The following is a 71,707-nucleotide window of genomic DNA, read 5'->3' on the forward strand; positions in this document are numbered from 1 at the left end:
TCAATGCCTTAACATAATATATGGCATTTTCATCAGGACATCATATATGTTTAGCCAATGAAACGTTGAAACTTACCTCCTGTGCGGTGTTCATTATTGCGGCGTGGAGTGTCGCTGTCTGTCGCATACTGTATATCCTTCTACTGCGGGAAACCAGCTAAGTAATGGTGATATATGGAATGCCGGGCTTCTGGATTTGTTTATATATATGCACATGCGCAGCAGCTCAGCTGGCGGCCATCTCTCAGTTAGCTTCAGGTTAACGCTGCCGCGATCGGAGCTAAACACCACTCACGGCAGCCGGCCAGCATGAGTGATAACGGCGGTCACTGAGGGGACATCCGGACCAGTCAAACGGCATCTGGTCCGGCATCCCGGCATGCCAATCTGCCTATACCCCTTTTCTTTACTCGGTACGCTCTTTGAAGCCTCACCTTTCTCTTTAGTCTTTATTCTCATTTACTCTCCCTTTCTTTTCTAGATCATCTCTCACTCACTTTTCTTCCTTTCTCATCTGTCACATAACATACTGACCTTGACTCTTTTCTAACCTCTTACACAGAGCATCTCACTATACACAGAGCATCTCACTACACACAGAGCATATCACTACACAGAGCATCTCACTACACACAGAACATCTCACTACACACAGAGCATATCACTACACACAGAGCATCTCACTATACACAGAGCATCTCACTACACACAGAGCATATCACTACACACAGAGCATCTCACTACACACAGAACATCTCACTACACACAGAGCATATCACTACACACAGAGCATCTCACTTTACACAGAGCATCTCACTACACACAGAGCATATCACTACACACAGAGCATCTCACTATACACAGAGCATCTCACTACACACAGAGCATCTCACTTTACACAGAGCATCTCACTATACACAGAGCATCTCACTACACACAGAGCATATCACTACACACAGAACATCTCACTACACACAGAGCATATCACTACACACAGAGCATCTCACTATACACAGAGCATCTCACTACACACAGAGCATATCACTACACACAGAGCATCTCACTATACACAGAGCATCTCACTACACACAGAGCATATCACTACACAGAGCATCTCACTACACACAGAACATCTCACTACACACAGAGCATATCACTACACACAGAGCATCTCACTATACACAGAGCATCTCACTACACACAGAGCATATCACTACACACAGAGCATCTCACTATACACAGAGCATCTCACTACACACAGAGCATATCACTACACAGAGCATCTCACTACACACAGAACATCTCACTACACACAGAGCATATCACTACACACAGAGCATCTCACTTTACACAGAGCATATCACTGCACACAGAGCATCTCACTACAAACAGAGCATATCACTACACACAGAGCATCACACAGAGCATCTCACTATACACAGAGCATCTCACTAGCTTTCTTTTCTCTATCACCTACTTTTCTTTGCTGCCTCAGGCTAGTCTTTTCTTTCCCTCCACTGTCATTCCTAAGTCACATTCCTCTCTTCACTCTCACTTATCCTTATACCTTTCTGCACTGCAGCTTACTGTACTCACTGCTAGTTTCTTCTTCTGCCTCACATCTTCCTATAGTTCTCTAAGTCTCTGTAGTGTGTAGTTAAATGGAAGCAGACATTGCTGTGCAGAGTGCTGATCCCGCCCCGCCCGACGTCATGAAGAGGGCGGGGCTTACAGTGAGGAAGTGCTGCACACTGACAGCCCACCGAGTACGAGCAGCTCTACACAGCCTGCAGCTAAACAGACTGTGAAAGGGGACTGTTTCTCAGCGCTACCCGATCGGAGCTAAGCTCCGATCGCGGTAGCCGGCCTGGTGGAGGAGAAAGTCAGCCCTCTGAGGGGACAAAGGGGCCAGCCTACCAGGAACTGGCATGGTGTCCCGGCGTCCCAATCCGCCCCTGGTTCCATACAAGAACTTTTCAGAGGGACCTGTTGGACAAGTGGTCCGGATCGCATCTTCCGATGCATAGGCTGATAACCCTGTCTCCAAGGACCAGGGTATCTCTACTGTGGTGGCTGCAGAGTGCCCATCTTCAAGAGGGCCGCAGGTTCGGCATACAGGACTAGGTCCTAGTGACCATGGATTCCAGCCTTTGAGGCTGGGAGGCAGTCACACAGGGAAGAAATTTCCAGGGACTTTGGTCAAGTCAGGTTATTTCCCTACACATAAATATTCTGGACCTGAGGGCCATTTACAATGCCCTGAGGCCGGCAAGGCCTCTGCTTCAAAACCAGCCGGTACTGATCCAATCAGACAACATCACGGCAGTCGCCCATGTAAACCAACAGGGCGGCACAAGAAGCAGGATGGCGATGGCAGAAGCCACAAGGATTCTCCGATAGGCAGAAAATCATGTGTTAGCACTGTCAGCAGTGTTCATTCCCGGAGTGGACAACTGGGAAGCAGATCTTCTCAACAGACACGACCTCCACCCGGGAGAATGGGGACTTCCTCCAGAAGTCTTCCAATAGGATTGTACACCGTTGGGAAAGGCCACAGGTGGACATGATGGCGTCCCGCCTCAACAAAAAGCTATAAAAGATATTGCACCGGGTCAAGGGACCCTCAGGCGATAGCTATGGACGCTCTGGTAACACCGTGGGTGTACCAGTCGGTTTATGTGTTCTCCCCTCTGCCTCTCATACCAAAGGTACTGAGAATAATAAGAAGGCGAGGAGTAAGAACGATACTCGTGGATGGCCAAGAAGAGCTTGGTACCCAGAACTTCAAGAATTTATATCAGAGGACCCATGGCCTCTGCCACTCAGACAGGACCTGCGGCAGCAGGGGCCCTGTCTGTTCCAAGACTTACCGCGGCTGCGTTTGTCGGCATGGCGGTTGAACGCCGGATCCTGAAGGAAAAGGGCATTCTGGAGGAAGTCATTCCTACGCTTACTAAAGCCAGGAAAGAGGTTACAGCAACTCATTATCACCGCATATGGCGAAAATATGTTGCATGGTGTGAGCCCGAAAGGGCCCCAACAGAGGAATTTCAACTAGGTCGATTTCTGCATTTCCTGCAAGCAGGAGTGACTATGGGCCTTAAATTGGGTTCCATTAAGGTACAGATCTCGGCTCTGTCGATTTTCTTTCAAAAAGAACTAGCTTCAGTACCTGAAGTTCAGACATTTATAAAAGGAGTGCTGCAGAGTCAGCCCCCGTTTGTGCCTCCTGTGGCACCTTGGGATCTCAACGTGGTGTTGAGTTTCTTAAAATCACATTGGTTTGAACCACTAAAAACCGTGGATCTGAAATATCTCACGTGGAAGGTGGTTATGTTATTGGCCTTGGCTTCTGCCAGGCGAGTATCAAAGTTGGCGGCTTTGTCTTGTAAAAGCCCTTATTTGATTTTCCATATGGATAGGGCAGAATTGAGGACTCGTCCCCAGTTTCTCCCAAAGGTGGTGTCAGCGTTTCACCTGAACCAGCCTATTGTGGTGCCTAGGCTACTAGGGACTTGGAGGACTCCAAGTTGCTAGACGTTGTCAGGGCACTGAAAATATATGTTTCCAGAACGGCTAGAGTCAGAAAATCTGACTCGCTGTTTATCCTATATGCACCTAACAAGCTGGGTGCTCCTGCTTCTAAGCAGACTATTGCTCGTTGGATTTGTAGTACAATTCAGCTTGCACATACTGTGGCAGGCCTACCACAGCCAAAATCTGTCAATGCCCATTCCACAAGGAAGGTGGGCTCATCTTGGGCGGCTGCCCGAGGGGTCTCGGCTTTACAACTTTGCCGAGCAGCTACTTGGTCAGGGGCAAACACGTTTGCAAAATTCTACAAATTTGATACCCTGGCTGAGGAGGACCTGGAGTTCTCTCATTCAGTGCTGCAGAGTCATCCGCACTCTCCCGCCCGTTTGGGAGCTTTGGTATAATCCCCATGGTCCTTACGAAGTTCCCAGCATCCACTAGGACGTTAGAGAAAATAAGAATTTACTCACCGGTAATTCTATTTCTCGTAGTCCGTAGTGGATGCTGGGCGCCCATCCCAAGTGCGGTTTATCTGCAATACTTGTACATAGTTATTGTTAACTAAATCGGGTTATTGTTGAGCCATCTGTTGAGAGGCTCTATTGTTTCATACTGTTAACTGTGTTTCATATCACGAGTTGTACGGTGTGATTGGTGTGGCTGGTATGAGTCTTACCCGGGATTCAAAATCCTTCCTTATTGTGTACGCTCGTCCGGGCACAGTACCTAACTGAGGCTTGGAGGAGGGTCATAGTGGGAGGAGCCAGTGCACACCAGGTAGTCTAAGATCTTTCTAGAGTGCCCAGCCTCCTTCGGAGCCCGCTATTCCCCATGGTCCTTACGAAGTTCCCAGCATCCACTACGGACTACGAGAAATAGAATTACCGGTGAGTAAATTCTTATTTTTTGGTGTCGTTTTCTTCGTACGGTGACCGGGAACCCCAATTAGTGCACAGTGTTCCCTCGCATTCGGGCAAGGTGCCTCGCTCCGCTACCGCTATTACCATTCCAATCGTAGTCCACGTGGATTGTTAAGTCTGAAAAGGTTAAAAAAAAACTAAAAAAATCGTGAAAAACTCATGTCGACCTTTTGACCTGTCGATTTAGAGAAACTCTCGACTTAGTTACTGTTGACCAATAGTGGTCGACCTAGATAGTGTCGACTTTGTTACTGTCGTACTAGAGACCGGATCCCCACCATACTGTGTGCCCCCAAATCCCATGTAACTGTACTGTGTTCCTCCCAAATCCCGTCACCGTACTGTGTGCCCCCACATACTCTGTCACCGTACAACCCCAACATCCCATCACCGTACTGTGTGCCCCCTCATCCTGATACTGTACTGTGTCCCCACATACCCTGTCACTGTACTATGCTCCCCCACATATCTTCTTACTGTACTACAGTATGTGCCCTCACAACATACCGTCACCATACTATGTGCCCCCAAATACCCTGTCACTGTACTATGCGCCCCCACATTCCCTGAGATTGTATTGTGTGCACTTACATTTCCTGACACTTCACTATGCGCCCCATATTTCCTGTCACCTCACTATATGTGCCCACACATTCCCTGATACTGCACTATGTGCCCACACATCCCTTGACATCTTACTATGGGGCCTGTTTATCATGAAATAGTTGTGGCATAATCCCCAATAACACCCATGGGCGATATCCACAAATATGAATTATCCCCAAGATGTAACCTGCCAATTGAGGTTATCAGGTTGGATCGCGGCTTTGAGAAAATTGCAAACAATTTTCTCTGAACTGGCCATGTGATGTGGCCGCAGAGCGCATGCGCTAGAAGTCACAGTGCGATTGCATCCTGCAGGGGAGTAGTCTGGCCAATGCAGGTGCACTGGACCGTTTTATCGGGCAGCTGCATGATGTCACACGCAGCCGCTCCAAGAAAATGGCAGTGGACCTCCTGCATATGCAGCCTGACTGCAGGGAGTCTTCCACAATTGCTGCAACCGCAATCCTATTACGATCGCATCTCAGTTGGATTGCGAACGCAGCTGCGGGCGGAATTTAGCATGTTGGGTGGGCCAGCATGCTACAGATGGGATTGCAGATTCTGCTTTTTATCAGAATCTGCAATCCGTGCTAAATAGGGTCATTAATATGCCTTCTTATTCCCTGACATGTCAATGGGGGCCAGCTAATTCCTAATAGATAACGGTTATCCGTTTCCCCAACGTCTTAAAGTGCTTCCACCCCTAATTTCCCAACATATCAGTCTGCGCTCTGATTCCTTATCAATGTGTGCACCCCATTTTCTGACATATCACAATACCCCCATTCCTGAAATATCCCAGTGTCCCCTATCCCGTGACACTCATCAGCAGAGGTTAAAGTGAGCCGAACGGGGCGGAACTGCGTTTCGCCTCCTCGGACTCACCTAACCCAGAATGTGAGCCGCATGGGGATGCCGGGCACCCGCTGAGGTTGTGTTACCAGCGGACACCAACACCTATCATGACATCTCTCCCATAGATCCGAGGAGCGGGCGGCCAGGTGGAGGTCAGCAGTCCAGAAGCAGGAGCTGGGCTGGTGAGTATTGTGTGTTTTTTTATTTTCTTTATGTGTGTGTGAAGCGGCGCTACTTGGGGGCAGCTTCTACTGGTGGCAGCTGTACTGGGGGCATAACTACAGGGGGCATATGTACTGGGGGCAGCTTCTGCTGGGGGTATAACTACAGAGGGCAGCTTTTACTGGGGGCATAACTACAGGGGGCATCTGTACTGGTGGCAGCTTCTACTGGGGGCATCAGTACTGGTGCATAACTACAGGGGGCAGCTTCTACTGGGGGTATAACTACAGGAGGCAGCTTCTACTGGGGGCATAACTACAGGGAGCATCTGTACTGGAGCCAGTTTCTACTGCGGGCATAACTACAGGGGGTATCTGTACTGGGGGCAGCTTCTAATGGGGACATCTGTATTGGGGGCAGCTGTACTGGGGGCATAACTACAGGGGGCAGCTTCTACTGGGGGCACCTCCTACAGGGGGCAGCTTCTACTGGGGTCATAACTGCAGGGGGCATCTGTACTGGGGGCAGCTTCTACTGGGGGCATAACTACAGGGAGCATCTGTACTGGGGGCAGCTTCTACTGGGGGCATAACTACTGGGGATAGCTTATACTGGGGGCATAACTACAGGGGGGCATCTGTACTGGGGGCAGCTCTACATAATTTAAATTGTGGATATTTTTTGAGACTACGACCCTTTTTTTGCAAAGCGCGCCTACAGTGTGCACAATCCCTTTGTAGCTGGGGAGGGGGGGGGGGGGGGGGTTTCAGCACCTCTCCAGGACCACTGTATGCACTGCTCATCAGTCTTCTCTTTCCCTGCTCATCTCAGCACAACTTTACCAACCTCTGTGCACTGTGCAATAAAAAATACACATCCCGCATTTTGACACTAAGGCCCCCATTTATCAAGCCTTGGAGAATGATAAGTAGCACGGTGATAATGTACCAACCAATTAGCTCCTTACTGACATGTTACAGGCTGTGGGGTCTATTTATAAAGAAAGCGAATGGTCACTTATCAATATACATATCATCGGTTTGATGCACTGTATAGCTGGGATAAGTAGCAATTCACGTATACTCACCCCTCCGCCGACAAGCTGCAGTGTCCAGGGCTCCAGAGACACCGCAAACCTGACGAAGCCTTACCAGGTGAAACGCGTAGATCGCGGAGCTATCGATCCCGCTCCTTACAGCGCCCGGAAGCAAGATACAACGGAGCCAAACGGACGGTTGTCTGCCGGCAGACAGCACCATCGCTGCATCGTTCAGCAAGGACGTTACTACACTTCCAAAACAGGGATCAAGATTACAGGACTGTGTTTTGAATACGCTAGGAGAGATCCTGGCCATATCACACCACTGTTAACCCCTGCATCCACCAGACTGCCATTTATGAACATAGGCTAAAACGAGCACTTATTAAATAGTGCACCCTACAGAGACATTGTTCTTATTCAGAGGAATTTGTTTCCCGGTGGGGTAAACCGCAAGCAAGTGTACCCACAGGGATTGCTTTACATGTTTGTCTTGTCTTGTATGTTTTGTCTGTTTATCTAATACCGGTATTAATCAATTAAGCCTTTTAATATTTTACTAATCTACCCCTTTTAAACAAAATAAATTACAGAGTTTATTGAAATTACAACTGTGTTATTATATTTCTCTGACGTCCTAAGTGGATGCTGGGGACTCCGTCAGGACCATGGGGATTAGCGGCTCCGCAGGAGACAGGGCACAAAAGTAAAATCTTTAGGACTAGGTGGTGTGCACTGGCTCCTCCCCCTATGACCCTCCTCCAAGCCTCAGTTGGGTTTTTGTTCCCGGCCGAGAAGGGTGCAATCTAGGTAGCTCTCCTGAGCTGCTTAGAATAAAAGTATAGACTTAGGTTTTTTTATTTTCAGTGAGTCCTGCTGGCAACAGGCTCACTGCATCGAGGGACTAAGGGGAGAAGAAGCGAACTCACCTGCGTGCAGAGTGGATTGGGCTTCTTGGCTACTGGACATTAGCTCCAGAGGGACGATCACAGGCCCAGCCATGGATGGGTCCCGGAGCCGCGCCGCCGGCCCCCTTACAGAGCCAGAAGAGTGAAGAGGTCCAGAAATCGGCGGCAGAAGGCATCTTGTCTTCAAGAAAGGTAGCGCACAGCACTGCAGCTGTGCGCCATTGCTCTCAGCACACTTCACACTCCGGTCACTGAGGGTGCAGGGCGCTGGGGGGGGGCGCCCTGAGACGCAATGAAAACACTATTTATGGTAAAAAATACATCACATATAGCTCCTGGGCTATATGGATGTATTTAACCCCTGCCATTTTACCTCATAAAAAGCGGGAGAAAGGCCGCCGTGAAGGGGGCGGAGCCTATCTCCTCAGCACACAAGCGCCATTTTCCCTCACAGCTCCGCTGGAAGGATGTCTCCCTGACTCTCCCCTGCAGTCCTGCACTACAGAAACAGGGTAAAAAAGAGAGGGGGGGGGCACTAATTTGGCATATAAAAACATATATAGCAGCTATAAGGGAGAAACTTATTTATAAGGTTGTCCCTATACATATATAGCGCTCTGGTGTGTGCTGGCAAACTCTCCCTCTGTCTCCCCAAAGGGCTAGTGGGGTCCTGTCCTCTATCAGAGCATTCCCTGTGTGTGTGCTGTGTGTCGGTACGCGTGTGTCGACATGTATGAGGAGGAAAATGGTGTGGAGGCGGAGCAATTGCCTGTATTAGTGATGTCACCCCCTAGGGAGTCGACACCTGACTGGATGGTCTTATTTAAGGAATTACGTGATAGTGTCAGCACTTTACAAAAAACTGTTGACGACATGAGACAGCCGGCAAGTCAGTTAGTGCCTGTCCAGGCGTCTCAAACACCGTCAGGGGCTCTAAAGCGCCCATTACCTCAGTCGGTCGACACAGACACAGACACGGACACTGACTCCAGTGTCGACGGTGAAGAAACAAACGTATTTTCCAGTAGGGCCACACGTTACATGATCACGGCAATGAAGGAGGCTTTGCATATTTCTGATACTACAAGTACCACAAAAAAGGGTATTATGTGGGGTGTGAAAAAACTACCCGTAGTTTTTCCTGAATCAGAAGAATTAAATGAAGTGTGTGATGATGCGTGGGTCTCCCCCGATAAAAAATTGCTGATATCTAAGAAATTATTGGCATTATACCCTTTCCCGCCAGAAGTTAGGGCGCGTTGGGAAACACCCCCTAGGGTGGATAAGGCACTCACACGCTTATCAAAACAAGTGGCGTTACCGTCTCCTGATACGGCCGCCCTCAAGGAGCCAGTTGATAGGAAGCTGGAAAATGTCCTAAAAAGTATATACACACATACTGGTGTTATACTGCGACCAGCGATTGCCTCAGCCTGGATGTGCAGCGCTGGGGTGGCGTGGTCGGAGTCCCTGACTGAAAATATTGATACCCTTGACAGGGACAGTATTTTATTGACTATAGAGCGTTTAAAAGATGCGTTTCTATATATGCGTGATGCACAGAGGGATATTTGCACCCTGGCATCAAGAGTAAGTGCGATGTCCATTTCTGCCAGAAGATGTTTATGGACACGACAGTGGTCAGGTGATGCGGATTCCAAACGGCACATGGAAGTATTGCCGTATAAAGGGGAGGAGTTATTTGGGGTCGGTCTTTCGGACCTGGTGGCCACGGCAACAGCTGGAAAATCCACCTTTTTACTCCAACTCACCTCTCAGCAGAAAAAGACACAGTCTTTTCAGCCTCAGTCCTTTCGTCCCCATAAGGGCAAGCGGGCAAAAGGCCAGTCATATCTGCCCCGGGGTAGAGGAAAGGGAAAAAGACTGCAGCAGACAGCCTCTTCCCAGGAACAGAAGCCCTCCACCGCTTCTGCCAAGTCCTCAGCATGACGCTGGGGCCTTACAAGCGGACCCAGGTGCGGTGGGGGGTCGTCTCAAGAGTTTCAGCGCGCAGTGGGCTCACTCGCAAGTGGACCCCTGGATCCTACAGGTAGTATCCCAGGGGTACAGATTGGAATTCGAGACGTCTCCCCCTCGCAGGTTCCTGAAGTCTGCTTTACCAACGTCTCCCTCCGACAGGGAGGCAGTATTGGAAGCAATTCACAAGCTGTATTCCCAGCAGGTGATAATCAAAGTACCCCTCCTACAACAGGGAAAATAAGAATTTACTTACCGATAATTCTATTTCTCATAGTCCGTAGTGGATGCTGGGGACTCCGAAAGGACCATGGGGAATAGCGGCTCCGCAGGAGACTGGGCACAAAGTAAAAGCTTTAGGACTAGCTGGTGTGCACTGGCTCCTCCCCCTATGACCCTCCTCCAAGCCTCAGTTAGGATACTGTGCCCGGACGAGCGTACACAACAAGGAAGGATTTTGAATCCCGGGTAAGACTCATACCAGCCACACCAATCACACCGTACAACTTGTGATCGGAACCCAGTTAACAGCATGATAACAGAAGGAGCCTCTGAAAAGATGGCTCACAACAACAATAACCCGATTTTTGTAACAATAACTATGTACAAGTAATGCAGACAATCCGCACTTGGGATGGGCGCCCAGCATCCACTACGGACTATGAGAAATAGAATTATCGGTAAGTAAATTCTTATTTTCTCTAACGTCCTAGTGGATGCTGGGGACTCCGAAAGGACCATGGGGATTATACCAAAGCTCCCAAACGGGCGGGAGAGTGCGGATGACTCTGCAGCACCGAATGAGAGAACTCCAGGTCCTCCTCAGCCAGGGCATCAAATTTGTAGAATTTAGCAAACGTGTTTGCCCCTGACCAAGTAGCTGCTCGGCAAAGTTGTAAAGCCGAGACCCCTCGGGCAGCCGCCCAAGATGAGCCCCCTTTCCGTGTGGAATGGGCTTTTACAGATTTTGGCTGTGGCAGGCCTGCCACAGAATGTGTAAGCTGAATTGTACTACAAATCCAACGAGCAATCGTCTGCTTAGAAGCAGGAGCACCCAGCTTGTTGGGTGTATACAGGATAAACAGCGAGTCAGATTTTCTGACTCCAGCCGTCCTGGAAACATATATTTTCAGGGCCCTGACTACGTCCAGCAACTTGGAATCCTCCAAGTCCCTAGTAGCCGCAGGCACCACAATAGGTTGGTTTAAGTGAAATGCTGAAACCACCTCAGGGAGAAATTGAGGACGAGTCCTCAATTCTGCCCTGTCCGTATGAAAAATTAGGTAAGGGCTTTTATAGGATAAAGCCGCCAATTCTGATACACGCCTGGCTGAAGCCAGGGCTAACAGCATTACCACTTTCCATGTGAGATATTTCCAATCCACAGTGGTGAGTGGTTCAAACCAATGTGATTTTAGGAATCCCAACACTACATTGAGATCCCAAGGTGCCACTGGAGGCACAAAAGGAGGCTGTATATGCAGTACTCCCTTGACAAACGTCTGAACTTCAGGAACAGAAGCTAGTTCTTTTTAGAAGAATATCGACAGGGCCGAAATTTGAACCTTAATGGACCCTAATTTGAGGCCCATAGACAGTCCTGTTTGCAGGAAATGCAGGAATCGACCCAGTTGAAATTCCTCCGTAGGGGCCTTCCTGGCCTCGCACCACGCAACATATTTACGCCAAATACGGTGATAATGTTGTACGGTTACATCCTTCCTGGCTTTGATCAGGGTAGGGATGACTTCATCCGGAATGCCTTTTTCCTTCAGGATCCGGCGTTCAACCGCCATGCCGTCAAACGCAGCCGCGGTAAGTCTTGGAACAGACATGGTCCCTGCTGGAGCAGGTCCTGTCTTAGAGGTAGAGGCCACGGGTCTTCCGTGAGCATCTCTTGAATTTCCGGGTACCAAGTCCTTCTTGGCCAATCCGTAGCCACGAGTATAGTCTTTACTCCTCTCCTTCTTATGATTCTCAGTACTTTTGGTATGAGAGGAAGAGGAGGGAACACATACACTGACCGGTACACCCACGGTGTTACCAGAGCGTCCACAGCTATTGCCTGAGGGTCCCTTGACCTGGAGCAATATCTGTCCAGTTTTTTGTTGAGGCGAGACGCCATCATGTCCACCTTTGGTTTTTCCCAACGGTTTACAATCATGTGGAAGACTTCTGGGTGAAGTCCCCACTCCCCCGGGTAAAGATCGTGTCTGCTGAGGAAGTCTGCTTCCCAGTTGTCCACTCCCGGAATGAACACTGCTGACAGTGCTATCACATGATTTTCCGCCCAGCGAAGAATCCTTGCCACTTCCGTCATTGCCCTCCTGCTTCTTGTGCCGCCCTGTCTGTTTACGTGGGCGACTGCCGTGATGTTGTCCGACTGGATCAATACTGGCTGACCCTGAAGCAGAGGCCTCGCCTGACTTAGGGCATTGTAAATGGCCCTTAGTTCCAGGATATTTATGTGAAGTGACGTTTCCATGCTTGACCACAAGCCCTGGAAATTTTTTCCCTGTGTGACTGCTCCCCAGCCTCTCAGGCTGGCATCCGTGGTCACCAGGACCCAATCCTGAATGCCGAATCTGCGGCCCTCTAGGAGATGAGCCCTCTGTAACCACCACAGGAGAGACACCCTTGTCCTTGGAGACAGGGTTATCCGCTGATGCATTTGAAGATGCGATCCGGACCATTTGTCTAGCAGATCCAACTGAAAAGTTCTTGCGTGGAATCTGCCGAATGGAATCGCTTCGTAAGAAGCCACCATCTTTCCCAGGACCCTTGTGCACTGATGCACTGACACCTGGCCTGGTCTTAGGAGTTTCCTGACTAGGTCGGATAACTCCCTGGCTTTCTCTTCCGGGAGAAACACCTTTTTCTGTACTGTGTCCAGAATCATCCCTAGGAACAGCAGACGTGTCGTCGGAATCAGCTGCGATTTTGGAATATTTAGAATCCATCCGTGCTGTCGTAGAACTATTTGAGATAGTGCTACTCCGACCTCTAACTGTTCTCTGGACCTTGCCCTTATTAGGAGATCGTCCAAGTAAGGGATAATTAAGACGCCTTTTCTTCAAAGAAGAATCATCATTTCGGCCATTACCTTGGTAAAGACCCGGGGTGCCGTGGACAATCCAAACGGCAGCGTCTGAAACTGATAGTGACAGTTCTGTACCACAAACCTGAGGTACCCTTGGTGAGAAGGGCAAATTGGGACATGGAGGTAAGCATCCTTGATGTCCAGAGACACCATGTAGTCCCCTTCTTCCAGGTTCGCTATCACTGCTCTGAGTGACTCCATCTTGAACTTGAACCTTTTTATGTAAGTGTTCAAGGCTTTCAGATTTAAAATGGGTCTCACCGAGCCGTCCGGCTTCGGTACCACAAACAGCGTGGAGTAATACCCCTTTCCCTGTTGTAGGAGGGGTACCTTGATTATCACTTGCTGGGAATACAGCTTGTGAATGGCTTCCAATACCGCCTCCCTGTCGGGGGTAGACGTTGGTAAAGCAGACTTCAGGAACCGGCGAGGGGGAGACGTCTCGAATTCCAATTTGTACCCCTGAGATACTACCTGCAGGATCCAGGGGTCCACTTGCGAGTGAGTCCACTGCGCGCTGAAAATCTTGAGACGTGCCCCCACCGTGCCTGAGTCCGCTTGTAAGGCCCCAGCGTCATGCTGAGGACTTGGCAGAAGCGGGGGAGGGCTTCTGTTCGTGGGAAGAAGCTGTCTGTTGCAGTCTTTTTCCCCTTCCTCTGCCCCGGGGCAGATATGAGTGGCCTTTTGCCTGCTTGCCCTTATGGGGACGAAAGGACTGAGCCTGAAAAGACGGTATCTTTTTCTGCTGCGAGGTGATCCTCCCCTTTATACGGCAATACTTCCATATGCCGTTTGGAATCCGCATCCCCTGACCACTGTCGCGTCCATAATCCTCTTCTGGCAGAAATGGACATCGCACTTACTCTTGATGCCAGAGTGCAAATGTCTCTCTGTGCATCTCGCATATATAGGAATGCATCCTTTAAATGCTCTATAGTCAATAATATATTGTCCCTGTCCAGGGTATCAATATTTTCAGTCAGGGAATCCGACCAAGCCACCCCAGCACTGCACATCCAGGGTGAGGCGATTGCTGGTCGTAGTATAATACCAGTATGTGTGTATATACTCTTAAGGATATTTTCCAGCTTTCTATCAGCTGGTTCCTTTAGGGCGGCCGTATCAGGAGACGGTAACGCCACTTGTTTTGATAAGCGTGTGAGCGCCTTATCCACTCTAGGGGGTGTTTCCCAACGCGCCCTAACCTCTGGCGGGAAAGGGTATAATGCCAATAATTTTTTAGAAATTAGCAGTTTCTTATCGGGGGAAACCTTCATCACACACCTCATTCAATTCATCTGATTCGGGAAAAACTACGGGTAGTTTCTTCACACCCCACATAATACCCTTTTTTGTGGTACTTGCAGTATCAGAGATGTGCAAAACCTCCTTCATTGCCGTGATCATGTAACGTGTGGCCCTACTGGAAAATACGTTTGTTTCTTCACCGTCGACACTGGAGTCAGTGTCTGTGTCTGGGTCCGTGTCGACCCACTGAGGTAACGGGCGTTTTATAGCCCCTGACGGTGTTTGAGACGCCTGGACAGGCACTAACTGAGCTGCCGGCTGTCTCATGTCGTCAACAGTTTTCTGTAACGTGCCGACACTGTCACGTAATTCCTTAATTACGGCCATCCATTTAGGTGTCGACTCCCTAGGGGGTGACATCACCATTATAGGCAATTGCTCCGCCTCCACATCATTTTCCTCCTCATACATGTCGACACACACGTACCGACACCCAGCACACACACAGGGAATGCTCTGATAGAGGACAGGACCCCACTTAGCCCCTTGGGGAGACAGAGGGAGAGTTTGCCAGCACACACCAGAGCGCTATATATGTATAGGGACAACCTTACAATAAGTGTCTATCCCTTATAGCTGCTTATATCTGTTATTTTGCCAAATAAGTGCCCCCCTCTCTTTTTTACCCTGTTTCTGAGGGCGCAGGGGAGATTCTGGGAGCCTTCCTACCAGCGGAGCTGTGTGGGAAAAATGGCGCTGTGTGCTGAGGAGATAGGCCCCGCCCCCTTCACGGCGGGCTCTTCTCCCGCTTTTTTCTGGAAAACTGGCAGGGGTTAAATACATCCATATAGCCCAGGAGCTATATGTGATGTATTTTTAGCCATTTCAGGTATTTTCATTGCGTCCCAGGGCGCCCCCCCCAGCGCCCTGCACCCTCAGTGACCGAAGTGTGAAGTGTGCTGAGAGCAATGGCGCACAGCTGCAGTGCTGTGCGCTACCTTATGAAGACAGGAAAGTCTTCTGCCGCCGATTTCTGGACCTCTTCTTGCATCAGCATCTGTAAGGGGGCCGGCGGCGCGGCTCCGGGACCCATCCATGGCTGGGCCTGTGATCGTCCCTCTGGAGCTAATGTCCAGTAGCCAAGAAGCCCAATCCACTCTGCAGGCAGGTGAGTTCGCTTCTTCTCCCCTTAGTCCCTCGATGCAGTGAGCCTGTTGCCAGCAGGTCTCACTGAAAATAAAAAAACCTATTTAAACTTTTACTCTAAGCAGCTCAGGAGAGCCACCTAGATTGCACCCTTCTCGTTCGGGCACAAAATCTCAACTGAGGCTTGGAGGAGGGTCATAGGGGGAGGAGCCAGTGCACACCAGCTAGTCCTAAAGCTTTTACTTTGTGCCCAGTCTCCTGCGGAGCCGCTATTCCCCATGGTCCTTTCGGAGTCCCCAGCATCCACTAGGACGTTAGAGAAAGGGGTATTATTCCACACTATTTGTGGTACCGAAGCCAGACGGCTCGGTGAGACCTATTCTAAATCTGAAATCTTTGAACACTTACATACAAAGGTTCAAATTCAAGATGGAGTCACTCAGAGCAGTGATAGCGAACCTGGAAGAAGGGGACTATATGGTGTCCCTGGACATCAAGGATGCTTACCTTCATGTCCCAATTTGCCCTTCTCACCAAGGGTACCTCAGGTTCGTAGTACAGAACTGTCATTATCAGTTTCAGACGCTGCCGTTTGGATTGTCCACGGCACCCCGGGTCTTTACCAAGGTAATGGCCGAAATGATGATTCTTCTTCGAAGAAAAGGCGTCTTAATTATCCCTTACTTGGACGATCTCCTGATAAGGGCAAAGTCCAGGGAACAGTTGGAGGTCGGAGTAGCATTATCTCGGGTACTGCTACAACAGCACGGGTGGATTCTAAATATTCCAAAATCGCAGCTGATCCCGACGACACGTCTGCTGTTCCTAGGGATGATTCTGGACACAGTCCAGAAAAAGGTGTTTCTCCCGGAGGAGAAAGCCAGGGAGTTATCCGAGCTAGTCAGGAACCTCCTAAAACCAGGAAAAGTGTCAGTGCATCATTGCACAAGGGTCCTGGGAAAAATGGTGGCTTCTTACGAAGCGATTCCATTCGGCAGATTTCACGCAAGAACTTTTCAGTGGGATCTGCTGGACAAATGGTCCGGATCGCATCTTCAGATGCATCAGCGGATAACCCTGTCTCCGAGGACAAGGGTGTCTCTTCTGTGGTGGCTGCAGAGTGCTCATCTACTAGAGGGCCGCAGATTCGGCATTCAGGATTGGATCCTGGTGACCACGGATGCCAGCCTGAGAGGCTGGGGAGCAGTCACACAGGGAAGAAATTTCCAGGGAACGTGGTCAAGTCTAGAGACTTCTCTCCACATAAATATACTGGAGCTAAGGGCAATTTACAATGCTCTATGCCTAGCAAGACCTCTGCTTCAAGATCAGCCGGTGCTGATCCAGTCGGACAACATCACGGCAGTCGCCCACGTAAACAGACAGGGCGGCACAAGAAGCAGGAGGGCAATGGCAGAAGCTGCAAGGATTCTTCGCTGGGCGGAAAATCATGTGATAGCACTGTCAGCAGTGTTCATTCCGGGAGTGGACAACTGGGAAGCAGACTTCCTCAGCAGGCACGACCTCCACCCGGGAGAGTGGGGACTTCACACGGAAGTCTTCCACATGATTGTGAACCATTGGGAAAAACCAAAGGTGGACATGATGGCGTCCCGCCTCAACAAAAAACTGGACAGGTATTGCGCCAGGTCAAGGGACCCTCAGGCAATAGCTGTGGACGCTCTGGTAACACCGTGGGTGTACCGGTCAGTGTATGTGTTCCCTCCTCTTCCTCTCATACCCAAGGTACTGAGAATTATAAGACGGAGAGGAGTAAGAACTATACTCGTGGCTCCGGATTGGCCAAGGAGGACTTGGTACCCGGAACTTCAAGAGATGCTCACAGAGGACCCATGGCCTCTGCCGTTAAGAAGGGACTTGCTTCAGCAAGGACCCTGTCTGTTCCAAGACTTACCGCGGCTGCGTTTGACGGCATGGCGGTTGAACGCCGGATCCTAAGGGAAAAAGGCATTCCGGAAGAGGTCATACCTACCCTGGTCAAAGCCAGGAAGGAGGTGACCGCACAACATTATCACCGCATTTGGCGAAAATATGTTGCGTGGTGTGAGGCCAGGAAGGCCCCCACGGAGGAATTTCAACTCGGTCGATTCCTGCATTTCCTGCAAACAGGAGTGTCTATGGGCCTCCAATTGGGGTCCATTAAGGTTCAAATTTCGGCCCTGTCGATTTTCTTCCAGAAAGAATTGGCTTCAGTTCCTGAAGTCCAGACATTCGTCAAGGGAGTACTGCATATACAACCCCCTTTTGTGCCTCCAGTGGCACCGTGGGATCTCAACGTAGTTCTGGGATTCCTCAAATCACATTGGTTTGAACCGCTCAAATCTGTGGATTTGAAATATCTCACATGGAAAGTGACCATGCTGTTGGCCCTGGCCTTGGCCAGGCGAGTGTCAGAATTGGCGGCTTTGTCTCACAAAAGCCCATATCTGATTTTCCATTCGGACAGGGCGGAACTGCGGACTCGTCCCCAGTTTCTCCCTAAGGTGGTGTCAGCGTTTCACCTGAACCAACCTATTGTGGTGCCTGCGGCTACTAGGGACTTGGAGGACTCCAAGTTGCTAGACGTTGTCAGGGCCCTAAAAATATATATTTCCAGGACGGCTGGAGTCAGGAAAACTGACTCGCTGTTTATCCTGTATGCACCCAACAAGCTGGGTGCTCCTGCTTCTAAGCAGACGATTGCTCGTTGGATTTGTAGTACAATTCAGCTTGCACATTCTGTGGCAGGCCTGCCACAGCCAAAATCTGTAAATGCCCATTCCACAAGGAAGGTGGGCTCATCTTGGGCGGCTGCCCGAGGGGTCTCGGCTTTACAACTTTGCCGAGCTGCTACTTGGTCAGGGGCAAACACGTTTGCAAAATTCTACAAATTTGATACCCTGGCTGAGGAGGACCTGGAGTTCTCTCATTCGGTGCTGCAGAGTCATCCGCACTCTCCCGCCCGTTTAGGAGCTTTGGTATAATCCCCATGGTCCTGACGGAGTCCCCAGCATCCACTTAGGACGTCAGAGAAAATAAGAATTTACTTACCGATAATTCTATTTCTCGTAGTCCGTAGTGGATGCTGGGCGCCCATCCCAAGTGCGGATTGTCTGCAATACTTGTACATAGTTATTGTTACAAAAATCGGGTTATTATTGTTGTGAGCCATCTTTTCAGAGGCTCCTCTGTTATCATGCTGTTAACTGGGTTCAGATCACAAGTTGTACAGTGTGATTGGTGTGGCTGGTATGAGTCTTACCCGGGATTCAAAATCTTTCCTTATTGTGTACGCTCGTCCGGGCACAGTATCCTAACTGAGGCTTGGAGGAGGGTCATAGGGAGAGGAGCCAGTGCACACCACCTAGTCCTAAAGCTTTTACTTTTGTGCCCTGTCTCCTGCGGAGCCGCTAATCCCCATGGTCCTGACGGAGTCCCCAGCATCCACTACGGACTACGAGAAATAGAATTATCGGTAAGTAAATTCTTATTTTATCCCTTATAATGTGAATATCTAAGTTGTAGTATATATAGAATTCATTCACCCATACAAACTGTGGTGAGCGCTGAACTATTTTTTAACATATATCTTCCTCCCAGTGGGTCCGTGTAGTGCACCCACAGACAGTTCATAGCAGCTACCAGTTTGTCAGGTTGTATGACGGAATAGCGCAGTTCTTTAACATTTTCTCTCCAGAGATGCTGTCTCCTTCTGCGGTCCCCTCCTGCAGTGGCTGCTGGGAGGTCAGAGGGGCGGAGCTAGCACCAAGTGCTGGGCAGACAGCAGGGAGCCAGGGAAGCATTGAGCTTACCTGCAGTTACCGCACCGCAGTTCAGGTTACTCCATCCTGAGACGGCGAACCTGAACTACATGGAGACCCAGAAAGCTGAGCTTTCTGCTCCTTCATGAATCGCACTCACCATACTAAAGTATGGTGATGTGAATTAGGCACAGAGCAGGGATGCCGCTGGAGGGTAGGCAGTCAATTGACCGCTGGTTGGAATTCCGACCGTTGGGATCTTATACTGATCCCCACTGGAGAAGTCAGGGACTTCTCCATGGTAAACCGCTGTCATACCTCCCAACTGTCCCGATTTTCGCGGGACAGTCCCGTTTTTTGGGGACTGTCCCGCTGTCCCACCCGCGGGCCGCAGTGTCCTTCGGTGGGGATGGGCAGTTGGGAGGCTCTGTCTCTCGCTGCCCTGCTTAGCAGAGCAGTGGTGAATAGACGCTGTGCGCGTGCGCACAGCATCTATTCATTGGAGACAAATTGGGGCAGATGTATTAACCTGGAGAAGGCATAAGGAAGTGATAAACTAGTGATATGTGCAAGGTGATAAACGCACCAGCCTATCGGTTCCAATATGTAAATTAACAGTTAGGATCTGATTGGCTGGTGCCTTTATCACCTTGCACATATCACTGGTTTATCACTTCCTTATGCCTTCTCCAGGTTAATACATCTGCCCCATAGGGAGAGGGGGCATGCCAGCGGCTGACAGAGGGTTGGGCATGCCCCCTCAGTGACGAAAATGGGGGCGTGGCTCGCGATCGCGGGTCCTCCCGCGAAACCACGCTCCCTTTTCGTAGGCCACGCCACTTTTCGGGAATGCGCGCGTGTGTCCCTCTTTACAGAAGGGAAAAGTTGGGAGGTATGCTCTGTGTATTGCGGCCTACCTCCCAAATGAATGTGTCACCAGACAGCACTATATATAGGATGCTGATGGATTAAGCAGGTTTATAGAAAGGACACTATATAGTTAATTTTCAGTTTATTGTGCCTCTCTTGCTATGTTAGGGTAATGATGCCAGGCCACAGCAGGGGCTATGAGCGCTCCTCCCCCTGGTGACGTGTCTCCTCCCCTAGCTACGTCAGAAGGTCCTTTCTCCCACTCCCATATAGAATCAACCATGAGCGCGGCCATGTGTGGGTTAACGCACGCGCTTTATTTAATGGAGACGGACACTACAACACCGTGACGTCATTGCGGCGGAAGGAAGCGTGCGGCGGAAGGAAGCGTACGTCCGTTGCTGGAACGCTGGCGTGCGTGTCAGTGTGCATGCACTGTGTGTCCTGTGTATCTCCCTCCAGTCAGAACTGCAGTCTGCGCGCTCTCAGGGGTCCTGGGCTAGGGCTGTCGGCTGCCGTCACCGGCTTTGTGGTAAGGCCTCGTCATTATTTGGTTTTCCTGTGGCTCGCAGCTGTAATGTTATTTACCCTAGTGACTGCAGCAGCACAAATGCCGTGTGTGCAGTGCTCCCTCTAGTTCAGAACATGGGACCCTTGGGCAAGCATAACTAAACCCCCTCACATCACTATCTACATGACATTGGGAATAGTAACATGCCAGTGTTGTGTATATGACAGTGGTTCTTGAACTATTTTGAATCATGGTGCCCTAGAGGATCAGATTTTTTTTTTTTTCTTACACGGTTCCCCATGGCCAAAAGTTTATTATTGAGAAATATTACACCAAACAAACTTTTTTTTGTATGTCATTCTTATGCTCATTTGTGTGGTGAGGAGCAATATTTGCTTCTGTTTGTTAACATATTTTACTATTATCAGCCACCAGCACTGGTTTTGCCTATTACATTGCCTGTAAGTAATTTGAATTGGACCTGGACCATCAACCTGAGGCACTCCAACAAGGGTCCTGTGGCACCGCACACAGTTTACAGTTACACTGGTATATGCTAATGGGTTGCCTATTTCAGTGTACGGTAGGTGAAATAGGCAACCCAGTGTCGGTAGGCACGGTTCAGTGCTGGCAGGTGGGGCGAAAGCAACGTAGCCCCTTGCCGGCTCGGCGGTGAGCTTTGCTCGCCAAAGGTTCTACTCTGCCACTATGGGTGTTGTGGACACCCACAGAGGGGGTATCCCCCTATCTCTCCGGTATTCCAGTGGTGGTATGGTGCCCCTGTCTGGGATCCCGGAGTCGGTATTGTGACAGCTGGGACCCTGTCCGTCGGTGTGCTGACCGCATACCGATGGTATGAGTAGGCTAGAAGAACCTCATATGGTGGCATTCTTCTCCAGTTAGCAAAATATTTGGATTTTATATGCGGCTGCATGCAGTGATGCGTGTGACTCTGGTTCAGGCCCAGAATATGTTTGTGCCTAATTGTTTGTTTTGCATTGTTTAATAGGTATTTCAACAGAATGCCCAAATACACTGGATTAACACTCGGCGTTGCCTCTCTGGTGGGTACTACAGTGGGGTGTCTTGTTCTGTGGAAGCTTATTAAACGTCGGAGAAAGCAGTTGTGTGCTAATGGTGACCACAAAGACTTGTGTAGTGGGCTAAGTACTGCAACTTGGGACCCTGTTCTGCAAAAACCTTCGGTGGTAGAACTCCCCGTCTTCTCTGCGGTTGAGAAGATTCTGCAGGCAGATATCAAAATAGTGTCTAAGACTGAAGAATGGGAAGCTGCTTGGCCTTTGCTAAAGAAAGATCTTGATGAGTTCCCGGTGCTTGGCATGGATTGTGAGTGGGTATGTGTTTTTGGTGGTCTTCTGGGTAGGAGGCTAGGTGCCTGCAAGTTGTATTACTAGAGCTGTTAGTACATTGGTGATTTTCTAAAGGCTTAAAGCTGCACTACCACTAAATGATTTGTTTTTGTGTGGAGCATTACCCTTATACCAGTGTTTCCCAACCACGGTCCTCAAGGCACACTAACAGTCCTGGTTTTAAGGATAACCATATTTGATCACAGGTGATTTAATTATTACCTCAGTTATTTTGATTGAACCTTTTGTGCTCAAAGATGGTTATCACTAAAACCTGCACTGTTGGTGTGCCTTGAGGACCGTGGTTGGGAAACACTGCCTTATACCCTTTTTACACAGCTCAAATAACCCAGATTATTTCAGGTACAACCCTCAGTGTAAAAGGGTCCCTGAGGAAAAACCCAGGTCGACTGACCTGGCAATCCTACCCGGGTTGCGAGCAAGGTGAACAATGCCTTCCTGTGAATAACCTGGGTCGGTGCCATGGTGTGAAAGGAGTCTGTCCTGGGTCTGATTTGGAACAGTGGGGCAGATGTATTAACCTGGAGAAGGCATAAGGAAGTGATAAACCAGTGATATGTGCAAGGTGATAAAGGCACCAGCCAATCGGCTCCAATATGTAACCTAGCAGTTAGGAGCTGATTGGCTGGGGCATTTTCACCTTGCATTTATCACTGGTTTATCACTTCCTTATGCCTTCTCCAGGTTAATACATCTACCCCAGTGTTCCAAATCTTGGGTCAGACCTGGCACTTAGGTGTAAAGGGGAATTACAAACAGAGTTTAAGCACCATTGGAGCCCTAAAGTAAGATTTGGATCCAGAAGCATGTTTGTGTAATCTGGGCTCCTCTGTACCCTAGGCATTAGTTCAGGCTGCATAATAGGTGATCTGGCTTTGACTACAGCTGATTCTTTCTTAAATAAATGTAAAAAATGAATGTGTGCTTAATTCACCTTGAAATCTGTGCCTGTGATCCATGCGCTTACCTGTAAATATTGACTTGAACTAGTTCACTTTCAGGTATGCCAGTAAATGCTGTTGGAATATGACTATCAGACGATGTATGGTCCACTTCCTCAAACCAACTGGGATCCTGGGAGTGTGAGATTTATTTTGCTGACCCTGATCGCTGCGCTAAGACATTTTGCATCACCACTTATTGCAGTGATGCAGGACGACTTAACACTGATGTAAAAGTCACTAGAGAGGTGTTTTGGTAACTTGCACATCTGTCCTGGCTGTATTGCATCAGCCTAGAGCTGAATTGCTGTCGGCGGATGCATGTATGGTAACTTGCAAAACTCCAATTTTGGCTTTACAATGGCGCGGGAAAGCCTGAAGCCAGCGGTGAGACTGGTAAATAAAACACGTCGTCCTTGGATTATGAATAGCTCAGCTTTTTGTCATTTAAAAAGTGCCCCATAAAACTTCACAGAAGCCAAAGGCTCTCCTGGAGAAATCTGATCTTGGATAAACAGTCATTTATTTATTAAACAGTCTTATTCCGTTGTGCTTTACTTATCACGGCTTTATAGATCTGCCCCTTCATGAGTTATTTATGGCTATAAAGATTTGTTATATGCATGCATACATACAGGCTTAAAAGTTAGTAAGTTGGTCTTCCTTTTTTTTTGTTCAGGTATCTGTAGAAGGGAGAGCAAATCCTATTTCCCTGCTACAGATGGCTTCCCACAGCGGCTTTTGCATCCTGGTCCGTCTTCCCCACTTGGCCATCGCTGACCGTACCATTCCAAAGACTTTACTCACTCTCCTGGCAGACGGCAGTATCCTGAAGGTTGGTGTGGGTTGCTGGGAAGATGCCTCTAAACTGATGACTGGTTTTGGCCTTTCCGTGAAAGGAATCGTCGATATCCGTTACCTGGCTATGAGACATAGGTATGTGAGTAACTTTGAACTTGAAGTACAAGAATGGGGAGGATGACCGTTTCATTAGAATGTGTCCGGAATGAAATGCTATATTGCAGTTGGGTGTTTCATTGGTAGTGCTACTTCATGTTCATTATGAATGTATATTTTCTCTTCATGATGCTTTGATACATACCACTGTAGGTCTGCCATGGGGTATTGAAATTGAAGGAGAAAGCTGCAGACTAGTCACTTTTTTGTGTCCGTTCTGGTGGCTAGCTAAGTGAACATTGGCTTTTCAAAACCACTGATTACAGCCTTGACCAATCTTTAAAACAGCAATACAATATTTTATTAGAGTTATCTATAATTATATTGGGGTATGTTCGGACAGGATCCAACACTTCACTATTCAATTTGCGGGCATTTCCAATAGGTTTCTGCCTGTTACGACAATGCCGATCCGACTTTTTAATTAACTAATAACTGAGGTAATAATTAAATTAAATTTTTAATTTTATTGTATTTTTTTTATTTTTTTTTATTTTTTTAAGTCGAATCGGCATTGTCAAACACGGCAAAAACCTGTTGGAAATGCCCGCAAATTTGACAAAATAGTTGTATTGGCTGGCGAGTTCACCGATCCACCTGTTTGCTGACGTGTTGGAAAAACTTCACTGGACTTGAATAGGTCGAATGCAGATTCGACCTTAAAGTCGCAAAGTGCAGTTTTTCCGACTTGTCGTCAATTTCCGACAATTGAATAGAGCTCTATCTATAATTCAATTATTACGTTGTAAGGGCTGACATGAAATAGTTCAGATAGTGTAAGCGATACGTAATGTACATTTGAATTATTTACATTTAGAACATTAGTTGCAAAAGGTTATTCTGTGACAGTTGCTCAGTTAATGTGTGGTGCATAATTGATCTGCTGTATTTATTTTAAACACTTCTAAAGCAGATTAGTGGAATACTTTTTCTTAATGGATTATTCAACTTTTTTATTTTATCTTTTTCACGCTGATCGCGCCCATAGAGGTCGGGTTTAGCCGTATAAAGCTGCTAAACCTGACTAAGTGCTGAGAGCGATCACGAAAAGTGCTGCTTGGGTGCCCAAACAGGTCGCTCTACACTCATTTCAGCTCTCCGCCCCTGTGGGTGCGAGCTGAAATGCAGACCCTGGCAGCCATTCACACCCGACCAGAGCTACAATTGAATAGCTCTGTTTGGGTGCCATCTTCTGTCTGTCTGTCTGTCTGTCTGTGGAAAACAATTGAATTCCACCCATAGAATGGTGTGAACCCTGACCCCATAGCAGATTAAAGGGAGTGCCACAGGGGTTACTGTACTCCAGGCCTCCATCTTTCAGGGGGCACCTTGGCCAGGACATGCCAACATCACTAGTTCTCCCTCTTGTGCAGCAGTAGAACCAGGCATCCAGAATGCAAGCAGCACAGTATGCAGTGCAGGCAAACAGGAGTATCAGGTTTCATGGCTACCAACAGCTTCCTGACTAGAGGAGTGATAGGAGGGGGAGAGAGCTGTAAGTGACCCAGGGATCCCAACTTCTACTTCCCACCTGTGTCAGGGTCCTGTGTAACCGGTTATCTAACAAAAGCATTTGGGTCTAGAAAGTCTGCAGCTACTCTTGCATGTGACAAGATAAATAGATTTTTATTTTTCTATTTGTATTTTAAGGTTGTATAAGTTGTCTTTGTTCCACTACAAGAAAACTTTATAAAATGGTTGTGTCTCAATTAGTTGAAGCTATGAACAACACCCAGGCATCATTAAAGTTAGTTTAAATTTAATTTCTCTGACGTCCTAGTGGATGCTGGGGACTCCGTAAGGACCATGGGGAATAGCGGCTCCGCAGGAGACTGGGCACAAATAGAAAGCTTTAGGACTACCTGGTGTGCACTGGCTCCTCCCCCTATGACCCTCCTCCAAGCCTCAGTTAGATTTTTGTGCCCGGCCGAGAAGGGTGCACACTAGGGGCTCTCCTGAGCTTCTTAGAAAAAGTTGGTTTTAGGTTTTTTATTTTCAGTGAGACCTGCTGGCAACAGGCTCACTGCATCGAGGGACTAAGGGGAGAAGAAGCGAACCTGCCTGCTTGCAGCCAGCTTGGGCTTCTTAGGCTACTGGACACCATTAGCTCCAGAGGGACCGAACACAGGCCCAGCCTCGGAGTCCGGTCCCAGAGCCGCGCCGCCGGCCCCCTTACAGAGCCAGAAGCAAGAAGAGGTCCGGAAAATCGGCGGCAGAAGACATCGGTCTTCAACAAGGAAGCGCACAGCACTGCAGCTGTGCGCCATTGCTCCTCAGGCACACTTCACACTCCGGTCACTGAGGGTGCAGGGCGCTAGGGGGTGGCGCCCTGAGCAGCAATAAAAACACCTTGGCTGGCGAATATACATCACATATAACCCCCAGGGCTATATGGATGTATATTAACCCCTGCCAGAATACAGCAAAAAGCGGGAGAAAAGTCCGCCGAGAAGGGGGCGGAGCCTATCTCAGCACACTGGCGCCATTTTCCCTCACAGCTCCGCTGGAAGGACGTCTCCCCTGCAGTCCTGCACTACAGAAAAGGGTAAAACAAGAGGGGGGGGGCACTAATTTGGCGCAGTAATAATATAAATAGCAGCTATAAGGGAAAAACACTCTTTATAGTGTTATCCCAGTATATATATAGCGCTCTGGTGTGTGCTGGCATACTCTCCCTCTGTCTCCCCAAAGGGCTAAGTGGGGTCCTGTCCTCTTTCAGAGCATTCCCGGTGTGTGTGCTGTGTCGGTACGGCTGTGTCGACATGTATGAAGAGGAAAATGTTGTGGAGGTGGAGCAATTGCCTGTAGTGGAGATGTCACCCCCTAGGGAGTCGACACCTGAGTGGATGGGCTTATGGAAGGAATTACGTGAAAGTGTCAACTCTTTACATAAGAAGTTTGATGACATGGGACAGCCGGCTTCTCAGCTTGTGCCTGTCCAGGCGTCTCAAAGGCCATCAGGGGCTCTAAAACGCCCGCTACCTCAGATGGCAGATACAGACGTCGACACGGATACTGACTCCAGTGTCGACGACGAGGAGACAAATGTAACTTCCAGTAGGGCCACACGTTACATGATTGAGGCAATGAAAAATGTTTTACACATTTCTGATAATACCACAGGTACCACTAAAAAGGGTATTATGTTTGGTGAGAAAACTACCTGTAGTTTTTCCTGCATCTGAGGAATTAAATGAAGTGTGTGATGAAGCGTGGATTTCTCCCGATAAAAAACTGATAATTCCTAAGAGGTTATTCCCGCCAGAGGATAGGGCACGTTGGGAAACACCCCCTAGGGTGGATAAAGCGCTCACACGCTTGTCCAAACAGGTGACACTTCCGTCTCCGGATACGGCCGCCCTTAAGGAACCTGCTGACAGAAAGCAGGAGACTATACTAAAGTGTATATACACACACACTGGTATTATACTGCGACCAGCGATCGCCTCAGCCTGGATGTGCAGTGCTGGGGTGGCTTGGTCAGACTCCCTGACAGAAAATATTGATACCCTGGATAGGGACAGTATATTACTGACTGTAGAGCATTTAAAAGATGCATTTTTATACATGCGTGATGCACAGAGGGATATTTGCCGACTGGCATCAAGAGTAAGTGCTATGTCCATTTCCGCCAGAAGAGGGTTATGGACTTGGCAGTGGTCAGGTGATGCCGATTCTAAAAGGCATATGGAAGTATTGCCTTATAAAGGGGAGGAGTTATTTGAGGTAGGTCTGTCGGACCTGATTTCCACGGCAACTGCTGGGAAATCCACGTTTTTACCCCAGGTTGCCTCTCCGCAAAAGAAGACATCGTATTATCATACACAGTCCTTTCGGCCCCATAAGGGCAAGCGGGCAAAAGGCTCCTCTTTTCTGCCCAATGGCAAAGGAAGAGGAAAAAGGCTGCAGCAAACAGCCAGTTCCCAGGAACAGAAGTCCTCCCTCGCTTCCGCCAAGTCCTCAGCATGACGCTGGGGCTCTACAGGCGGACTCAGGTACGGTGGGGGCCTGTCTCAAGAATTTCAGCGCACAGTGGGCTCGTTCACAAGTAGATCCCTGGATCCTTCAGGTAGTATCTCAGGGGTACAAATTGGAATTCGAGACATCTCCCCCTCGCCGTTTCCTAAAGTCTGCCTTACCGACGACTCCCTCCGACAGGGAGGCGGTATTAGAAGCTATTCACAGCTGTATTCCCAGCAGGTGATAACCAAGGTACCCCTCCTGCAACAAGGAAAGGGGTATTATTCCACAATGTTTGTGGTACCGAAGCCGGACGGTTCGGTGAGACCCATTTTAAATCTGAAATCCTTGAACACTTGCATAAAGAGGTTCAAATTCAAGATGGAGTCACTGAGAGCGGTTATCTCGAGCCTGGAGGAAGGCGATTATATGGTGTCACTGGACATCAAGGATGCTTACCTGCATGTCCCAATTTACCCTTCTCACCAAGGGTACCTCAGGTTTGTGGTACAGGACTGCCACTATCAGTTCCAGACGCTGCCGTTTGGGTTATCCACGGCACCGCGGGTCTTTACCAAGGTAATGGCCGAAATGATGATACTCCTTCGAAGAAAGGGAGTTTTAATTATCCCGTACTTGGACAATCTCCTGATAAGGGCGAGATCCAAGGAACAGTTGGTAGTCGGGGTAAAAACCAGGTCAAGTATCGGTGCTTCAATGCACAAGGGTCCTGGGAAAAATGGTGGCTTCTTACGAAGCAATTCCATTCGGCAGATTCCACGCAAGAACTTTCCAGTGGGACCTGCTGGACAAGTGGTCCGGATCGCATCTTCAGATGCATCAGCGGATAACCCTGTCACCAAGGACAAGGGTGTCTCTCCTGTGGTGGTTGCAGAGTGCTCATCTTTTAGAGGGCCGCAGATTCGGCATTCAGGACTGGGTCCTGGTGACCACGGATGCCAGCCTTCGAGGCTGGGGAGCAGTCACACAGGGAAGAAATTTCCAGGGATTGTGGTCAAACCTGGAGACCTCACTTCACATAAATATCCTGGAGCTAAGGGCCATTTACAATGCCCTAAGCCAAGCGAGACCTCTGCTTCAGGACGAGCCGGTGTTGATCCAGTCGGACAACATCACGGCGGTCGCCCACGTAAACAGACGGGGCGGCACAAGAAGCAGGAGGGCGATGGCAGAAGCTGCAAGGATTCTCCGATGGGCGGAAAACCATGTGATAGCACTGTCAGCAGTGTTTATTCCGGGAGTGGACAACTGGGAAGCAGACTTCCTCAGCAGACACGACCTCCACCCGGGAGAGTGGGGACTTCACCCGGAAGTCTTCCACATGATTGTAAGCCGTTGGGAAAAACCAAAGGTGGACATGATGGCGTCCCGCCTCAACAAAAAACTAAAAAGTTACTGCGCCAGGTCAAGGGACCCTCAGGCGATAGCTGTGGACGCTCTGGTAACGCCGTGGGTGTACCAGTCGGTTTATGTGTTCCCTCCTCTGCCTCTCATACCCAAGGTACTGAGAATTATAAGACGGAGAGGAGTAAGAACTATACTCGTGGCTCCGGATTGGCCAAGAAGGACTTGGTACCCGGAACTTCAAGAGATGCTCACAGAGGACCCGTGGCCTCTACCTCTAAGAAGGGACCTGCTCCAGCAGGGACCCTGTCTGTTCCAAGACTTACCGCGGCTGCGTTTGACGGCATGGTGGTTGAACGCCGGATCCTGAAGGAAAAAGGCATTCCAGAGGAAGTCATCCCTACTTTGATAAAAGCCAGAAAGGATGTAACCGCAAAGCATTATCACCGCATTTGGCGAAAATATGTTGCGTGGTGCGAGGCCAGGAAGGCCCCAACGGAGGAATTTCAACTGGGTCGATTCCTGCATTTCCTGCAAACAGGAGTGTCTATGGGCCTCAAATTTGGATCCATTAAGGTTCAGATTTCGGCCCTGTCGATTTTCTTCCAGAAAGAACTGGCTTCAGTTCCTGAAGTTCAGACGTTTGTCAAGGGAGTGCTGCATATACAGCCTCCTTTTGTGCCTCCAGTGGCACCTTGGGATCTCAATGTAGTTTTGGGGTTCCTAAAATCACATTGGTTTGAACCACTTAAATCTGTGGATTTAAAATATCTCACGTGGAAAGTGGTCATGCTGTTGGCCCTGGCTTCGGTCAGGCGCGTGTCGGAATTGGCGGCTTTATCCTGTAAAAGCCCTTATCTGATTTTCCATTCAGACAGGGCGGAATTGAGAACTTGTCCTCATTTTCTCCCTAAGGTGGTTTCAGCGTTTCACCTGAACCAGCCTATTGTGGTGCCTGCGGCTACTAGGGACTTGGAGGACTCCAAGTTGCTGGACGTTGTCAGGGCCCTGAAAATATGTTTCCAGGACGGCTGGAGTCAGAAAATCTGACTCGCTGTTTATCCTGTACGCACCCAACAAGCTGGGTGCCCCTGCTTCTAAGCAGACTATTGCTCGCTGGATTTGTAGTACAATTCAGCTTGCGCATTCTGTGGCAGGCCTGCCACAGCCAAAATCGGTAAAAGCCCACTCCACAAGGAAGGTGGGCTCATCTTGGGCGGCTGCCCGAGGGGTCTCGGCTTTACAACTTTGCCGAGTGGCTACTTGGTCAGGGTCAAATACCTTTGTAAAATTTTACAAATTTGACACTCTGGCTGAGGAGGACCTTGAGTTTTCTCATTCGGTGCTGCAGAGTCATCCGCACTCTCCCGCCCGTTTGGGAGCTTTGGTATAATCCCCATGGTCCTTACGGAGTCCCCAGCATCCACTAGGACGTCAGAGAAAATAAGAATTTACTTACAGATAATTCTATTTCTCGTAGTCCGTAGTGGATGCTGGGCGCCCATCCCAAGTGCGGATTGTCTGCAATACTTGTACATAGTTATTGTTAACTAATCGGGTTCTTGTTGTGAGCCATCTATTCAGAGGCTCCTCTGTTATCATGCTGTTAACTGGGTTTCATATCACAAGTTGTACGGTGTGGCTGGTATGAGTCTTACCCGGGATTCAAAATCCTTCCTTATTGTGTCAGCTCTTCCAGGCACAGTATCCTAACTGAGGCTTGGAGGAGGGTCATAGGGGGAGGAGCCAGTGTACACCAGGTAGTCCTAAAGCTTTCTATTTGTGCCCAGTCTCCTGCGGAGCCGCTATTCCCCATGGTCCTTACGGAGTCCCCAGCATCCACTACGGACTACGAGAAATAGAATTATCGGTAAGTAAATTCTTATTATACACCATAGTTTGAAATTTAATATACACAATCCATACCCCTCAACATGACCCATTCCATTAGGGACAAAATGCTCTCAACCTCGACTTCCTTATTAATTTTATGTTGAAATGCCTCTAATCAATGAGTTCAACACAGGTGACACCAATCGTAGAGGTAACTCCACAATCTAATATGCCCCTCCGAGGCTTAATCCTGCCCTTCCCAGTTCCATGTCCTCTACTTCACTTCCATGGTTAAGAAAATATAGGCTACCAGGATGTAGAGCAACCATGAGCTAATTATCCCTAAGAGAAATTGCTCATATACTCGTCTCATACCATAGCATATTGAAACACTTGATGATCTGCTACTTGAGTGAGTAGGATATGGTCTCTATGTAACTCTCCCATGTCTCGAAAAATCTTTCAGTATTCTTTAACAATTTTAACTTTTTTCCTGTAAATGGTCTGACAAATCATAGGGGGGACAGTTGTTTATCGTACAGTCTGTGCACCCAATATCCCATCTACAGTGACTGGAGATCGCAGGATGCAATTCAATTGTCGTTGGTGGTCGGTTTTTTGGGGACTTGTGTCCAAACAGAGTTTAACTGCTAAACCGGAGCAAAGTGCTTGGCGCTATGTGAAGTGCCATTTGGGAGTACAGTTCCTTAGCTCATTTAATCTCTGCTCCCCCTTAAGAATCTTTCCTCAAGTGACCCTAGTGTTACTCTATATACATGTAATATCTGCAGATTACAATGCATGATTGTGTATATGTGGGGTGATTTCATAACTTTCTCCTTTAGTCGCAGATCTGACTATTATAACATAAACTCGCCTCCCATTATTCCTTTATGCAGGAGAGACATTTTTCAGAACACTTTGAGTCTTAAATCTCTGTCGGAGACCATTTTGTGCCACCCACTGGACAAGTCGTTTCATCTTCGATGTAGTAACTGGGATGCAGAAGAGTTCACGCAGGACCAGGTAGGGTACTGCATGTGTACATAGGCAAAAGTTTCTGAAATGTCCTAGTATACTAGAACTTTCATGGGGCTCCACAACGCAGTATGGTACAATCACTTGTAATATTGGGCCATTCTGCTCGCAGCGCATGGAGTTGTACTGTTGGCCTGTCATTAAGTTGGTCTTATTGGCTTGTCTGTTGCAGTCTAGAGATAATAGAGCCTCTTTTCTCTAACGTCCTTGAGGATGCTGGGACTCCGTAAGGACCATGGGGAATAGTCGGGCTCCGCAGGAGATAGGGCACTTTAAGAAAGCTTTGGACTCTGGGTGTGCACTGGCTCCTCCCTCTATGCCCCTCCTCCAGACCTCAGTTTTACACTGTGCCCAGAGCAGGATAGGTGCACTGCAGAGAGCTCTACTGAGTTCTCTGCCTAGAAGCATTTTTGTTTGGATCTTTTTCTACTTTTTTACAGGGAGCACTGCTGGCTACAGGCTCCCTGCATCGAGGGACTGAGGAGAGAGGGGCAGACCTTCTTGTCTAAGATAGGCTCTGCTTCCTCGGCTACTGGACACCATTAGCTCCAGAGGGGGTGAACACAGGTTCTTACTGGGCGTCCACCCCCAGAGCCGCGCCGCCGTTCTCCTCACAGAGCCAGAAGAACCGAAGTCAGAAGACGTCGGGCGGCAGAAGCCTTCAGCTTCACTGAGGTAACGCACAGCACTGCAGCTGTGCGTCATTGCTCCCATACACCTCACATACTCCGTTCACTGTAAGGGTGCAGGGTGGGGTGCCCTGGGCAGCAATATAACACCTCTATTATGGCAAAAGACAATATACATGTACAGGTGGGCACTGTACATGTATATAAAAGAGCCCCCGCCATATTTTAGTAAGTTTGAGTGGGACAGAAGCCCGCCGCCGAGGGGGCGGGGCTTCTCCCTCAGCACTCACCTTTCCGTCCTCATTTGAACTGAGTGAATTGTGCGAAAAGGCTTGGGAATCTCCGGATAGGAGACCACAAGTTCCCAAAAGGATTCTTATGGCGCATCCTTTTCCACAAACGGATAGGATACGATGGGAATCTTCGCCTAAAGTAGACAAGGCGCTGACACGCTTGTCCAAAAAGGTGGCACTGCCTTCTCAGGATACGGCTTCCCTCAAGGATCCTGCTGATCGCAGGCAGGAAATTACCATGAAGCACATTTACACTCATTCAGGTACTATTGTTAGACCGGCTATGGCGTCGGCCTGGGTTTGTAGTGCGGTTGTGGCATGGGCAGATTCCTTATCTACGGAGATTGACACCTTAGATAGGGATGCCATTCAAATGACCATAGAGCATATCAGAGATGCTGCCTTGTATATGAGGGATGCTCAGAGACATTTGTTTATTAAGCTCCAGAATAAATGCTATGTCTATTTCTGCTAGGCGGCTCTTGTGGACCCGACAGTGGACGGGAGATGCAGATTCAAAGCGGCATATGGAGTCCTTGCCTTACAAAGGGGAGGAGTTGTTTGGAGACGGCCTCTCGGACCTTGTCTCTACTGCTACGGCTGGTAAGTCGAATTTCTTACCTTATGTCCCCCCGCAGCATACAAAAAAGGCACCTCATTATCAAATGCAGTCCTTTCGTTCCAATAAAAACAAAAAGGTACGGGGATCGTCCTTTTGTCAGAGGAAAAGGCAGGGGAAAGAAGCTGCACACAGCTAGTTCCCAAGAGCAGAAGTCCTCCCCTGCGTCTGCAAAGTCCACCGCATGACGCTGGGGCTTCCCAGGGGGAGGCAGACCTAGTGGGGGCTCGTCTTCGGTTTTTCAGCCACGTCTGGGTTCACTTGCAGGTGGATCCCTGGGCATTAGAGATTGTTTCCCATGGATACAGGCTGGAATTCGAAGGCTTGCCTCCTCGCCGGTTTTTCAAGTCGGCTCTGCCGGCTTCCCCGTCAGAGAGGGAGCTAGTGTTGGCAGCAATACAAAAATTGTATTTCTCTATCGTCCTAGTGGATGCTGGGGTTCCTGAAAGGACCATGGGGAATAGCGGCTCCGCAGGAGACAGGGCACAAAAAGTAAAGCTTTAGGATCAGGTGGTGTGCACTGGCTCCTCCCCCTATGACCCTCCTCCAAGCCTCAGTTAGATTTTTGTGCCCGGCCGAGAAGGGTGCAATCTAGGTGGCTCTCCTAAAGAGCTGCTTAGAAAAGTTTAGTTTTAGGTTTTTTATTTTACAGTGAGTCCTGCTGGCAACAGGATCACTGCAACGAGGGACTTAGGGGAGAAGAAGTGAACTCACCTGCGTGCAGGATGGATTGGCTTCTTGGCTACTGGACATTAGCTCCAGAGGGACGATCACAGGTACAGCCTGGATGGTCACCGGAGCCTCGCCGCCGGCCCCCTTGCAGATGCTGAAACGAGAAGAGGTCCAGAATCGGCGGCAGAAGACTCCTCAGTCTTCTTAAGGTAGCGCACAGCACTGCAGCTGTGCGCCATTTTCCTCTCAGCACACTTCACACGGCAGTCACTGAGGGTGCAGGGCGCTGGGAGGGGGGCGCCCTGGGAGGCAAATGAAAACCTTTTTTGGCTAAAAATACCTCGCATATAGCCTCCGGGGGCTATATGGAGATATTTAACCCCTGCCAGAATCCGTTAAGAGCGGGAGACGAGGCCGCCGAAAAAGGGGCGGGGCCTATCTCCTCAGCACACAGCGCCATTTTCCCTCACAGAAAGGCTGGAGGGAAGGCTCCCAGGCTCTCCCCTGCACTGCACTACAGAAACAGGGTTAAAACAGAGAGGGGGGGCACTAATTTGGCGTTAGAAATATATAAAAAAGATGCTATAAGGGAAAACACTTATATAAGGTTGTCCCTATATAATTATAGCGTTTTTGGTGTGTGCTGGCAAACTCTCCCTTTGTCTCTCCAAAGGGCTAGTAGGTCCTGTCCTCTATCAGAGCATTCCCTGTGTGTGTGCTGTGTGTCGGTACGTGTGTGTCGACATGTATGAGGACGATGTTGGTGAGGAGGCGGAGCAATTGCCTGTAATGGTGATGTCACTCTCTAGGGAGTCGACACCGGAATGGATGGCTTATTTAGGGAATTACGTGATAATGTCAACACGCGCCAAGGTCGGTTGACGACATGAGACGGCCGACAAACAATTAGTACCGGTCCAGACGTCTCAAAAACACCGTCAGGGGTTTTAAAACGCCCGTTTACTTTAGTCGGTCGACACAGACACAGACAGGGACACTGAATCCAGTGTCGACGGTGAATAAACAAACGTATTCCTTATTAGGGCCACACGTTAAGGGCAATGAAGGAGGTGTTACATATTTCTGATACTACAAGTACCACAAAAGAGGGTATTATGTGGGATGTGAAAAAACTACCGTAGTTTTTCCTGAATCAGATAAATTAAATGAAGTGTGTGATGATGCGTGGGTTCCCCCCGATAGAAAATATGGGCGGTATACCCTTTCCCGCCAGAAGTTAGGGCGTGTTGGGAAACACCCCTTAGGGTGGATAAGGCGCTCACACGCTTATCAGAACAAGTGGCGGTACCGTCTATAGATAGGGCCGTCCTCAAGGAGCCAGCTGACAGGAGGCTGGAAAAATATCATAAAAAGTATATACACACATACTGGTGTTATACTGCGACCAGCGATCGCCTCAGCCTGGATGTGCAGAGCTGGGGTGGCTTGGTCGGATTCCCTGACTAAAAATATTGATACCCTTGACAGGGACAGTATTTTATTGACTATAGAGCATTTAAAGGATGTATTTCTATATATGCGAGATGCACAGAGGGATATTTGCACTCTGGCATCAAGAGTAAGTGCGATGTCCATATCTGCCAGAAGATGTTTATGGACACGACAGTGGTCAGGTGATGCAGATTCCAAACGGCACAAAGGTGTATTGCCGTATAAAGGAAGAGGAGTTATTTGGGGTCTGTCCATCGGACCTGGTGGCCACGGCAACTGCTGGAAAATCCACCGTTTTTACCCTAAGTCACATCTCTGCAGAAAAAGACACCGTCTTTTCAGCTTCAGTCCTTTCGTCCCTATAAGAGTCATATCTGCCCAGGGATAGAGGAAAGGGAAGAAGACTGCAGCAGGCAGCCCATTCCCAGGAACAGAAGCGTTCCACCGCTTCTGACAAGCTCTCAGCATGACGCTGAGACCGTACAGGACCCCTGGATCCTACAAGTAGTATCCCAGGGGTACAGTTTGGAATGTCGAGACGTTTCCCCTGCGCAGGCTCCTGAAGTCTGCTTTACCAAGGTCTCCCTCCGACAAGGAGGCAGTATGGGAAAAAATTCACGAGCTGTATTCCCAGCAGGTGATAATTAAATTACCCCTCCTACAACAAGAAAAGGGGTATTATTCCACACTATATTGTGGTACTGAAGCCAGAAGGCTAGGTGAGACCTATTCTAAATCTAAAAAAATTTGAACACTTACAAAGGTTCAAATCAAGATGGAGTCACTCAGAGCAGTGATAACGAACCGGGAAGAAGGGGACTATCTGGTGTCCCGAGACATCAGGGATGCTTACCTCCATGTCCCAAATTTGCTCTTCTCACTAAGGGTACCTCAGGTTCGTGGTACAGAACTGTCACTATCAGTTTCAGACGCTGCCGTTTGGATTGTCTACGGCACCCCGGGTCTTTACCAAGGTAATGGCCGAAATGATGGTTCTTCTTCGAAGAAAAGGCGTCTTAATTATCCCTTACTTGGACGATCTCCTGATAAGGGCAAAGTCCAGGGAACAGTTGGAGGTCGGAGTAGCACTATCTCGGATACTGTTACAACAGCAGGGGTGGATTCTAAATATTCCAAAATCGCAGCTGATCCCGACAACAAGTCTCCTGTGCTTAGGGATGATTCTGGACACAGTCCAGAAAAAGGTGTTTCTCCCGGAAGAGAAAGCCAGGGAGTTATCCGAGCTAGTCAGGAACCTCCTAAAATCAGTGCATCATTGCACAAGGGCCATGGTAAAAAAATGGTGACTTCCTTCGAAGCAATTCCAGTCGGCAGATTTCATGCAAGAACTTTTCAGTGGGATCTGCTGGACAAATGGTCCGGATCGCATCTTCAGATGCATCAGCGGATAACCCTATATCCAAGGACAAGGGTGTCTCTCCTGTGGTGGTTACAGAGTGCTCATCTTCTAGAGGGCCGCAGATTCGGCATTCAGTTTTGGATGTTGGTGACCACGGAGGCCAGCCCGAGAGGCTGGGGAGCAGTCACACAAGGAAAAAATTTCCAGGGAGTGTGATCAAGTCTGGAGATTTTTCTCCACATAAATATAGCTAAGGGTAAAATTATAATGCTCTAAGCTTAGCAAGACCTCTGCTTCAAGGTCAGCCGGTATTGATCCAGTGGGATAAAACATCACGGCAGTCGCCCACGTAAATAGACAGGGCGGCACAAGAAGCAGGAGGGCAGTGGCAAAAACTGCAAGGACTTTTCGCTGGGCGGAAAATCATGTGATAGCACTGTCAGCAGTGTTTCATTCCGGGAATGGAAACTGGGAAGCAGACTTCCTCAGTAGGCACGACCTCCACCCGGCAGAGTGGGAACTTCATGGGGAAGTTTTCCACATAATTGTAAACCGTTGGGAATTACCAAAGGTGGACATGATGGCATCCCGTCTGAACAAAAAACGGGACAGGTATTGCGCCAGGTTAAGAGACCCTCAGGCAATAGCTGTGGACGTTCTGGTAACACCGTGGGTGTACCAGTCGGTGTATGTGTTCCATCCTCTGCTTTTCATACCTAAGGTACTGAGAATTATAAGACGTAGAGGAGTAAGAACTATACTCATGGCTCCGGATTGGCCAAGAAGGACTTGGTACCCGGAACTTCAAGAGATGCTCACAGAGGACTTATGGCCTCTGCCGCTAAGAAGGGACTTGTTTCAGCAAGTACCATGTCTGTTCCAAGACTTACCGCAGCTGCGTTTGACGGCATGGCGGTGGAACGCCGGATCCTAAGGGAAAAGGCATTCAGGAAGAGGTCATTCCTACCCTGGTCAAAGCCAGAAAGGAGGTGACCGCACAACATTATCACCACATGTGGCGAAAATATGTTGCGTGGTGTGAGGCCAGGAAGGCCCCACGAAGAAATTTCAACTCGGTCGATTCCTGCATTTCTTGCAAACAGGAGTGTCTATGGGCCTCAAATTGGGGTCCATTAAGGTTCAAATTTCGGCCCTGTCGATTTTTCTTCCAGAAAGAATTGGCTTCAGTTCCTGAAGTCCAGAAGTTTGTCAAGGGAGTATTGCATATACAACCCCCTTTTGTGCCTCCAGTGGCACTGTGGGATCTCAACGTAGTTCTGGGATTCCTCAAAACACATCGGTTTAAAACCAGTCAAATCTGTGGATTTGAAGCATCTCACATGAAAAGTGAACATGCTCTTGGACCTGGCCTGGACCAGGCGAGTGTCAAATTGGTGGTTTTTTTCTCAAAAAAGCCCATATCTGTTTGTCCATTCGGACAGGGCAGAGCTGCGGACTCGTCCCCAGTTCTCTCCCTAAGGTGGTGTCAGTGTTTCACCTGAACCAGCTTATTGGGGTGTCTTGCGCCTACTAGGGACTTGGAGGACTCCAAGTTGCTAGATGTGGTCAGGGCCCTGAAAATATAGGTTCCAGGACGGCTGGAGTCAGGAAAACTGACTTGCTGTTATCCTGTATGCACCCAACAAACTGGGTGCTCTTGCTTTTAAGCAGACTTTTGCTAGTTGGATGTGTAATACAATTCAGCTTGCACATTCTGTGGCAGGCCTGCCACAGCCAAAATATGTAAATGCCCATTCCACAAGGAAGGTGGGCTCATCTTGGGCGGCTGCCCGAGGGGTCTCGGCTTTACAACTTTGCCGAGCGGCTATTTAGTCAGGGGCAAACACGTTTGTAAAATCCTACAAATTTGATACCCTGGCTAAGGAGGACCTGGAGTTCTCTCATTCGGTGCTGCAGAGTCATCCGCACTCTCCCGCCCGTTTGGGAGCTTTGGTATAATCCCCATGGTCCTTTCAGGAACCCCAGCATCCACTAGGACGATAGAGAAAATAAGAATTTACTTACCGATAATTCTATTTCTCGGAGTCCGTAGTGGATGCTGGGCGCCCATCCCAAGTGCGGATTATCTGCATTACTTGTACATAGTTACAAAAATCGGGTTATTGTTGTGAGCCATCCTTTCAGAGGCTCCGCTGTTATCATACTGTTAACTGGGTTCAGATCACAGGTTGTACAGTGTGATTGGTGTGGCTGGTATGAGTCTTACCCGGGATTCATAAATCCTTCCTTATTGTGTACGCTCGTCCGGGCACAGTACCTAACTGAGGCTTGGAGGAGGGTCATAGGGGGAGGAGCCAGTGCACACCACCTGATCCTAAAGCTTTACTTTTTGTGCCCTGTCTCCTGCGGAGCCGCTATTCCCCATGGTCCTTTCAGGAACCCCAGCATCCACTACGGACTCCGAGAAATAGAATTATCGGTAAGTAAATTCTTATTATTCAACAGGTGATTGTCACAGTTCCTCATCTCCAGCAAGGAGAGGGATATTACTCAACCCTGTTTGTGGTCCCGAAACCAGACGGTTCGGTCAGGCCCATTTTAAACCTAAAATCCCTGAACCTGTACTTGAAGAGGTTCAAAATGGAATCACTCAGGGCGGTCATCGCCAGCCTGGAGGCGGGGGATTGGATGGTGTCCCTGGACATAAAGGATGCTTACCTTCATGTTCCGGTATTCCCCCCTCATCAGGCGTTTCTGAGATTTGCAGTGCAGGACTGTCACTACCAATTTCAGACGTTGCCGTTTGGGCATTCCACGGCCCCGAGAATTTTCACCAAGGTAATGGCGGAAATTATGGTGCTCCTGCGCAGGCAGAGGGTCACAATTATCCCATACTTGGACAATCTCCTCCATAAAGGTGAGATCTCGGGAGAAGTTGCTGGACAGCGTGTCTCTGTCCGTGAAGACGTTGCAGTTACACGGCTGGATTCTCAATATACCGAAGTCCCAGCTAGTCCCTACAACGCGTCTAACTTTTTTGGGCCTGATTCTAGACACAGACCAGAAAAAGGTTTTTCTTCCGGTTGAAAAGGTTCAGGAGCTCATAGCCCTGGTCAGGAACCTATTAAAACCAAAACAGGTTTCAGTGCATCATTGCACGCGGGTCCTGGGGAAGATGGTGGCTTCATACAAGGCCATCCCTTTCGGCAGGTTCCATGCGAGGACTTTTCAATGGGACTTCTTGGACAAGTGGTCCGGGTCCCATTTACAAATGCATCGAAGGATCACCCTGTCTCCCAGGACCAGGGTATCTCTCCTGTGGTGGCTGCACAGTGCTCACCTACTAGAGGGTCGCAGATTCGGCATTCAGGACTGGGTCCTGGTGACCATGGACGCAAGCCTCCGAGGCTGGGGAGCAGTCACACTGGGAAGAAATTTCCAAGGTCTCTGGTCAAATCTAGAGACTTGTGTCCACATCAATGTCCTGCAGTTGAGGGCCATATACAACGCCCTGCATCAGGCTGAGGAATTGCTCCGGGGAAAAACGGTTCTTATTCAGTCAGACAATGTCACGGCAGTGGCTCATATAAACCGCCAAGGCGGAACAAGGAGCAGAGTGGTCATGGCAGAAGCGACCAGGATTCTACGCTGGGTGGAAGGCCATGTAAGCGCGCTATCAGCAGTGTTCATCCCGGGGGTGGACAACTGGGAGGCGGACTTCCTTAGCAGGCACGACCTGCATCCGGGAGAGTGGGGACTTCATCAAGAAGTCTTCGCACAGATCACGGGTCGGTGGGGACTGCCTCAAATAGACATGATGGCATCCCGTCTCAACAAAAAGCTAAAGCGGTATTGCGCCAGGTCAAGGGACCCTCAGGCGGTAGACGCTCTGGTGACACCTTGGGTGTTCAGATCGGTCTGTGTGTTTCCTTCTCTTCCTCTCATACCCAAAGTGTTGAGAATAATAAGAATAAGCAGGGTCAGAACAATCCTCATTGTTCCAGATTGGCCACGGAGGACTTGGTATCCGGAGCTGCAAGAGTTTCTCACAGAAGATCCTCTAAGGCAGGACCTGCTGCGGCAGGGGCTTTGTTTGTTCCAAGACTTACTGCGGCTGGGTTTGACGGCATGGCAGTTGAACGCCAGATCCTAGCGGAAAAAGGGATTCCGGAGGAGGTCATTCCTACCCTGATCAAGGCTAGGAAAGACGTGACGTTAAAACATTATCACCGTATATGGCGAAAAATATGTTTCTTGGTGTGAGGCCAGAGCTGCTCCTACGGAGGAGTTCCATTTGGGCCGTCTACTTCACTTCCTTCAAACAGGAGTGACTTTGGGCCTCAAACTAGGGTCCATAAAGGTCCAAATTTCGGCCTTATCCATTTTCTTTCAAAGAAAATTAGCCTCTCTTCCTGAAGTACAGACTTTTGTGAAGGGTGTGCTGCATATTCAGCCTCCCTTTGTGCCTCCGGTGGCGCCTTGGGATCTTAACGTGGTGTTACATTTCCTCAAGTCACCTTGGTTTGAACCACTCAAAACTGTGGAGTTGAAATACCTCACGTGAAAAGTGGTCATGTTGTTGGCATTGGCTTCGGCAAGACATGTTTCAGAATTGGCGGCTTTATCACATAAAAGCCCATACTTGGTTTTTCACGTGGATAGGGCAGAGTTGAGGACTCGTCCTCACTTTCTGCCAAAAGTGGTCTCATCTTTTCATGTGAACCAACCTATTGTCGTGCCTGTGGCTACACGGGACTTGGAGGATTCCGAGTTCCTGGATGTGGTCAGGGCTTTGAAGATTTATGTGACTAGAACGGCTAGAATCAGGAAGACTGAAGCTCTGTTTGTTCTGTATGCGGCCAACAAGGTTGGCGCTCCTGCTTCAAAGCAGACTATTGCTCGCTGGATCTGTAATACGATTCAGCAGGCGCATTCAACGGCAGGTTTGCCATTGCCTAAATCGGTTACGGCCCATTCCACTAGGAAAGTGGCCTCTTCTTGGGCGGCTGCCCGAGGGGTTTCGGCATTACAGTTGTGCCGAGCAGCTACTTGGTCGGGGTCAAACACCTTTGTAAAGTTCTATGAGTTTGATACCCTGGCTGAGGAGGACCTCCTGTTTGCTCAATCGGTGCTGCAGAGTCATCCGCGCTCTCCCGTCCGTTTGGGAGCTTTGGTATAATCCCCATGGTCCTTACGGAGTACCAGAATCCTCAAGGACGTTAGAGAAAATAAGATTTTACTTACCGGTACATCTATTTCTCGTTGTCCGTAGAGGATGCTGGGCGCCCGTCCCAAGTGCGGACTTCTTCTGCAAGACTTGTATATAGTTGTTGCTTACATAAGGGTTATGTTATAGTTTATCAGTTGAACCGAGGCTATGTTGTTCATACTGTTGACTGGGTAGTGTATCACAAGTTATACGGTGTGGCTGGTATGGATCTCGCCCTTAGATTTACAAAAATCCTTCCTTGTACTGTCCATCTCCTCTGGGCACAGTTTCCCTAACTGAGGTCTGGAGGAGGGGCATAGAGGGAGGAGCCAGTGCACACCCAGAGTCCAAAGCTTTCTTAAAGTGCCCTATCTCCTGCGGAGCCCGTCTATTCCCCATGGTCCTTACGGAGTCCCAGCATCCTCTACGGACTACGAGAAATAGATTTACTGGTAAGTAAAATCTTATTTTGGTACACTGCAAGCAGCACACATTTCTCAATGAGAAACCCTGAGATTTGTTTGGCATTTAGCGTGAGTTCTAAAATGGCGTCATTGCAAAAGCTTAATCTAACAGTACTTTTGGGTCCTGTGTAAGCAGATGGCATAATTATTTGGCTGATCAGTTTGGATACTTTTGGTTCATGGCTCTTTCCAATTTTGATCAAGAAAAGGATATCTGCATTTAGTTTGTGTTCTTTTGTACAATAGGGTTTATAGTGTCTCTTCATATACTGTTGGCACAGAAAATAGACTAACCTGCATTGTGTCTCTGTTTAAGCTGTGCTCCTTTCAGTGGAACTTTAAACGTGAGTGATCAAAAAGTCTGTTTCTCTAATGTGACCAGTGGTTGAGTTCTCTACCGAGCTTAGGCCTAATGTGTACAATGTTTTCTGTCTATGCACCAACTGACATTCAGTCGAGTAAACCTCCTTTGCAGATGTCGGTTATCCCTTAAAACCTGTTGGTTGAACAGATTGCGTCATGTTGGGGTTTAATGGGAGTCTGGACACTTGTGTGCATATATCATAACTTTGTTACATCTACTTATTGACAGAATTATGACTTGCTTATCACTGTAGCAGCCTACAGTGCATCCAGAAAGTTCTCACAGTGCTTCACTTTTATGTTACAGTAGAGGTTCCCAAACGTTGTCCTCAAGGCACCCCAACGGTCCTGGTTTTAAATGTATCCATGCTTGGCCACAGGTGACTTAATTAGCGCCAGTCAACTTGATTTAACCATCTGTGCTGAGCCATGGATATTCCTAAAACCTGGACTGTTGGGGTTCCTTGAAGACTGTGTTTGGGTACCTCTGTGTTACAACCTTATTCCAAACTGAAATTAATTTTTCCTCAGTTCTGCACACAATACCCTACAATGACAATGTGAAAAGTTGGGTTTTTTTTGAGAATTTTGTAAATTTTATTAAATAAAAAAAAAACTTAAGAAATCACACGTACATAAGTAGTCACAGCCTATGCCATGAAGCTCAAAATTAAGCTGAGGTGCATCCTGTTTCCACTAATCATCCTTGAGATGTTCCTACAGCTTAATTGGAGTCCACCTGTGGTAAATTCAGTTGATTGGACATGATTTGGAAAGGCACACACCTGTCCATATAAGGTCCCACACTTGACAGTTCATGTCTGAGCATAAACCAAGCATGTAGTCAAAGGAATTGTCTGTAGACCTACAAGACAAGATTGTCTCGAGGCACAAATCTTGGGAAGGGTACAGAAAATCTGCTGCTTTGAAGGTCCCAATGAGCACAGTGGCCTCCATCCGTAAATGGAAGAAATTTGGAACCACCGGGACTCTTCCTAGAGCTGGCCGGCCATCTAAACTGAGCGATCGGGGGAGAAGGACCCTAGTCAGGGAGCTTACCAAGAACCTGATTGTCATTCTGTCAGAGCTACAGCAATCCTCTGTGGAGAGAGGAGAACCTTCCAGAAGGACCACCATCTCTGCAGTAATCCACCAATCAGGCCTGTATGGTAGAGTGGCCAGACAAAAAGCCACTCCTTAGTAAAAAGCACATGGCAGCATGCCTGGAGTTTGCCAAAATGCACCTGAAGGACTCTGACCATGAGAAACAAATTTCTCTGGTTTGATGAGACAAAGATTGAACTCTTTAGCATGAACGCCAGGCGTCTTATTTGGAGGAAACCAGGCTCCGCTCATCACCAGGCCAATAGATCGCTACAGTGAAGCATGGTGGTGGCAGCATCATGGTGTGTGGATGTTTTTCAGAGCCAGGAACTGGGAGACTAGTCAGGATAGTAAGAAAGATGAAGGCAGCAATGTACAGATTCATCCTGGATGAAAACCTGCTCTTGACCTCAGACTGAGGTGACAGCTAATCTTTCAGCAGTACAACGACCCTAAGCACACAGCCAAGATATCAAAGGAGTGGCTTCAGGACAACTCTGTGAATGTCCTTGAGTGGTCCAGCCAGAGCCCAGACTTGAATCCGATTGAACATCTCTGAAGAGATCTGAAAATGGCTGTGCACAGACGCTACCCATCCAACCTGATGAAGCTTGAGAGGTGCTGCAAAGATAAATGGGCAAAACTGCCCAAAGATAGGTGTGCCAATCGTGGGGCATCCTATTCAAAAAGACTTGAGGCTGTAATTTCTGCCAAAGGTGCATCAACAAAGTATTAAGCAGAGGCTGTGAATACTTATGTACATGTGATTTTTATTTTTAATAAATTTGCCAAAATTTCAAACTTTTATTCACATTATGGGGTATTATGTGTAGAATGTTGAGGGGGGGAATGAATTCCATTTTGGAATAAGGCTGTAACATAATGTGGAAAAAGTGTAACGCAGTGAATACTTTGCAGATGCACTGTATGTACAGGGGGTTGTCATAATTCATTTTGTGTATTGACCTTATCCTAAGGCAGTGGTTCCCAAACTTTCTTGCAAGACTGCACCCTAGAGTATCAGCTGTTTTTTTTTTGTTTTGTTTTTTTTTCTCTTTTTTTTTTTTTCTTTTCTTACGTTCTAGAGGATACTGGGAATCCATTTAGTACTATGGGGTATAGACTGGTCCACTAGGAGCCCTGGGCACTTTAAGAATGATAGTGTGCTGACTCCTCCCTCTATGCCCCTCCTACCAGACTCGGTTTAGAAAATATTCACTGAGAAGCCAGTCACATCACTGGAAGCTCTTGAATAGTTTTCTGCATTTATTTTATTCATTTATTTTTAGGCTGGACTGGATGGCACCAGCCTGCCTGCTTTGTGGGACTGGGGGGAGGAAACAGCCCTACCTCTTGAAGGGTTAATGGTCCCGTTCCCCGCTGACAGGACACTAGCTCCTGAGCGAACTATTCGCATGCCCCACCACGGCAAGCGTACATTCCCGCAGCACGACGCCACCCCTAACAGAGCCAGAAGAAAGAAGAGTGTTGAGTACTAAGCAGGCGTCACGGTTAGCGGGTTGCCGGCCATTATGGCGGCATGAGGGTGCGAAGACACATGGCTTCTAAGGGGACGGCAAAGTCTTCAGACTCGGTGCACCGTGCGGACGCACCGCTTCTGAGGGAGCAAACGGAGTCTATACGAGTGTACACAGTGCCCAGACTGGCATTACAGATTTAAGATGACTGACTCCATTTTAAGTACTAAAAATTTCCTCAGCCAGTATTAAAAAGCAGGAAGACCGCACACCATTGAAGGGGCGGGGCTTCACTGAGTGGATCCAGCAGCTCACCATTGCCATTTTCCCTCTGCAGTGGACATAGACGCTGACTGACAGGGGCGCGCAGCTCCTCCGGAGAGACTCCAGATTACCTCAGCGGTACCTGGTGGTCATAGCAGGGGGAGAGCGCTTACTAGTGTACTAAGTCCCCAATCTGGGTACTTAGTCTGCGACCCGGCTAAGCTTTGCATTAGCAGTAAGAGCCTGGAGCCAGCACACAGCGCCATCTGTGTCTCTCTTCAAGGGCTCTTTGTGGGTTAACTGTGCATTTAACCTTTTCCTGTGTGTGTGCTGTCACAGTATGTCAGTGTTTCATGTAAGGTAAAGTGTTCCTTTTCCCCAGGGTGTTCACTACAGTGTATTCGGTGCAGTGTACCTTCCCAGGCTAGTGGGGCGGAGCCAGCTTGGCTGGATTCCATTAGGGGAATGATTTCCAATATTTCTACTAAATTATCCCGCAATGAGAAAGAGACGCAATACTTAAGACAATCGATGACTGAGTTTATGAACAGACTCGGTACCCAAACCAGCGTCTCAGTCCCCTACCATGTGTCCGATAAACGTTCTTTGGCCCGTATCCTGCAGTCTTACTCTGAGGGGGTCAGACATGGAGGTGGGGGAGGCTACTCTTGTGACAGGGAATAGAGGCTATCCAAGAGGTTCTGCATATCCCTGATAAGGTAACAGAGGAGACTGAGGAATCTTATTTTAATATAAAAAAAGAAATCCTCAGCCACTTTTCCTGTGTCAAAGGAATTAAATACCCTGTTTGAAGAACCGTGGGTTAATCCTGATGGGAAATTTCAAATCCTGAAAAGATTGATATCCACTCTTCCCTTTCCTCCTGAGGATAGAAATAAATGGGAAAATCCAGCGACAGTGGATACATCAGTATCCAGGCTGTCACGGAAAATTGTATTGCCTGTCCTGGTGCAGCCTCCCTAAAAGACACTGCTGATCGTAGAATAGAATACACTCAAATCTTTGTATTCAGCTGCTGGGGTGGCCCAGAGACCCACTATAGCATGTGGGTGGATTACAAAGGCCATCGCAAAATGGTTGGGTAACCTAATTGAAGGGTTAGGTACCTTGCTTAAGGGGGAGATTGTTTTACTCCTGCAACAAATACAGGACTCTGCAAATTTTATGGTGGAAGCCATAAAATAAATAGGCTTGCATAATGCACGCACCCCTGCTATGGCAGTGTCAGCACGCAGAGGCTTATGGCTACGCCAGTGGACTGCCGATGCGGACTCCAGGTAAGGTGTGGAAGGCCTACCCTTCACAGGAGAGGCCTTATTTGGAGATGAACTAGACCATAGGTTCTCAAACTCTGTCCTCAGGACCCCACACAGTGCATGTTTTGCAGGTAACCCAGCAGGTGCACAGGTGAATTCATTATTCACTGACACATTTTAAAAGGTCCACAGGTGGAGCTAATTATTTCATTTGTGATTCTGTCAGGAGACCTGCAAAACATGCACTGTGAGAGGTCCTGAGGACCGAGTTTGAGAAACTGAACTAGACAAATAGATCTCCAGAGCTACTGCGGGTAAGTCCACGTATCTTCCTTCTGCAGCTCCCCCAGCCAGGAAAGCCTACTCAGGACCTACTTTTACAGTCCTTTCGGACTTCGAAGTTCAAGGACAAAACCTGTTCTACAGCCACCAGAGGCGCTAGAGGTAAATCACGAAAACCAGCAACTGCCAGTTCACAGGAACAGAGCTCAAGCTATGCTTCCTCAAAGCCCTCCGCATGACACTGGACCTTGATGCCTGGAGGACTCTCAGGTGGGAGCCCGACTAAACTTTTTCAGTCACATCTGGACAACATCATGCCAGGTCATAGATCTTATTTCCCAGGTCTACAGATTGGAGTTTTAGGAGCTCCCACCTCACAGATTCTTCAAATCAGGCTTACCAGTTTCACAGGAAGCAAGTATAACCTTACAGAACGCCATTCAGAAACTGGTAATTCAGGTCATTATTCCAGTTCCACCTCATCTGCAAAACAAGGGATATTATTCCACCCTGTTTGTAGTACCGAAACCGGACTGTTCAGTAAGACAGATTTTGAACTTCAAGTTGTTGAACTCGTACTTACGAGTGTAAAAATTCAAGATGGAGTCTCTGAGAGCGGTGATCTCAGGTCTGCAGGAGGGGGAATTCCTAGTGTCTTTAGATATGAAGAATGTGTACCTTCACATTGCGATCTGGCCGCCTTATCAGGCTTATCTACGGTTTGCACTGCAGGACTGCTGCTACCAGGCCCTGCCATTTGGTCTATCCACGGCACCGAGAGTGTTCACCAAAGTGATGTTTCTACTCCGCAAACGGAGTGAATATAATTCCATACCTGGACGATCTTCTGATAAAGGCACAGTCCAGGGAGCGGTTGTTGGACAGCATTCGCCTATGAACCAGACTACACCTGGATCACGAGTGGTTTCTGAACTTGCCAAAATCTCACCTGGAACAGACGCAGAGGCTTTTCTTCCTGGGTATGATACTTGACACAGAGTCTCAGAGTGTTCCTTCCCTTGGAGAAGGCTATGGAAATCCAGTCGATGGTTCGGGCTGTCCTGAAGCCAGCCCGTATCTCGGTATATCTCTGCATTCGCCTTCTGGAGAAAATGGTGGCACTTCAGTACGGAAGGTTTCATGCGAGGGCCTTACAGCTGGATCTGTTGGACAAATGGTCCGGATCGCATCTTCACATGCACCAGAGGATCTATCGCCAAAAGCCAGAATCTCCCTTCTGTGGTGGCTGCAGACTTCTCACCTCGTCGAGGTTCGGGTTTCAGAATTGGATTCTGCTAACTACAGACACAAGCCTCAGAGGTTGGGGAGCAGTCACCAAAGGGGTGCAGTTTCATGGAAGATGGTCAAGTCAGGAAGTCATCCTTCCACTAAACATCTTGGAACTCAGGGCAGTCTACAACATCCTCCTGCAGGCTTCATCTCTACTTCGGAATCAGGCCTTTCAAGTCCAGTCGGACAATGTAACATACATAAACTGACAGGGTGGAACAAAAAGCAGAGCAGCAATGTCAGGTGTCAAGAATTCTCCTCTGGGTGGAAAAACACGCTGTGGCGTTGTCGGCTGTCTTCATTCTGGGAGTAGACAACTGGGAAGCAGACTTCCTCAGCAGACACTACCTGCACCCGGGGGAGTGGAGCCTTCACCCAGACGTGTTCAGGTGCTTGACATGTCTGTGGGGGGTATCCACAGATCGACATGATGGCCTCTTGTCTCAACAAGAAGCTCAAGCTGTATTGTTCCAGGTCGAGAGACCTACAGGCAGTGGCATTAGACGCTGTGATGACTCCATGGGTCTACCAGATGGTGTACGTGTTTCCTCCACTTCCTCAGATCCCAATAATTCTGAAAAGAATAAGATGGAAAAGGTTCAAGCAATTCTCATTGCTCCGGACTGACCAAGAAGGGCCTGTCACGTGGACCTTCTGCAGATGCTCCTTGAAGATCTGTGGACTCTACCTCTTTGCGAGGATCTTCTGCAACAGGGCCCGTTAGTCTATCAAGACTTACCGCAGCTATGTTTAGCGGCATGGAGGTTGAATAGCTGATTCTAACCAGGAGAGTTTCCTGACAGTCATCCTGACTATGATCCAAGCCAGGAAAGTAAATATTACCACCGTATATGGAAGAAGTATGTCTCTTGGTGTGAGAGCAGACAGTATTCTGCGGTGGAATTTAATCTGGGACATCTGCTTTTCTGCAGTCGGGAGTGGATGTGAGCCTACACCTAGGTACCCTTAAAGTCTAGATTTCGGCGTTGTCCATTTTCTTTCAGAAACAATTGGCTTCTCTTCCTGAGGGCCAGACATTCTTGAAAGGTGTTCTGCACATCCAGCCTCCCTTTGTGCCTCCCACGGTACCTTGCAATCTCAATTTGGTGCTGCAGTTCCTCCAGTTGGACTGGTATGGACTGTTACAAGAGGTCGACGTAAAGTATCTTACGTGGAAGACCGTCACACTGTTGGCCTCAGCAAAACGTGTGTCGGAGCTAGGGGCGTTGTCTCTCAAGAGTCCCTACTTTAATTTTCCATGAGGACCGAGCGGAACGCAGAACTCGTCAGCAATTTCTTCCTAAGGTGGTATCTGCTTATCACATCAACCAACTTATTGTGGTTCCAGCTGTGATGGACACCTCTGCTACTTCAAAGTCTTTGGATGTTGTGAGGGCTTCGAAGGTGTATGTAAAGAGAACAGCTTGTCACAGAAAATCTGACTTTCTGTTCATTCTGATCCCAATAAAATTGGGTGTCCTGCTTCAAAGCAGTCTATTGCACGCTGGATCAGACTCACTATACAGCATTCTTATTCCACGGCAGGATTGCCAGTTCCAAAGTTTGTACAGGCCCACTCTACTAGGTCGGTGGGTTCTTCTTGGGCGGCTGCCCAGGGTGTCTCTGCTTTACTGCTCTGCCAAGCAGTTACTTGGTCAGGTTCGAACACGTTTGCTAAGTTCTACAAGTTTGATACTTTGACCAGACTGAAGGTTCTCAGAGGCCAATCAGTTTGCAGGAAACTCAGCGCACTCCCGCCCAGTTTGGGAGCTTTGGCACCCTTAGGATAAAAGTTTAATAAATTTAATATAGTGTTTTTTGTTTTTTTCCTTTCAAAATTTAAGTAGATTGGGCCTAGCTGTCATCCTTGCATACCTCCCCAACATGACACTTTGCTGGAGGTTCAAAATGCTCTGTTCCTGAACATCCCTCTTTGCCATGACCATTATAATCGTAAATCAAGAGGGAAGTCCAAGGACAGCATTTTGTCCCTCCTAAAATAGGTCATGTTGTGAGGTATGTCCTTAGGGTCAGTTATGTGGTGTACAGTTGTGCTTCAGATTGTCCACTTGTTTTGATTGGCAACCACTAGCATTGGTTTTGCTAATCACTTTGCCGTATATATAATGAGATTTGGTCCTGAACCACCAACTCGAGTCACCCTTACAAGAGCCTTGCAGCACCCCTGGGTTCCTAGGCACAGAGTAGGTATCGCTGCTCCTAAGGGTTTCATGAATTCCTTATTGGTGCTGCTTTCTTTGCAGTCTTGCATAAATGTATAGTGGACTTTTCTGTTATATTGCTGACTTGATCAACAGGCTTTTAACATTACTTACACTTGAAGGGGGTTTGGATGTACTTTTTGTATTTTCACGATTAAAGCCACGTTTTTGTTTGTAAACCACAAAGGTATTGATTACTGAAGACTTTAAGCTGATGTCTGTAAGGTTTGATGGCGTTTTGTTTTCCAGGTTCTGTATGCTGCCCGCGATGCCCAGGTTTCCGTTGCCCTTTTCCTACAACTTCTTGGGTTCTTTTCTCCAGAGTCTCCCACTCCCTGGGAATACTTCCTGGGAAAATGCCAAGGGTTAATTGATGCTCCGTTTAAAGGGAAAGGCGTTGCTAATGGAGACTTAAACGGGGGACCAAAAAGGAAGAAAGAAGGTCCCTATGAGCCGTCAAGTCAGAACTCTGAAGGCAGGGATCCCCGCCGCAACAAAAAGAAGCCTCTGGGTGTGGGATATTCTGTAAGGTATTTCAGTGTTTGTTTTTCACACCCCCCCCCCCCCATGAATCTTCTGTGGTTAGGCAGAGCATCTGGTAAGGTAATTAACTGCAGCAGTCTGTGGCGATTAGAGGTAATGACAGAATAAAGGGGCAAAATATTCAGAGCTTGTATCTAGGTACAAGATGGCTAGGTGGTACTAGATTGGGAGTCACGTAAGTTTGGCAGTTACTTTTTCGCATATACTAAATGAGGTCATGAAATAAAGGTCCAAATAGAGCTGTGTGAATAGTTTTATAAGGGTGCTTTCCCTCACTCCATGCTGTATGCTCATTGCAGGAAGTCACCGTTGTATGATAACTGCTTTCTTCATGCCCCTGATGGACAGCCGCTCTGCACCTGTGATAGAAAGAAGGCCCAGTGGTACCTGGACAAAGGCATCGGTGGTAAATAATTTGTGGGTGCAGGTGTATGGTTTGGGTTTGAGCGGAATTGCCAGCGGACGGGATGCCGGTGGTCAGAATACCGACCGCGGCATCCCACTGTTTAGTATGTCGGCATGCTATCCCTAACTCTCTAGCCCTCGCTTTCTACAGCTATCCCTCCCCAGTGGTGCCTAAACCTAACATCGCCTAACTCTCCTACCGCAGCCTAAACCTAATCTCTGCCGCGGCTTACCTCAGACTGCCCGGTAGTCACTTGACCGGGATACCAGCTGTCGGGGCGCTGGCATTGTGATCTCATTAGGGATGCCAACATTCCTGATCAGTGGCGTGATTCTGGCATTGTCATTTCGACTGCTGGTATTCCGACTGGATCCCCAGTGGTTCCCACTTCCCCTGCCCTTCTAGTCTTGGAATCTGCTGTAAACAGTTGGTTCTGTCTCATGTATGCTTATGTAATTAAAAATGTTTGAATTTTTTTGCTAAGTTCGAGTCTGTTCAACCTGCCTGACCTCGTTCTGTCTCGTTTGCTTAGATCTGATTAGCAGTGATCCATTTGTTGTGAGACTGCGATTTGAGCCCTCTGGCCGTCCTGAGTCCAATGTGGACTATTATCTGACTGTAAAGGAAAATTTGTGTGTAGTCTGTGGCAAAAGGGAGTCTTATATACGGTGAGTATAAAGCCTTATGTCTAATCCATGGCACAGTAACAAATACTGTATTTAACTAGTTGCTCATCTTCATCCTGGCCCCATACAGGAAGAACATTGTGCCCCACGAGTACAGGCGCCATTTCCCTATACAGATGAAGGATCACAACTCTCATGATGTCCTGCTACTCTGCACATCTTGTCATGCTGTGTCTAATTACTATGACGGCAACTTGAAGCAACAACTGGCTGTAGAGTTCTCTGCCCCAATCGGGTGTGAAGAGGGGGTTCGTATGTTGGAGGATCCCGGAAGGAGGCAGGTGCGCTCTGCTGCGAGAGCTCTGCTCAGCGCGGCTATGCTGCCGGAGAACCGGAGAGCGGAGCTGCTGTCTGAGATCAGAACCTTTTTTGCCACTGAGAAAGTTACTGAAGAAACTCTGAAGGAGGCTGCAAGTTTGGAGACTAGGTGAGGAGACATTCCAGAGTCTGTATAACATCCATATCGGTGTACATGGCAAGTCTCTAACTGCTTTAGAAGTAGTATGGAAGGCTTCCTACACACTGTAACTATACTGTTACCTATACATTATGCATCCAAACCTGTACCTAAGAATCTGAGTGTAAAAGTGCAACACTGTTTCAGTAGTTTTTTGGGCAGAACCAGAGGAGACCAACTTTATATTTATACATAAGTCTGGAGACTCATGTGACTGAGTTCCGTACAGTCTTGTTCACAGCACCGCTGCTTCTAATGCAGAGATATTGAGGACTAGGGCGGTCTGAATGGGCATTATTTTAGAGCATGATTAGCCAACCTGTGGCTCTCCAGCTGCTGTGAAATTACACATCCCAGCATGCCTTCCACTGTTTTAGCATTCCCTAATAGTAAAATTGTGGCAGTGCATGCTGGGATGTGTAGTTTCACAACAGCTGGAGTGCCACAGGTTAGCCATGCCTGTTTTAGAGTTTCTTTTAATCCCGTATTTATTACTGTAATTGGATATTGGCTGTAGTTCTAAACTGGTGCAAAGGATGGGGAATTTGTAGTGGAAAACCTCTGTTGTAGGTGATAACTAGTTTATCTCTAATACTGAAGGGTGTTTCTCCTCAAGTTTAAATTTTATTTTTTATTTTTCCTTTCCTTTAGAATTTGTAACGAGACCTATACCCCACATGGACTGAAAGTGGTGCAGTGCTTTGCAAAGGATGGCCTGAAATCCCTAATGGAACTTGAGAAACGCTGGCGCCAACACTTCCTGGACAACATGCAGCCCAAATTTCTCCCACAGCAGTGGTCTGTTGACCATAACCACAGTAAGCTGATCAGGAAGTATGGTGAAGATTTACCCATCCACCTTGGATAAGACTGTTGTGAGAAGTCGGACAACAAAACGGACAGATTGTGTTAAGTGCTGCTAAGAATACTGACTTCTACCAGAACCATTCAGACCAGTAATGGGTAACCAGTAGCTTTCCCTTTTACATACACCGTAATGCCGTTCCAGTTGCGGATAAAGAATGTGCTGGGAGTTTTCATTCGGCAACACTGGGACGTCATTATCCATGCCTGGTTTTGAAACTCATCCCAGTTTTGTGGGGTTAAAGGTTAATTCTTTTTTTTTCTTCTTTTTTTTTTAAATTTTGCTGTTATCAAAGATCTATTTATTTTTGACTTGGTGACCTAAACTTGTTGCCTATTAGAAGCTATTTTTACCTTTTTTGCAGCATTTGAGGACCTGTTGGTGTTTTCAGTGCCGCAATAGTGTAATTGTGTTAATAATGAAGAGGACTATGCCTAATTAAGTGTATCAATTTTTTTATATGTATATATTTCTGTTGTGTTTGTTTGGTTGTTGGTACATCTTCCACCTAGTGTCTAATGTCAAAGGACCCTAGATGTGTAACTTAAGTAGGCAGATCATTTAATGAGTTTCTCATGCGTTGGGTTTCTACAATGTAATTTGGCTTGGTATCAAATATATTTTTCTTTTTTTAAATAAATCCCAAGTCACGGGCCCAAAATAAACATCTGTTGCTTTACTTTAGCAACTGAGCAGGTATGCAAATTTGAGCACAAAGAATGTGAAGGAAACTACACTTTTAATCACAAGCTATTCTCTCCGGCTTAGCGTCTCTTTAAGGGATGTGGTTTCTCTCCCATTATGGTAATTTCTGCTGAGCCATATTTCTGATACATGGACTCCCTGTTTATGTGAATCGGTTTGATTTTTGCCTTTTTTTTTTTTTTTTCTCCCATGTGACCTATTTATTATATTTGTGTGGAGAAATCTGATATTTGACTCTTTAAGTACTGACTTTTTTTTTCTTCAAAAATATAAATTATATAAATTTCCTTTTGTTCCATGTTGTCTTTCTTAAAATTTATATAGTGAGTTTACATTTTTTTTTTTTTTTTTTTTTATTCACTTTTTTTATTATGGGAAGTGCCTGGAAGATTAAAATCTATACAGATTTGTGGAGATGTATTCCTAATTAACCCATGGTAATAACATTGCTTCATTACATAGACATAAGGCAGAGGTGTTCTACATGTGGCATGACAACTGATGTTGAACTAGAATGATCCCAGTTGTAAGTTTGCAACTTGAATTAGAGGTGAAGGCATATACAGCTGCCCAAAGAATTAGTAGATCTCTTATGCACATGTACTGGGAAAGAAGAGAACAATATAGTGTACACCAGACATTTCCAAATTTGGTCCTCACAGCACACTAACAGTGCAGGTTTAGTGAAATCCAGGCTTCAGCACAGGTGGTTAAATCAAATTTAGAGGTACTAATTAAGTCACCTGTGCTCAAGCATAGTTATCACTAAAACCTGGACTGTTCGTGTGCCTTCAGGACTGGGATTTGGAATGCCTGGTGGACACTATGGAGAAATCTGCTTGTATGCAAGCTCAAGGGTGCTGTGGGGAGGGCAGTTACTGTTGCCTGGGGTGGTTGTTCCCTTTTGCAGCACACTGCAGTATTTTTTCTGAGGGGATGTGGCCAAGCCTCCCAGACTGGTCATGCCCCCAGTACCTTGGCCCTGGCCACCTCTCAACAGCCCTTTGTATGCTACTTACCTTCTAGGTGGTTGTTTCTTTTGCTCTATACACAGAGATGAGACATGGAGAGTCTATGCGGCCGATCCAGTTTTGTGGGTGCCCACTTTGGCTATTCAATTGTTGTTGGCCGCACAAGTCCTGTATAAGCACCCATTAGTAACTGGTTTATTCTTGCAAAGTGGCTAAACCTGTCTAAAGTATAGGTTAGGGCAGTGTTTTCCAAACGTTTTTGAATCACGGCGCCCTAGAATATCAGAATTTTTTTCACGGCACCCCTAGGCCAAAAATTTATTGAGAAATTTAGAAAGAAATATTACATTAAGTAGATCGCGTTTATATGTCATCCTTAGGGTCAGTTGTGTGGTGAGGGACAAGCTTTGCTTCTGTTTGGCCACATATTTTGACTGGCAGCCACCAGCACTGGTTTTGCCCATTATATTGACCATGAATAATTTGAAGTGGTACTGGACCACCAACCCAGGGCACCCCTGCAAGTGTCCCGAGGCACCCCAGGGAGCCACGGCACACACTTTGGGAACCTTTGGGTTAGGGTGCTGAAATGGGACCACAGAGTTTATGCACATTTCAGCTCTCACCGCTGGAGGCTGTGAGCTGTTCAGCTCTCACCACTGGAGGCTGTGAGCTGAAATGCATACAGCTGGGAAGACAACTCAAACGGAGCATCTAGTGGCAGCCGGTGAGACCAACAGTTTAATCAGCCCCTATGAGGTTGTTTTCAATTATTCAATGGATCCCGCCCCCACAATAACTCTTCTCGGGCAGATCACTGTGGGGGTAGGGTGCACGCAGCTGGCGTCAGTCTGCACAGTGTGACCTCTGACATGCTGCGCAGTGCGCATAGGGGGAGCCAGGCAACACCTGAGCTGTCTGCTGAAGATTCTCAGCGATTGCGGCACTAGGGGAGAAAAAAGCAGTACATGGCCAATCTTGGGATTGTAAGCTCCAATACCAGGATTCAATCCTGACCAATTGTAGGCCAGAATCCCAGGATTGGCCACCCTACTGTAGATGAATCAGAAGAACACAAGGGGTTGTTTGGGTGGTGGTAATTCAATTATGCCGAAGGTTAAAAGTAGTTTAGATATGGCAGCGTCTGTTTTTTTTTTTAGAAGGTTGTGATACTCCATAATGAGTAGATTAAGAGGATGCAAGAGAGCCAGGCTTTAATATTGTCAAGATGTGAAATAGATGATATTACTGGAAAGAAGTGTTGGATGGTATAAACCTCAAAGGAGGAGAAAGAGACCATTCCTGCTGGGAGTGATTTTGAAATTAGTTTAGAGTATGTGCAACCTTCTCGACCACCACCAGGGGGAGCAGTGTGGTTTAGACATCTCCGTAAGCAAGAGCTACATCCAAAACAGAGCTATATTTCAGTGATGGCAGACACTGGAAGAATTTGTCCGGATATGTGAGCTTGTTGCAGATTGATCTAGTGTTTTCAGTATGCAGGGAAAGAGTAGGTGATCAGAGATGTTATGGATTTTAGCTATTTGTTGGGTGAAAGGAGGATTGTATGTAGGGTCCATAAATGGAGGTGATTCCCCTTGCATCCATCTGGGGGACACTCTATTACCTCTAGATATATAGTGTGGACTTTGGAGTCTGGCACTAAAATGGTTAAAAGCTGGCTCCTTCCCCCTATAGAACGCCCTCCCAACAATATTTTGGTCTTGTTTTTAGTGCCTTGGAGCAAGGCACGATCGTTAGAACCTAACTTTTAGTTATGTTTTGTTTCTTTATTTCTCTATCATCCATAAGGGATACTGGGGACACTTAAAACGTTTGGGTATAGATGGGGTCCAAAGGAGCCGGTGCACTTAAATTCTTCTAACAGGGTGTGCTGGCTCCTTCCCCACAGCCCGGTTTAGCGAAATGTGCCCTGAGGAGAGGATGCACACTCTGGAGCTCCAGAGGAATTTTTTTATATTCAGTTTTTTAAACGTGTTTTTTTTGTTTGTTTGTTCAGGTAGGTTGTTGGACAACAGCCTAACTGCACCTGGAGGTGCTGAGTCGTAACCCACTGACAGGACAACAGTCCTGAGAGTCAGCGTACCGCAGGCATTGCGCTCTTGCCTCATCAAGCCTACCTCAGGTTTGGTCTGCTGGACGACCACTACCAGTTCCAGGCGCTACCCTTCAGCCTATCCACTGCTCTAAGGGTCTTCACAAAAGTGATGGCGGAAATGATGTTCCGATTCAGGGTGGGAACATTGTCCCCTACCTGGATGATCTGTTGATAAATGCGAGATCAAAGGAACTGCTGGACAGCATCTGCCACATGATATCCCTGTTGTCACGTTATGGTTGGATTCTAAACTTCCAAAAATCCCAACTCGAGCCGACTCAGCATCTCCAGTTCCTCGGGATGATATTGGACACGGTGGCTCAGAAGGTCTTCCTTCCTGCGGACAAGGCAAGGACGCTTCAGGAGTTTGAGTGGTTCTGCAGCCGAACCGGGTCTCTGTACATCTTTGCACCCGCCTGTTGGGAAAGATGGTGGCCTCCTATGAGGCCGTTCAATTTGGCAGATTTCATGTGAGGACCTGCCAACTGGATCTCCTGAAGAAATGGGTTCGCATCTGCAGATGCACCGGGTCATATGTCTCTCACGGCAAGACAAGATTTCTCTCATGTGGTGGTTGCATCCTTCTAAACTCCTGAAGTGTCGGAGCTTTGGAATCCAGGATTGTATTCTCTTGACCACAGACGCGAGCCTTTGAGGTTGGGGAGCTGTCACCCAATGGCTACAGTTTCAGGGCCGGTGGTCAAGCTACTATGCTGTTCTTCCAATAAACATACTGGAACTCGGGCTAATATACAATGCTCTGCTAGAGGCATCTCCTCTGCTTCAAGGTCAAGCCATTCAGGCTCAGTCTGACAACGCCACGGCTGTGGTATACGTCCATTGGCAGGGAGGGACAAAAAGCAAGGCCTGCATGTGGGAGGTATCAAAGATACTCGTCTGGGTAAAAAGGATGCAAGGGCAGTATCGCCCATATTCATTCCGGGAGTGGACAACTGGGAGGCGGACTTCCTAAGTCTTCATGACCTACACTCGAGAGTGGGGTCTCCATCCGCAGGTATTTAGACAAATTACAGATCAGTGGGGAGATTAATCTGATGGCCTCAAGTCAACAACAAGCTTCGGTGCTATTGTTCCAGGACGAGGGATCCTCTGGCGGCAGCAGTGTACGCGCTGACAATGCTGTGGGTTTACAGGCTGGTGTACCTGTTCCCTCCAATTCTGTTGCTCCCAGGGTTCTAAAAAGAATCAGAAGAGGGAGTTTAGGTAATTCTCATTGCCCCCATTTGGCCTTGAAGAGTTTGGTACGTGGATCTTCTTGCCATGGCAGTAGAAGACCCCTGGCCTCTACCACTGCGGCAGGATCATCTTCAGCAAGGGCCATTCATCTACCTGAACTTACGGCGGCTTTGTTTAACGGCATGTCGGTTGAGCGGAACCTTCTACCTGATAAGGAGATTCCGGGTAAGGTTATTACAACCATGATTCAGACCAGAAAGCCGTCATGTCCAAACATTACCACCATATCTGGAAACTATACGTCTCCTGGTGTGAGGGCCGAAAGTATCCAGCCGCAGATTTCAAATTTTTGCAGGCTGATGTGTATATGGGCCTAAGGTTGGGCTCCATAAAAGTTAAGATCTTGACCTTGTCCATTTTCTTTCAGAAGAAATTGGCTGCTTTGCCTGAAGTCCAGATGTTCCTACAGGGTGTCCTTCGCATCCAGCCTCCTTTTGTGCTGTCCACGACACCTTGGGATTTGAACGTGGTTTTGATGTTCCTGCAATCCCCTTGGTTTGAACCACTAATGTCTGTGGAAGACTGTTATGCTCTTTGCATTAGCTTCAGCTAGGCATGTTTTGGAGCTTTGTCCTGCAAGAGTCCCTACCTGGTCTTTCACTAGGACAGAGTTGAGCTCATGACACGTCAGCAGTTTCTGCCTATGGTGGTTTCTGCATTCAACTTGAGTCAGCCTATTGTAGTTCTGACTGCTTCGGCCACTTCCTCGATTCCGGAGTACTTTGATGTGGTGTGGGTCCTAAAGATCTATGTCAAGAGGACAGCTGCTGTCCGTAAATCTGATTCTCTTTTTGAGCTGTATGATCTTCACAAGAAGGGTTGTCCTGCTTCAAAGCAGTCGATTGCCTGTTGGATTAGGCTTACTGTTCAACAGGCCTACGCTTCGGTGGCCTTGCCTGTTCCTCGGTCTATCAAAGCCCACTCCATTAGGTCGGAGGGTTCTTCCTGGGCAGCTGCCCGTTGTGTCTTGGCCTTGCAACTATGCCTGGTCGCTACCTGGTCAGGGACAAATGTTAAGTTCTACAGGTTTGATACCCTGGCTACAGAGGATGTCCTATTCAGACGTACTGGATGCAGGCGTCTCAGCATGTTCCCACCCGTTCTGTGAGCTTTGGGATGTCTCCATCGCACTAAGTGTCCCCAGTATCCCTTCTTTCTGATAGAGAAAATAGGTTTTTAATTACTTACCAGTAAATCCTTTTCTCGTAGTCCATAAGGGATACTGGGTACCCGACTCTGTGCTTCGACCTTTCCTGCAAGTTTTGTTCTTGTGTGGTGTTATTTAATTCAGCTGTTGCAGTTTCACTGGCTGTTGCTAGTTTTGGTTCTGCTGTGGGCTGGTTCGTTAATCTCCTCACCACTTGAAATCTTGTCACGTTTTCTCCTCTAATGTATTTCCATCTCCTTTGGGCAGTTTTCCTAGACAGGGCTGTAGGAAAGGGCATAGAGGGGAGGAGCCAGCACACCCTGTTTGAAGTATTTAAAGTGCACTGGCTCCTTTGGACCTATCTGTACCCCATCGTACCAAGTGTCCCCAGTATCCCTTATGGACTAAGAGAAAAGGATTTTCCTAGTAGGTAATTAAAATCCTATTTATTTATTTTTCTATTGGAGTATTTGCTCCCAGTTTACACGTGCCAAGTACCGTCAGAGTGGGAGTTACATAGAGTGGGACACTGGGCTCACAAAAACCCTCTAACTGCTGCCTCTGGAGAGTTAACAAACTGCATTTTGTCCCTCTACCTGTATCAAACACACACATGAGGCACTAGGGGAAGGTAAGCTACATGCTTTTCTTACCAGCTGTGTCCTCCCTTGTTAACTGCGGTTTTCTCATATAAAATGCTGGTTTTCTATCTGTATACTGTTACTTGGGTGCTGAGACTCTTCACTCTGGCTGGAGGTTTGCTGTTTAGCTCAGCATAGCACTGTAGATTGGTGGAGGTTGGTCAGGTTACCGTTGAAAGGTGATGACCCACGTGATCTTTCTGCTCAGATGTTGGGGTGTCACTGTTATAGCTTATCTGGATGACTTGTTGCTCCGAGGCTCCCTCAGTTTCCCTACTGCAGCAACCTCTTCAGATGGCTATAGACATGCTCCAAAGGTTTTCTTGTGGCCATCTCATTAGCCAAAGAGTATCTGAATTGGCTGTTCTCTTCTGTAAGCCTCTTCTCATTTGGACCAGGTGGGCCTGTGCACAAAACTTTCCTTTCTCTGGCAGCGTCCACAGGATAACAATGGGATATGATGGAGCGACAGCGGATTGGTACCAAATGATCACAAGCTTTCAGGCCTCCCAGGATGCAATGGGACCATACATATATCCCTGCCCACTGGCTCAGGCAAATCAGTTTTTTGTTTGGTGTGGCAGGAGCCGGACCATGGTCAGAGGGCTGCTGTTCTTGGCAACCCTGCGTTTTCTAATTTTTATTTTTATAGTCTTTTTTTTTTTTTTTTTTTGAGCGATCTTTCTTAACAGCGTCTTATACACATATTGGAAAGAGTCACTCCAACAACTCTCCGCCGGGACACAACAACGCTTACCCATGTGTACAGTGCTGTCTCGATGGCCGTCTGTCGGATATACTAGCAGGTCCAGCAGACGTGGCCAGAGCATGGGGAGAAGGTAAGCCATCGGTTCCACGTAGTCGGGGAATATGGACACAGCCGCACTGTATTGGAATGAGTGTACTAAACAGTAGCTGATGCGCTGCCACCACAGGTGCTCCAGCGCTAAGCCTTAGGGATCATAAGGCACCAGGATTAGTGTGAGGCTGCGATCCCTAGGGTTGATGTCAGCGGTGGGGAGTTAGATGCTCTCCTGGTCGCCCCTCCCCCCAGTTCATACCAGTTTCCGTGAGTCTCCCGCCATTAACTGTTGCCTCATTTCCATCTCAGATGCTACCACGAGGGTTCTCAATCGCAGCATAGGCCGCTGCGTTTGTGTTCACTAAACGCTACCACGAGGAGACCCAGTCGCAGTACAGGAGTCTGTATGCACAGTGCGTCTGTCCATTTAAGAGTTCCCGAAGCGGCAGTGTACACTAGTAGCGGCTGGATCCACTCGGCGTTCACTAACTTATTGATCGATCGATCTTGGAAGTGAGGTGAGTCTCCCTGTATCCCACTCTACTAAATACGGGTTATACAGCACTAAATTTTTATCTACTTTTGTCAGTATGAATAGTTACATTTAAGTGCCTATTGCATGTGAGTCTGTGTACGTTACTGTGGTTTTCTTTGCATTGTGTCTGAATACTTTAAGATCTGTATAAAACAGAATTCAGTAATATGTACTCCTACATACTTTAAAATGTGTTTGTAGTTGATTATGTGCTCATATGACTGACTGCTAGTGTGATTGCTAACTTTAATATAGGTTTGTCAGTTGTTCCTTCTGGTCCTCAATGCTGGTGCATGGGTAGGGTCAGATTGATATCACTTTAGAAGGTTAAAGTGATTAGTCACAAATTGTGTAGTACACTGAAAGTGCTAATTTATCATGTCTAAGAGTGGCAAAGGTGACGAGGGTAAACTCACAGTAACACCAAAACTCCTATATCATGTTTGTCTTGCGAAACTGTATTATCCTCTTAGGATCTGGTACAGGATGGTTTATGTGCAAATTGTTTTGCGTTTCAGCAGATTAAAAGGCAGATCCCTGTTCAACATCTGGTACAGATAGATCCACCTTGGGTGATGTTTGCACAGACCTTGTCCAGTGTAGCTGAACGGGTAATTCCTACAGCTTCACTACCAGGAATGGGGTACACTAATATACTGTAGGGAGCTGCATGTATGGGTTATCATTTCCCTCACCAGCTTCTCCAAAGAGACAAGCTGATAAACCAAGTGTAAGTAAACCGTCAACTTCACAGGATGATTCATCGGACAATGAAAGCTCTATATACTCTACTTCGGCATACGAAGAACAAGTAGAAGGTCTCAGCTCAGTTAGCGGAGTTAATTAGAGCAATAAATGCCATTCTATCCTTAGAGGATTCGGTAGAGCCTGTGTTAAAAGCCAAGGCACCTGTATTTAAACGGTCCAAAGCAGGTAAGACTGAGTTTTCAGGGTCAGACCAGCTAACGGAAATCATGGAACAGGCTTGGGCTACACCCAGTAAAAAATATGGAATTCCCCAAAAAATGGGATTCCAATTATCCTTTTCCAGCTGGGGACTGTTTAAAATGAGAAATGGCTCCCAAAGTAGATACGCATGTCATTCGATTAGTGCGAAAATCTATATTGCCTTTGCCATCAACGTCATTGGATGATGTCACGGATAGGAGATTGGATGGTTTTCTGAAAAACATATTTTCTCTTACGTCCTAGAGCATAGGTTCTCAAACTCTGTCCTCGGGACCCCACACAGTGCATGTTTTGCAGGTAACCCAGCAAATGCATAGGTGTATTAATTACTCACTGACACATTTTAAAAGCTCCACATGTGGAGCTAATTATTTCACTTGTGATTCTGTGAGGAGAACTGCAAAACATGCACTGTGTGGGGTCCTGAGGACCGAGTTTGAGAACCTATGTCCTAGAGGATGTTGGGGTCCATATTAGTACCATGGGGTATAGACTGGTCCACCAGAAGCCAATGGCACTTTAAGAGTTTAACAGTGTGGGCTGGCTCCTCCCTCTATGCCCCTCCTACCAGACTCGGTTTAGAAAATGTGACCGGAGGAGCCGGTCACAGCAAGGGGAGCTCTACAGAGCTTCTTTAGAAAAGTTTATTTTAGAGTTTGTTATTTTACAGGGAGGCTGTGCAGCCTCCCTGCATTGAGGGGGAGGGGAGCAGTATCCGCCCTGTGGGGTCTGAGCCACTGTCTCCGCTGACTGGACGCTGACCTCCAGAGGGGATAGATTGCTCCCCGCCACAGGGGAACGCTCACCCCAGCAGCATGCCGCCACCCCTTTACAGAGCTGAAGTGTGGCGAGTGAGTCACCGGCTCACTAACAAGCAGGGACTCGATGTGAAGATGGCAGCTACAGCGTAGGAGCGCAGTACTAACTGCCCTCAGGGGTACTTGGTGCGGCACTGTGAGGGGCGCCCTAACCCTCCACTGACCAGAAAGCCTGTCTGGATCCGCAGATCTCAGCCAGCACAAAATCCTCAGGCCAGTATAATCTTGGAAGAGAGGGAAGACAGCGCCATTAAGGGGTCGGAGCTTCTCAGAGAGGACCCAGCAGCGTTCAGTGACATTTTCCTGCCTGCAGACACGCTGCCAGCGGAAGAGCAGTCCCTCTAGAGCAGGGCTGGCCAAACCGGTCTTCGAGATCTACCAACAGTTCATGTTTTCCAGTCCTCCTGGAGATCTGTAGAATTGTCAGTTAGGAATGAATGCAGCACATCTTAATTAGTAATGACTACACCTGAGCAATAGCTAGGTGTTCTGGAAAATGTGAACTGTTGGTAGATCTCGAGGACTGGTTTGGCCAGCTCTGCTCTAGAGCACCTCAAGCTATCTGTATGGTACCAGGGGGTTGTAGAAGGGAGGGGAGGCTGAGGCCGAGTCACCTATTAAGGGACACAGTCAGCGTTGGTTAAGGGTCTCCCTGTACCTATATAGTGCTGTGTGTGGGTTGGCTCCAATCTCTGTGTCTCTCTGCCATTCTGGCGGGGGGTCGTCACTGTCTACCCTGTGTGTATGTGGGGTGTGCAAGCAAACATGTCTAGAGACTCTGTCTCATATGTTGCAGAGGATTTGTCTTCTCAGGAAGATCCCATCCCATGTAATCAGGATTGCACTGATCAATAAGTTAGCGAACGCTGTTCAGGTGCAGTCGGACAACGTGACCACAGTGGCCTACATAAACCAACAAGGCGGAACGAAGAGTAGGGCTGCAATCTCAGAGGTGACAAAAAACCTCCTCTGGGCAGAAAGGCACGCTGTAGCGATGTCGGCAATCTTCATTCCGGGAGTTGACAACTGGGAAGTGGATTTCCTCAGCAGAAATGAGCTCGATCCAGGAGAGTGGGGCCTCCACCCGGAGGTATTCGAGGAGGTAACTGGTTGGTGGGGGGTTCCTCACACAGAAATGATGGCCTCCCGCCTCAACAAGAAGCTGCGGAGGTACTGTTCCAGGTCGAGGGACCCACAGGCAGTTGCGGAGGACGCACTAGTAATGCAGTGGGTGTTCACGTCTGTGTATGTATTCCCTCCACTTCCTCTAATCCCAAGAGTTCTACAACTTGTAAAAAGAACAAAAGTTCTGGCAATCCTCACTGCTCCAGACTGGCCAAGGAGGGCTTGGCATGCGGATCTGCTGTATCTACTGCTGGAAGATCCAAGGCCCCTACCTCTTCAGGAGGATCTTCTACTGCAGGTGCCGTTCACTTATCAAGACTTACCATGGCTATGTTTGACAGCATGGCGGTTGAGCACCAGATCTTAGCTCAGAAGGGTGTTTTCCGAACAAGGTTATTCCTACCCTGATACAGGTTAGGAAAGGGGTAACGTCTAAACATTACCATCGAATTTGGAAAAAATGTGGCTTGGTGTGCATCCAATAAATTTCCTGTGGTGGAGTTTCAACTTGGACGTTTTCTCTTTTTTCCTGCAAGCAGGTGTGGATATGGGCCTGAGATTGGGCTCCATCAGGGTCCAGATCTCAGCTTTGTCCATTTTCTTCCAGAAACAATTGGCTGTCCTCCCTGAGGTTCAGACCTTTTTGAAAGGCGTTCTGCACATCCAGCCTCCCTTTGTGGCCCAAAGACACCCTGGGATCTTAATGTGGTGTTACATTTCCTGCAATCGGATTGGTTTGAGCCTCTACAGGAGGCTGAAATCAAATTTCTTACGTGGAAGGCGGTAACTTTGTTGGCCTTGGCTTCGGCTCGACGCGTGTCAGAATTGGGGGCTTTGTCCTGTTAAAGTCCCTATCTGGTCTTCCATGAAGATAGGGCGGAACTCAGGACTCCTCAACAGTTCCTTCCTAAGGTTGTGTCGGCTTTTCGTATCAACCAACCTATTGTGGTGCCAGTGGCTACTGACTCCTCGATTGCTTCAAAGGCCTTGGATGTTGTGAGGGCTTTGAAGATTTATGTGAAGAGGGCGGCACGTCGCAGAAAACCTGACTCTCTGTCCCTAAAAAAATTGGGTGTCCTGCTTCTAAGCAGTTGATTTCCCGCTGGACCAGGTTTACCATCCAGCATGCATATTCTACGGCAGGATTGCTGTGTCCAAAATCTGTTAAGGCCCACTCTACTCGTATGGTGGGTTCTTCCTGGGCGGCTGCCCGGGGTGTCTCGGCTGTACAGCTTTGCAGAGCAGCTACTTGGTCTGGATCGGACACGTTTACTAAGTTTTACAAGTTTGATACTTTGGCCTCTGATGACTTCAAGTTTGGTCAAGCAGTACTGCAGGAGCCTGCACACTCTCCCTCCCGTTCTGGGAGCTTTCGTACATCCCCATGGTACTAATATGGAGCCCAGCATCCTCTAGGACGTAAGAGAAAATAGGATTTTAATTACCTACCGGTAAATCCTTTTCTCGTAGTCTGTAGAGGATGCTGGGTGCCCGCCCAGCGCTGCTTTATCCTGCAGTGGGTGTTTGGTTCAGTACTGCCTGGTTCCTAGGTAAGTTCTGCGTTCTTTTACTGTTTCGGTACTGTTTCAGCTGTTGCTGAGTTTTTCGGTATGTTGGCCGGATTTGCCTTGTTGTGTGAGCTGGTATGAGTCTCGCCACTATTTGTGTATTTCCTTCTCTCAAAGTATGTTGTCTCCTTGGGCATAGTTTCTAGACTGAGTCTGGTAGGAGCGGCATAGAGGGAAGAGCCAGCCCACACTGTTAAACTCTTAAAGTGCCAATGGCTCCTGGTGGACCAGTCTATACCCCATGGCACTAATATGGACACCAGCATCCTCTACGGACTATGAGAAAAGGATTTACCGGTAGGTAATTAAAATCCTATTTTCTCTATCGGGGGCAGTCATAAAGCCAGCCATGGCTTCAGCTTGGATGGCAAAAGCAGTTGCTGCCTGGATAGAGGTACTGGGAGATGGTCTTTCAGCACCTTCAAGAGAGCAAGAATCCTATATAGCTCATATAAAACAGGCTGCAATATTTTTGGAAGAAGCAGCAATAGATATGGGGCACTATCGCCTCCAGGGCATCAGCTTCAACAATAGCTGCTCGCAGAGCACTTTGGTTACGTACATGGAAAGCTGATTCAGAATCTAAGAAGGTTCTGGAATCTTTGCCTTTTACTGGAAGCATTCTGTTTGGTAAAGAATTGATAGATGTTCTGGAGTCAGAAGCAGATTCCAAAAAGGTAAAATTTCCTTCCACATATAACCCCAAACGTAGGGGTCCCGCTTTTCGGCCCTTTGGGTCACAAGGTGAAGCAAACGGAAAAAGTGATCGTAAGCAGCCCCAATATAATAAATTTGGTAAGACGAAAAGCAATGGGCTACCAGAACGCGACACTCCAAACCAGAGAGAGAGCCATCCCTTTGATGGTGCGGGCCTCCTCCTGGGGGACCCCATGGTAGGGGGCCGACTTCTCCAGTTTGCACAGATATGGCAGCAGTCTACAACAGATGCCTGGGTGCAAGAAGTGGTATCTCTAGGTTATGTTTTTCCCTTCAAGAAGCATCCTTCTCGAAGGTTCTTCTGCACCAGCCCATCTCGGGTAGAGACGAAGGCAAGGGCTTTGCAAGAAGCAGTTCAGAAATTGCTTCACTCAGGAGTAATTATTCCAGTACCCCCTGCACAACGGTGTCGGGTGTTTTACTCCAACCTGTGTTTGGTTCAGAAGTCAAATGGGTCATTCCGGCCAATTCTCAATCTCAAAATACTGAACAAATATATTTGGGTCCCATGGTTTCACATGGAGACATTACGCTCCATAGTTTTGGCCATGGAACATGGGGATTATATGGTATCCCTGGATATTCAGGATGCTTACATCATACTTGCCTACCTGACCCTCTCCATGAGGGAGAAAATGCTCTGTTCCTGGACTTTCCTGGTAATGTATGATTGCCATCACCTGTGGTGAAACACCTTTCTTATCAATTAGCTAGCTCCCCACAGGTGATGGCAATCATACATTACCAGGAAAGTCCAGGTACAGAGCATTTTCTCCCTCCATGGAGAGGGTCAGGTAGGCAAGTATGGCTTACATACATGTTCCTATAGCACTGTCCCATCAGTGCTATCTCAGGTTCGCTATCCTCCAACAGCATCTTCAGTTCCAGGCATTACCTTTTGGGTTAGCCACGGCACCCAGAGTATTTACCAAGATCATGGTGGTTATGGCAGCTTATCTTCGCAAGCAGGGGATAAGAATTTTTCTATACCTCGACGACCTGTTAATTCTAGTACAATCTCAGGAAATGCTCCTGGACCATCTCCAACAGACAATAACATGTCTGCAGAGGCACGGATGGCTCATAAATTGGGCAAAATCGTCTCTAGTTCCGTCACAACTAATGACTCACTTGGGAGTACTGGATTCAAGTCTGCAGAAAATATTTTTACCTCAGGACAAAATAGCCAAGGTACAGTCAAGAACTCAGGAGTTGTTACACAGTCAAACAATATCAATCCACGCAGCTATGCGACCGATGGGTTTGATGGTGTCAACTTTCGACATGGTGGAGTATACACAATTCTACTCAAGACCTCTGCAGCGTCTGATTCTGGCCAGATGGAATGGAATACATCAGACAATAAAGAAACAGACTATGATACTTTGGTGGCTACAAACATCCCATCTAGACAAAAGGAGACCTTTTTTGATATCCGATTGGGAGATCCTGACAACAGATGCCAGTTTTTACGACTGGGGAGCAGTGTCTGAAAGATTATGGTACCAGGGACAATGGACCACAGAAGAAAGTTGCCTGCCAATAAATCTGTTAGAACTTCGGGCCATATACATGGCACTGATTCAGGCAAAGGACACTCTTCAAGGAAGACCAGTCCAGATCCGCTCGGACAATGTAACGGCGGTAGCGTACCTCAACCATCAGGGAGTCAACAACGCGCAGTCAAACAGCAATGAAGGAGGTAAGTCACATACTAAAATGGGCAGAACTCCGTCTTTCAGCATTGTCCGCAGTATTCGTTCTGGGAGTCCTAAACTGGGAAGCAGACTTTCTCAGTCGACACGCCATTCAAGCAAGTGAATGGGCTCTACATCCGGAAGTCTTTCAGACTCTAGTAGACAAGTGGGGTTTGCCAGAGATAGATCTCATGGCGTCCCGTCTGAACAACAAAGTACCCATATATGGGTCAAGAACAAAGGATCCCGGAGCGATCTTTGTGGACGCCCTGTCAGTGAAATGGGATTTTCATATGGCGTATCTGTTTCCTCCGATCATCCCGCTACCCTGGGTGGTGAGGAAGATAAAAGAAGCAAAGGGTGCCGTGAGTCTAATCGCTCCGGCTTGGCCCAGAAGGCATTGGTACACAGATCTGCAGAGAATGTCGATGCATGCTCCACTTCTGCTCCCTCAGCGTCCAGATCTACTAATGCAGGGTCCTTGTTATCACAGGTATCTGGATCGACTATCGTTGAACTATCCAAATTTCTAGGGTCTTAGATTTCCTTCAGGCGGGAATAGATAAAGGTTTGAAGGTGGCTTCCTTGGGAGTACAAGTATCAGCATTGACTGTATGGTTTCAAAAGAAAATTGCCAATTTACAGGACGTGCGTACTTTCTTCCAGGGAATGCTGCGTATTCAACCTCCCTTTGTTCCTCCTACAGTGCCTTGGGACTTAAATTTAGTCCTGAAAGCCCTTCAAGTTGCTCCATTTGAACCACTTAATAAAGTGGATCTTAAATGGTTGACAGCTAAAGTTCTCTTTCTGCTGACTATGGCATCAGCTAGAAGAGTGTCAGATTTAGGAGTGCTGTCTTGTCGTTCTTCTTTTCTGATTTTTTTTTTATCCAGATAAAGCAGTTCTTAGAACTAGGTCTGGGTGTCTTCCGAAGGTGGTGTCTAAATTCCACCTTAATGAAGAAATTGTAGTCCCAGCTTTTCAGGTATCGGGACTTTCTCTGGGAGATGCGTCGCTGGACGTAGTCCGGGCATTAAGGATCTACGTGGATTGTACCAGTGCCATCAGAAAGACAGCTTCTCTCTTCATTCTCTACGGATTTCACAAGAGCGGATGGCCTGCTACTAAACTGACGCGAGCAAGATGGCTTTGAATGATGATTTAAGAAGCATATTCTCGAGCTAATGTCTCTGCTGACTCTACTCGTAAGGTAGGTCCTTCATGGGCAGCACAAAAGGGTGCTTCAGCAGAACAGATATGTAAGGCAGCCACATGGTCTTCCATTAACACATTCATTAGACATTATTCCTTGGATATTTTTGCCTCTCATGACGCTGAATTCGGGCAAAAGGTTCTCCTGTCCAATCAGGAGTGTCCCCGTCACTAAATTGCTTTGAGAAATCCAATTGTTATCCTGTGGGCCCTGCCAGAGAAATATATATATACGTTATGGTAAGAACTTACCGTTTATAATGGTATTTCTCCTAAGTCCACAGGGAACCCACCCTGACGCACCTGATTTGAGGCTCTTTTTTACTCACTAAACCTCTTCCTACTTGTACGGAAGGGTGTACATGTGTGTTCTTCTCGCCTGATTAGGGCTCTACATGATGCTCCTGCTTAAATGCTTTGGTATACAATCGATTTGCCTGAGCCAGTGGGCGGGGATATATGGACGGGCCCGTTGCATTCCGGGAGGACTAAAAGCTTGTCACCGTTTGGTGCCAATCCGCTGTCGCTCCATTATATCCCACTGTTATCCTGTGGAACCTGTGGACTTAGGAGAAATCGAATTGCCCCCCCCCCCCCCCCCCCCCCCAAAAATATTCAATTTAGGAATGCTGCACATCAAAAATATAATGGAGTTGTTTCATGGGGAAGGGGTGTGGCCACAGAATAGCACCATTTCACATTACACCACTGAGTAGTGTCCATTATTCAAATTACGACACACAGTGGAGCTGCTAGTACACGTTACACCACAGATGGGCCCCTTATAAACATTATGCCACGGTAGAGCTCTTTACACAAGTGACACCTCACTATAAGATTTCTAGATAGCCCCCCAAGAGACCACCATATAACATATGTGATGGAATGCAAGAGCTAATTTCCCTCCCCCACTTCCCTCTGTGTGCTGCAGTATAGGGAGCCATCAGCAGGGGGCAGGAGCTCCACACGCCACAGTGGAAAGCATCCAGGCACTAGAGATGGTGTGTTGTACCTCCTGTCAGTGTCAGGGCACTTGGTAGCAGAGAGAGGCAGGCCGGAGGGAGGGCCCAAAGTGGGTGGCACTGTGTGAGGTAGCCAGCAGAGAGAGGAGCTGTGCTTCCCATGTCACAGACAGCGGTAGCTGTTTGGCATTGTAGTAAGAAGAGAGGTGTGGCTTGCATATAACGGGTTAGAGCGAGAGGCTGACTGCCACCTGGCAACAGCTGTGACAGATGACCCATGCAGCGGCAGGACGCTGCACTGCTGTAATTGAGTGCAGCTGATGAAGCTGGTGGTCAGTCTCCGGTGCTGCTCGCTCCCAGTGCCGTAGTAACTGCACTGCCAGGAGTGCACGGAGATGCTGTGTGGCTCTCCAACTCCCAGTTGCGGGCCGCCTGGCAAAATAG

The 71,707-nt window shown here is 47.9% G+C and overlaps 2 protein-coding genes across 3 annotated transcripts in view; one reads left to right on the forward strand and one right to left on the reverse strand.

The window, feature by feature from the left end:
- Nucleotides 1–1,667, reverse strand: part of DCAF5 (DDB1 and CUL4 associated factor 5) — a 145,572-nt gene extending 143,905 nt beyond the window's left edge. Inside the window, exon 1 of the mRNA XM_063948007.1 lies at nt 1,597–1,667. The gene's annotated coding sequence lies outside the window, so the exon portion shown is untranslated. The remainder of the gene's footprint in view (nt 1–1,596) is intronic.
- Nucleotides 1,668–20,457: 18,790 nt separating this feature from the next.
- Nucleotides 20,458–55,010, forward strand: EXD2 (exonuclease 3'-5' domain containing 2). Of its 2 annotated transcripts, XM_063948008.1 has the most exons (9): nt 20,458–20,658; nt 21,647–21,992; nt 23,649–23,905; nt 31,984–32,110; nt 51,311–51,591; nt 51,904–52,010; nt 52,543–52,678; nt 52,767–53,123; nt 53,805–55,010. In XM_063948008.1, the coding sequence occupies exons 2-9, from the start codon at nt 21,660–21,662 to the stop codon at nt 54,019–54,021; spliced, it is 1,815 nt and encodes a 604-aa protein (XP_063804078.1). In that variant the 5' UTR covers nt 20,458–20,658; nt 21,647–21,659; the 3' UTR covers nt 54,022–55,010. The 2 variants fall into 2 exon arrangements, with proteins under 2 accessions (XP_063804078.1, XP_063804079.1); XM_063948009.1 differs by lacking the exon at nt 20,458–20,658 and having other exon boundaries at nt 21,864–21,984.
- Nucleotides 55,011–71,707: the final 16,697 nt, after the last annotated feature.

The sequence above is a fragment of the Pseudophryne corroboree genome, chromosome 12 (genome assembly GCF_028390025.1).
Source record: "Pseudophryne corroboree isolate aPseCor3 chromosome 12, aPseCor3.hap2, whole genome shotgun sequence".
Classification (NCBI taxonomy): Eukaryota; Metazoa; Chordata; class Amphibia; order Anura; family Myobatrachidae; genus Pseudophryne; species Pseudophryne corroboree.

Excerpts from the sequence above, each read along its gene's own strand:
- EXD2 (XM_063948008.1), top strand. The coding sequence starts at position 21,660 with ATGCCCAAATACACTGGATTAACACTCGGCGTTGCCTCTCTGGTGGGT. Across the intron at positions 51,592-51,903 it reads GGTGTGGGATATTCTGTAAG|GAAGTCACCGTTGTATGATA; the intron begins GTATTTCAGTGT and ends TGCTCATTGCAG. Across the intron at positions 53,124-53,804 it reads GCTGCAAGTTTGGAGACTAG|AATTTGTAACGAGACCTATA; the intron begins GTGAGGAGACAT and ends CCTTTCCTTTAG.